The sequence below is a fragment of the Rousettus aegyptiacus genome, unplaced genomic scaffold (genome assembly GCF_014176215.1).
Source record: "Rousettus aegyptiacus isolate mRouAeg1 unplaced genomic scaffold, mRouAeg1.p scaffold_m13_p_14, whole genome shotgun sequence".
NCBI lineage: Eukaryota > Metazoa > Chordata > Mammalia > Chiroptera > Pteropodidae > Rousettus > Rousettus aegyptiacus.
This window is the reverse complement of record NW_023416289.1, coordinates 43,285,534-43,346,481: the sequence shown is the minus strand read 5'-3', so window position 1 is coordinate 43,346,481 and position 60,948 is coordinate 43,285,534. Positions and strand designations below refer to the sequence as shown.

Sequence of the window (60,948 nt, the reverse complement as noted above, 5' to 3'; positions counted from 1 at the left end):
CCTCAGGTTCCTGGTCTATAGCGTGGGGCTCAGAAGGGTAACCTACTTTGTGAGGCTGTCCTGGGGATTAATGTGTAATCCTCATAAAAGACTTAGCACAGAGTAGCCAAAAATAAAGACCATGTGTGCGGGTGTGGGTGTGGATGGGAGACATGGGTGGGAATTGAAGCCAGGTAAATCTGAGTTCAAATCCTGATCTTGCCATCTCCTTTCATGTAAGCTGGGACAAATAATAGTTTTTTTGAGCCCCTATTTCTTTATCTACAAACCTGGAATGATCACGTTCACCACAAAAGAGTGGTGAGGATTAAATGAGACAAAGGCTGCAAGAAAAAAACATTAACTAAGGCGGCCATCTCTTAGGCTGGCCCTGTGCCAAGCACTTTTGCACACCACTGAGGGCTCGAGTGTTGAGTTCTTTCCTGGGACGGGCCCTATGACAAGTCTTGTAAATTAACTCTATGAATCCTCACACCAACCCTATGAGGTAGATGCTGTGATTAAACCCACTCCACAGGAGAAGATGAGGCGCAGAGAGGTCAAGTGATTCATCCAAGATCCCACAGGCAAGAAGCAGCAGAATCCATGCAGCTATCCCCTGAAGGCCCCAACTGAAGGGAGGAAACTGAGGCTCGCCAAAGATATTCAACAAAACCCCCACCCTATCACTTATGGCCTCAGTTTGCTATATCAGGAAACTGGGCAGATGGGTTGAGGGCTTTTCTATTTTCATCTCTGGGCCACAATTTTTTAAAAGCTCTCCCTTTTTAAATTTACAAAGTAATGCACTGTCAGGGAAAAAAAAGTTCGCGCAGAACAAAAGACTAAAGAGTGAAAAGCAGGTCTTTGTCTCCCTTGACCCCCAGATACTTGAGTACCAGTTTCTAATATCCTTCAGAGATGTTCCACGGATGTGAATTATGTGTGGATGTATGAGCATGAGTGCCCATTTAAGAAAGACTGAATGATGGCCTTGACTTTGGGTGTGGCCATGTGACTTGTTTTGGCCAATGGCAGAGGGGCACAAGTGACAGTCGTGTCAGTTCAGAACTTAGATCTTAAGAGGCTTTGAACGTTTCCTTTTGCGTCCCCGCATGGGCCTGAGGAAGACTTCCGCTGTGCAGCTGCGCCTCCACTCGCCCACATCCCACATCTACATACTGTTAAAAGGTAAACCAAATCACAATCAAAATCTTAAGACTTTATTTGAGCAAAAGTCAATTCGAATTGGGCAGCGTCCAATAGAACAGATAGAAAGGAAACTCCGAGGAGCTGCACAAAATGAAAGATTTCTAGGCAGAAGGGAGCGACAACAAGGAGGTTATTCTAGGCGAAAAAGCACTTGGTCGGTGCAAGGTCACTCCCTCAGGAGGTGGCAGGGTCCATCAGGCAGATGACCTCACTGGGGCTGACCAGGTGATTCCTCATCTACTAGTTGAAGCTTCCACGTCTGGAAGGGCTGAAACTGTCATTAAGTCTTGGTGACATGGGTCTTAGCATAAGTCTATTTGGGGCCTGTTGTCTCGTTTTCAACAGTATGGAGCAGAGCTTCCCAGCTGAGCCAGCCCAGATCAGCCAACCCCACGTCCGTTTTACAGCTACTGCATTTGGGGGTGGTGTGTTTCACAGTATTTTTGTGGCAATAGGGATATATTGATCTTCCTCCCACTTAGCTATGGTATGAGTATTTGTGTCCCCCACAAATTCGTATGTTGAAATTCTAACCCCCTAAAGTGACAGAATCAGGAGGTGGGACCTTTGGGAGGTGATTAGGTCATAACAGGAGAGCTCTCGTGAATGGGATGAGTGCCCTTATAAAAAGGACCCCAGAGAGCTCCATTGTCTCTTCTGCCACATGAGGGTATAAGAAGTCTGCACTCCAGAAGAGGGCCCTCACCTGACTATGCTGGACTTCCAGCCTCCGGAAATGTAAGCAATAAATTTCTGCTGTTTATCAGCCACCCAGTTTGTGTTACAGCAGCCTGAAGGGACTAATATATTTAGCAATTGTTCCAAAGTGGTTCATATGGATTAGTTTTATTTGTTTTTAACAGCTGTATATTATTCCCTTAGGTACTGTCTCATCTTTTATCCATTAATAAAAAGATTTTTTAAAATGCCATTCATATGACAAAGAAGAAATTATAACAGAAATTAGAAAGTATTTAGAAGTGACCAATAATCAAACTACTACATAATAAAACCTGCTAAAGAACAGTCTATTGCTGCATGTGATAATATGAATGAATTTTAACAGGTGGAATGTTGATCAAAAGAAATCAGACCAAAGGGAGGGAGTTCTGTATGATTCTGTTTATATGAAGTTCAGTAACAGGCGAAGCTTATCTGTAGTGTCAAAAGCCAGGATAGTGGTTCCTTTGGAAAAAGAGAGGTGACATTGACTGAGAGACCTTTTCAGGGTGCTAGAAATAATCTCTATCTTGGTCTTGGTGGGTTACTCAGGTGTACACATATATAAAAGTTCATTGGTCTTAAGATTAGAGCACTTCAGTGAATATGTCACACCTCAATAAAAAAGCAAATTTAAGAAGCTAAAATATGAATAAATATGACCACCCATCCACTCCAAATGTAAAAATTTCAATGTAAAGAGTAAATTTGAAATGATAACAAAATGGAAAAACAACAAAAAAAATAAAACAAAAAACAAGAGATGCAGCTAAAGCAGCACCTAGAGGACAATGCATAGCTAAATTATTAAAGACCAATTTGGAGGACCTGGTCAGGGCAGGGAAGGAGAGGAGTCATGAAAAACTATCTTATTTGTGTCTTCCCCTGCCTCACCACCTTATGAGCTGCAGAAGACTTGGCATCGCACTTCCAGGAACAAGAAGGAGTGGGCAGATCCTTAACTGTCTGGCTCTGGGGCTGGCTTTGATTTATAACTTGTCTTCTTTGAATCAGCCGGCATCATAGACTACTAGGGTCGGGGGAGGTATTCTGGAGGTGAGTGAGGAGAGTTTTCTGGTGGGCCATGGTGGTGTTCTGCCTCCCAGAGTCTCCCCTGAACTATAGCAGTCACATCCCCAGTGAAAGGATAGGGACAGGAGAAATGATAGGAAAAACGGAAGAGTTTGGGAGCAGAGTTGCTCTGTAATGCCAGGGCCTTGTGGGTGAAGGGAAGCGAGCAAGCTGTGGAATTCCAAAAGACTGGCTATGGCCTTGGGCAACTCCCATTCCCTTTTTTAGCCTCAGTCCATCGTCTGTAAAATGGGGCTTCAGCATGAACAGGTGAGATCAGGAAGGGATTATGAATACAAGCTTGAGAACTGACTATCTGATCCAGTCTTGTTCTGCTACTTCCCAGCTGTGTGACTTTGGCAAGTGACTTGACCTCTCTGGACCTCATTTTCCTGATTTGTAAAATTCACAGTATCCACTTCATAGGACTGTTGGGGAATTACATTTATATATACATATGAAGTACTGGGCCCTGAAGCCAGACTGCTGGGGTTATAAAGGGGGCGTGGGGAAGTGGGTATAAATTGTCAGGTTCTGAAGACCCAGAGACGGGCTCTGGGTGGACAATACTCTCTGACCTAGCTGAGAGGCCGAGAAATTATTGTCACCAGAGCCTGAACCCACTCTTGACAGCCCTGTGCCAGTTTGACTCCCAGCTCTGCCCCTTCCCAGCTGTGTGATGACCTTGGCCAAGTCACGTAACCTCTCTAAACCTTATTTTTCAGAGTGGGCTATTACTACAGAGGATTCTGGGAAATGGAGTGTCTGACATTTTTCACTTTCCAAAGGAGGCAGTTATAGGGTGGGAGAGCTCCCCAAGTATGGAAAGGGCTTCTGATGTCATGTGGCCAAAAAGAGTATCAAATGTCTCCATGAGGGATTATCAGGGGCCCAGAGGGCTGGGCTGTGCCACCCACAACACATGTGATGTGGCTGGATCTTCTGGTCCCTCTGCTCACAACCCTCAGTGGCTGGAAGCTCCTCCACAGCCCCTGGGGCCTGACAGGTCTACTCCTGTCCCCTCTCCAGCCTCATGTTCTTTCTTCTACTCTCCCCTCTGTCCCATCTGCCCAGCCCTGCAGCCTCCTCCCTGTCTCTGAGATATGCCAAGCTACTCTCACCTCAGGGCCTTTGCACCTGCTGTTTTCCTTCTGGGTTCCCCACGTGGCAGTCTCCCTCCTCTCCCTCAAGTCTCATAGAGACCTGATCTCATCTCCTCTGCTGTGTGCCCTCATTCAATTTCCTTCAAAGCTTATTGTCCCAACATGACCATATGTATTTACTTGTTCACTGTCACTAAAATGTCACCTCCATGCGGCCAGGGGTTTCAACTGTTTTCTGCTTTGCCTCCAGGTTTGCTCAATATGTAATTGTTAAAATGATAAATGCATAACGATTCCAGAACAGTTCCTTTTAGTCCTCTGTGCCTCAGTTTCCCAAACCACAAGAGAGACCTCCATCACTCTGAGCTTGCTGTGAAGGGACAGGTGGGTGGAGAGATCAGGGTCTGGGCCTCAAAGAAAAGTTTCCTAAGCACCCCCTTCTCCATTGGCACTCTGGGAGGAGGCAGAGAGGGCCCCTTTCCCGAGATCAGTCCTGCCTGCCTGGGAAGAAACGGGTAAGAGCTGGGCAAAGGGAGGGACCCTAGAGATGAGGGACCGTTCTCTTCTTCCTTACGATCTTGGGGCTTCCTGCATTTGCCCCCTGCTTGACCTGCAATCTTGGCGTCTTCCAGGAGGAGGCAGCGGCTTCCTCTGTGTGTCCCCTCTTCCGCAGATGCCCCTCTCAGCCTCCGAGATCTCCAGCTGCAATGGAGATGCCAAGAGCTTCCGCTATGCGCAAATCTGCGTGAGTGGCGTGAGTGGCGTGAGTGGCGTGAGTGGCGTGAGTGGCGCACCCAGCTCTGCCCGGAGCCGCAGCCCTGCCCCCTTCCCCTGGGGGTGGAGACAACCTCCAGGGGCGCCGCTGCCCTTGTAAGGAGGCAAGGCCCAGGGACACCCGAGAAGCCTGGTTATAATTAACCCGGACACGTGGCGACCCCACCCCCGACACCTGCCCTGTGCCCCCTGCTTCCCCAGCGCCCCAAGTTCTCAGGCTACGCAGCAGAGACACCAAAGCGCGTTCTAAAAATAAACTCCCGTTCTGGGCGAGTCCTTCCCTGTCCCCTCCACAGCGGAAATCTCATTATGTCACTGTCACTGGGAGGGCAGGAGGGGGGGATGGTGACCACAGCCTCCAACCCTGGCATCGAGTTTGAACCTCAACTCAGCCGAGCCTCAGTTCCCGCCACCCATTCACTCTCAAGGACGAAAGCACATCTAAGCCCAGAATTTGGGGAGCAGGTGGCCCAGAGTTCCAACCTCAGCTTTGTTCATAGGCTACCTATAGTTGGGTGACAGAAGGCAAATCACACAGCCTCTTTGGACCTCCGTTTCTTCCCCTGGAAAACGGGGTACCTGGCGCTCCTGGGGCCATTGGGAGGTGTCCCTAGGGGCAGGTGTCAACACTTGCCGTTTTCCAGATCGAGACCACTAGGGACTGAGGAGAGGCCTGGGTACAGGAAGGCCAGGGGAGGGTGGCTTCTACGTGCCTGGGACATTTCCTGTGACTATCCTATGTCCCTGGCCAGGGGCCAGCAGTCCCCGCCAGCCCGACTCAGCACTTGGTCAGGGGATCAGCTTGGCGGGGCTGTCCTAGGGAGGCCCATACAAGGCCACGGGGCTGGGCGCAAGGCACGCCTGGGTTCGGGGTGGGCACGGTCCCGGGCAGCGAGGGGAGAGGCTCAGCTGCCTTCCGGCCCGCTGCCCAGGGGCAGCCCCTCCCAGCCAATAGCAAAGCCCCTATATAAGGCCAGGGCTGCAGGCTCTTCCTTCGGGTCAGTGTTGCCTGCAGGACACAGACAGCCCCTTTCTGCACAGCCCAGACAGGTACCACCCTGGGTGGGGGTCAGGGTGGGATCCAGAGCGGGACCCCGTGGCTGCCGGAGACTGGCCCAGCTTGGGAAGCAGCCTTGCATGTATGTCTCTCTGCTCCCACGTCCTCCTGCAGGCGGGTCAGTGTGTAGGAAGGTTGACCTTGTGTCTGGGAGTCCCTTCCATCTGTGAGTCCCCAGCTCCTGCTGTGACTTGTGATCTCTGTGGCACAGGGTCCTGGGGAGGGATTCTGGAGAGGAAAGGAGGCTTGACAGCTGCCAGCTGTCACCCCCCGCAAGGGGCTGGGAGCCTGGCCCGTGTTCATGATGGTTCGTCACCAGAACTAGGCGCCACAAGCCGTGCGAGGTGCCAGGGTCTGCAGGAGCAGGCACTGTGGGGTCTTTGCATTCGTGACCCTGTGGGTCCCCGTTGCGTCCCCCAGCAGTGTGACCTTGTGTCTGCCTTGCCGTGGCTCCTGCATGGGTGCCTGTATCCTGGGTGCGTCCCTGAATTTGGAGGCATGCGAGTGCGACTCTTGCTTATGGTGTGATCTGGGATTCACAGTGACATGTGTGTGGCTCTGGGGCTATTTCTGCTCTTGTCCCTTGGGCTCACCCATGTTGCCTCAGTGCCCTCTCCTGGCATGTCCCCAGCAGGGGTGGGGGCGGGGACACCCTCTGAAGGGAGGTTTCTGGGTTTGCAGCCCTTGCGCCCCGAGGCCTGGATGCATGTCCTCACACCCGCCCTGGCCCACCTGTCTCCCGCCTGCTGACTTGGTGCAAGGCGAGCCCCTGGAATGTGGGGGGTGGGGTGGGGGTGGCAGCTGGATGGGGGGTGGAGGGGGAGTCTGCCAGACTCTAAAAATAACCCCCAGCCCTGCACAGCCGTTCCAGAGGTCTTTCAACGGTTCCCATCGCCCTGGCCTGATGCCTCATCGTTGTCCCTCCCAGTCGTCCCGCCATCCTCCCCGCTCCCCATGCCTGGAGCTGGGAGCGAGCGTCCCACCCTATCACCGCCACTGAAGGGTCCCTCCTCCTTTCTGAGTTTTGTGAATAAAAGTAATAATAACAATAATGCAGCAGGGAAATGGCATTGTTGGGATTCGAACCCAGCTCTGCCGACCCCAGAGGCTGGGCTTTTCTTCCCATCTGAGCCCTGTGGAAGAGCTGGGGGCAGCCACCCCGCCCACTCCTGTCCACTCTGCCCTTCACCCCTTGACTGAGCACCCAAGAACCTTCGGAGAGGCACTGTCCCCTCCCTGCTCACACACTCATTCCCAGCAACACCCTCCACCTCTCATCAGCTCCTCCTCCCACAGACCTTTAAAATAACAACAATAACAACAATAACAACAACAATGACAACAAGAATAATAATAGTAATAGCTGGCAGAATAAGGCTTACTGCGGAGTGGGCACTATTCCAAGTCCTTTACATACATTAGCTTCCTTAATCCTCCCACAGCCCCAAGAGGTGGGTGCTATTATGAACCCAGTTTCACAGAGAAGTAACATGAGGCACAGAGAGGTTAAGCAACTTGCCCGTGGTCACACAGCTTATAGTAAGTGCCAGAGCTAGGATTCGAACCCAGATTTACTACTCCAACATGAAGGCTCCCCACTCCATTTCCCGGCTGGAGAGAAACTCAGTCTCCAGCAAGGTTACAAGTCCACAGTCACCTGCTAAGTTGTGGCAGAGCTGGGATCTGAATCCGAGGCTCCTGATGCATCTTGTCAAAACACAGGGACTCAGAGAGGGGACCTCTCTCTCTCCTAGTCACACAGCACGGGAGTCAGGACTGGACCTCCGGCCTGCCTGACTCCAGAGCCCTGCTCTGTTGCCTTGCTGGTCACTGCTGGAGGTGAGCTAACCTTCTCCCCTTCGCCCGCCCCCCCCCCCAGAGCTCCCCCTACACTATCGCCATGCCGTTCGGTAACACCCACAACAAATATAAGCTGAATTACAAGCCGGAGGAGGAATACCCGGACCTCAGCAAGCACAACAACCATATGGCCAAGGTGCTGACCCCTGACCTCTACAAGAAGCTGCGGGACAAGGAGACTCCTTCCGGCTTCACTCTGGACGATGTCATCCAGACAGGTGTGGACAACCCAGGTAAGGGAGAGGAGCATCGCCAGGACTGGAAGGTGGGGTGGGGGGTGCTTTGGAGGCTGTCTGCCAGGCCTTGATCCAGCCTTCCCTGGTCTCAGTTTCCTCATCTGTGGAAATTCATGGGGCTGTTGTGAGAAACACATTAATTCGTATGTGGAAAGGGCTAAGGACAGGCCCTGACACATAGTAAACCACTGGACAAATACACAGGAGTGCAATGTGAGACTTCCCCCAGAAAGTCACTTTATCTCCCCCGGCCTCACTTGGCGTGCCTAAAAAATGGGCACCTGTGTTGTGACAACATAGGAGCCAGTGTACGTGACAACATGCAGTGCTAAAGCAGCACCTGAGACAAAGTGACCACCCAGAATCTGACAGGGGTGTTGCAGGTGGACACCTGGTCGCAGGAGACAGGGTTCTAGTCTCACTCTCCAACTCATCGTGTGACTGAGGAGAGAAGCCCCCTCTCTCCAAGCTGCTGCCTCTCTGTCTGCGGAGTGAGAAGGTCTTTCAAGTCTCTTACTCTCTAAGGGAGCTGAGAGTCTAAGGTTCTGAAAAATTACAGGCGAAAATTCTATGATCAATGGTAACAGTTTTAGGACCTTGTAACTGGCCCCCACGAGACGCTCCCTTCTCCTTTGCCCTGCTCCCGGCATTCTTCCCTCACCCCAGAGGCTCCCTTGACCTTTCCCAGCCTCCCCTCCCCGTTTTTACCAACCTTCAGCCTTCTCCGTTCTGACCCAGAGGTTGAATGAACCCCTGTGCACGTGCACGCACGCACACACACATTAAGTCTACACTGTACCCAGGAGCCCAGGTCTTCTTTGCTGGGGCCAAGCACCTCTGACCTCACACTGACCCCCAGGTCACCCCTTCATCATGACTGTGGGCTGTGTGGCCGGTGACGAGGAGTCCTACGTGGTTTTCAAGGAGCTCTTTGACCCCATCATCCAGGACCGGCACGGGGGCTACAAGCCCACAGACAAGCACAAGACCGATCTCAACCACGAGAACCTCAAGGTTGGATCCCCGGGGGTGGGGTGGGGGGCGGGGCATTGGGGAGAGAGGGCAGATGGGAGAGGAGGAGGGACGGAGGAGAGGGAGAAGGACAGGACAGAGGGAGACAGCGAGGGAGGAGAGACACAGAAACAAAGAAGGATGGAGGTAGGAGGGGCACTCAGACACAGACACGGACACAGAGAGGAACAGAGATGGAGAGAAATAGAGAGAGGGAGGGACAGAGAGAACACAGACAAGGGGGGAGGGAAGGGGGTGGGTAGAAAAGGGTGGAGGAGAGAGAGAGAGGGAAAGGCAGGCACAAAGGAGATGTGTAGAAAGAAAGAGATACAGAGAGAGGCTGGAGAGAGTCAGAGAGCCATAGGGAGATTAAGAGACACAGAGAGATGAAGAGACACAGAAATGGGGAGATAAAATGGGGAAAGAGAGATATGGAGAAAAAAACGAAATAGATGAAGAGATGGGGGAGAGAGACAGAGCCAAGGAGAGGCCGGCCAGTGGGGCAGGAGGAACCAAAGGAAGTGAGTGGCCCAGAGTCAGAGGGAACTGGACGTGATGCCCACCTGCTCTCCAGGGTGGAGACGACCTGGACCCCAACTATGTGCTCAGCAGCCGCGTCCGCACCGGCCGCAGCATCAAGGGCTACACGCTGCCACCCCACTGCTCCCGCGGGGAGCGCCGGGCTGTGGAGAAACTTTCTGTGGAAGGTGAGAGCCCCCACCCACCCACTGCCAGGGCCCACCCAGCTCTGGCTCTGCTCCTCCATGGGCAGATCCCCGGGGCCCCCCTGAGCTCCACTTTCCAAAAGAGGGAAGTTGCTTGGTAACTCATGGGTGCTTGGTGTGGGACAGCGAGCAGCGTTGCCCCTGGTGGAAAGTCTGGGGAGGGGGCGCTGTGTCAAGACTTGAGGCACCCTGAGCAGGTCCATGAAGATACCAGTTGCACCAGGGTCCTGATAGCCATCCATCCATCCATCCATCCATCCACCTACTCACCCACCCACCCATCCATCAACAGAACAACAAGATAATTCTAAAATGCCATGAATCCAGGAAACAAGGGGGCGTGGCAGGACAGGGGTGCTACCTTAGGAAGGAGTTGAGACCTGATTGACAAGAAGGAGCCCACCTTGGGAAGAATTGTAGCAAGTGGAACAGCAAGTGCAAAGGCCCTGAGATGGGGAGGGAAGGCAAGGAAACCATTGCGCCTGGAGCCAAGGGGCAAGATGAGGCCGAGGGATGAGGTCAGGTCGGGCAGAGCCTTGTGGCCTGTCCAGAGGGGGTTGGCTTTGACTCTGAGGGAGGCGGAAGGTACAGGAGAGTGGCGATCAGAGGAAGGACAGGGTCAGACTTACATGGAGCCTTCTGGCTGCTGAGTGAGGAGCAGACTATAGGCAAAGGTAGGAGCAGAGTGACCATGAGCAGGCCACTGCAGTGGTCCAGGTAAGGGATGAGGGATAGCAACGGGATGGGAGAAAGTATGTGTATGTTTTGGAGGAAGAGCCATCAGGAATCGTGTTGGTCTGATAAATGTTTAACAACTGGCTCTCAAAAAAAAAAAAAAAAAAAAAAGCCCTGCCTTGCAGCAATGGCCAATTTCTGTGGTGTAAATTCTCCCATCACGGCCTATTTTAAGCTAGCGACATGACAGCTTACAGAGATGGGAACAGGCGTGGGGGAGCACATCACCCCATAGCATTTCTGCCATACAGAAACGACAGATGAGCATAACTTCAGGAAGATAGATAATAGGAAATGTAGAAAAATGGTTAGGAAGTGGCAGTTTTGAGTATTTATTACCTTTGTTTTAAATATAATTTAACTTATAAGCTTACATAATTGACTTTTCATAATATAGTATATAGTATATGATATATAACACATTATATAGTATATGATACAAATAATATGTAAAATGTATATCAATATATGTATTATACATATATACAAATATACTTATTATAAACATAATATATATTTATTATACATATGAATACATACACATGCTATATATACTATATTATAATGATGGCTCCCCAAAGTCTTGAGACTCTGGCTGTCTTGTCAACTTACAGGTGGATCAGGTGTAAGGGTCAAGGGAAGGGGAAAATCGTATTTTCTGGCTTGAGCAAATCGTGCGGCTATTCCTGGGCCCTGGGCTGACAGGGGTGGACCACGTTTTGGGGGGGTCATTGTATTTAGACACAGTACTCAGGCACCTTTAGGATATCCACGGGACCAAGGCCCAGGCCCCTTAGGGCAGCAGTGTGGGACCCCTGAGGCCTCCACACCTGGCTTCAGGGGTGCAGGCTGCTGACCACTCATTCATGTGGCCCCTCAGCCCTCAACAGCCTGACAGGTGAGTTCAAGGGGAAATACTATCCCCTGAAGAGCATGACAGAGCAGGAGCAGCAGCAGCTCATCGATGACCATTTCCTGTTTGACAAGCCCGTATCCCCACTGCTGCTGGCCTCTGGCATGGCCCGAGACTGGCCCGACGCCCGTGGCATCTGGTGAGACCCCCTTCCCCCATTCCTCCCCTCTCCCCAGCCTTCTCCAGTCCCCCCACGGCCCTCCTTATTCCTCCACCAAAGTCAAGACCACCAAAGTAATTATGTTTCCAAGAACCACAGGAAATGATCTCGCCCTCCTCCCCTGCCTACCCTGTGGTCTGTGTGTCACATTTTGGAAAACTTGGACCAGGGAAATGGCAGTTAGGAACTTAGACTCGACCGAGACTCGCTGGGTTCAAATCCCAGGGCTGCCACTTGATAACTGTGTGACCTAGGGCATATTATTTAACATTTCTCTGCCCTGGTTTCCCCATTTAGAAAATGGAGATTACAATAATCCATAGCTGTTTGGGTTCTTGTGAGAAGTAATGAGTTAAGTTATGTAAAGTATTTAAAACAGTGCCTGCTACATAATAAGTGCTCAGTACATCTTGGCTATTAATATGATCTTTATTAATATGTATTGTTGATGATTAGGCTTTCTGTGAATCTTTAAATCCCTGATTCTGATAGTCAAATACTTTAAAAAATTACAAGAACCTAGGTTTCAAATGATTTGGAGAGTGTAGGTGCTAAGATTTACAAATGGGATGATTCTGAGATTTCAAGACTTTAAATATTTTTATGTTCTAAGACTCTTTTTCTGAGATGTCTATGTGATAGAAAGACTGGTCATGAGACCAGCTGTAGGATTTCCAAGATTTATCAATTCCAAACTTCTGATTCTAAGATTCTAAGAGCCTATAATTTAATGCTGTTCAAACACCTAAGACCCTAAAAGTCCTTGATTCCAGGATTTGAGATTTCACTGATCCTGTGATAAGGGCGTACAGGTGTAAGCTTCTGCGATTCTGGTGAAGTGGATACCGCTACCTCATGCCCCTTAGCCCGCTGCCCCCTAGCGGGGGTTATGTGTTTGAGAGAGGGCGGAGCTGATTCCTTGGCCTCTTGCTGCGCCCCACCCCAGGCACAATGACAACAAGAGCTTCCTGGTGTGGGTGAACGAGGAGGACCACCTCCGAGTCATCTCCATGGAGAAGGGGGGCAACATGAAGGAGGTTTTCCGCCGCTTCTGCGTGGGGCTGCAGAAGGTGAGCGCGGGCCGCGCGAAGCTGCCGTCCGACTCCACTCTGAACGCCACACCCTCTTCCCGAGTCCCCGCCCCTCGTAATCCGGCTCCTCCCCCTACACCAGCCTCGCCCCGCAGACGCGCCTAAACGCTTTCCGAGGCTCCACCCCCATGCTCAAGCCCCGCCCCTGAGAACCGGCCTCCAAAGCGTCCTCAAGCCCAGCTGGCTCAGAATCCTGCCGCCCGGTGTCGTCCGGCCCCTCCCCTCACAATCTCATCCCTCTGGGTTTCCAGCCGCACCCCCACCCCAGAACCCGCCTCCACCCACATCCTCAAGCCGTCCCTCCGAACATGGTCTGCGTTGCGCGTGTATTCGGAGGCGCCTGCTGGCGGTGACTCCTGGTGTTCTCCCCCTACCTCAGATTGAGGAGATCTTCAAGAAAGCCGGCCACCCCTTCATGTGGAACGAGCACCTGGGCTACGTGCTCACCTGCCCATCCAACTTGGGCACCGGGCTGCGTGGGGGCGTGCACGTGAAGCTAGCGCACCTGAGCAAGCATCCCAAGTTCGAGGAGATCCTCGGCCGTCTGCGCCTGCAGAAGCGGGGCACAGGTGCGGCTCCACCTCCCGCACTGCGACGTGGGAGGCGGGCCCTTTTGGCGGGGGAACGCGAGGTGGGGCATCCCCCACGAGTTCTGGGGGTGCGTCAAGAGCTGGCCCTCTGTGAGCCTCTTTCTTCCTCTGCAAATGGGCATCAGCACGCCTTATCTCATGAGAGTCGATATAGCATCATGGTTATACAATACACGTTGTGTATGTCCCCGGCCCCCTATGGGCCTCAGTTTCCCACTTGGAAAGGGAAGGACGGTCAGAATTGGACCCCAGGCGTCCGGCTCTAGAGTTCAGTCTCTTACCCATCGTGCTTATTCTCTTGTTGGATGGCGGAGACGTGAATAGACAGCCATTTGGGAGGCTCTGCGTGCACATAACCTGTTACACAGTAGGCATTCGATATGTGCGGCTGTTGCAGTTGGCACAGGGGCCGCGTTTCGGGTCCCCCTCCTGCACCTCTACTTCCTCTTCATGCACCTGCCTCCTGCTCTCACAGGTGGCGTGGACACCGCTGCCGTGGGCTCAGTGTTCGACGTGTCCAACGCCGATCGGCTGGGTTCGTCGGAGGTAGAGCAGGTGCAGCTGGTGGTGGACGGTGTGAAGCTCATGGTGGAGATGGAGAAGAAGCTGGAAAAGGGACAGTCCATCGACGACATGATCCCCGCCCAGAAATAGGGGCCTAGCCCGCCCGCCGCCGACTGCTGGAGCCCCAGCCAAAGTGAGGACTCAGCCCGCCGGAGGCACGCCCCTTCCCCTTGCCCCGCCCCTTCCCCCCGGAGGCCCGCTTGTAATGGTTCGCTCAACTGGGGGCTCTCTTCACCCTTCTGGGCGTTCCAGTTCCTACCAGAGTTCCAACCAGTGGGCTCCATCCTCTGGGTTCTGGCCAAGAGAAACCTTCGTCAACCCCTCCTCTCTTTTCCCGAGAGCTGCGCCCACCAGCAGGAGCTCTGGCGAATGGCGGGGCCTTTACACATCTGGAGCTCATACTTTTTCTCCACTCGAAGCAACTAATAAAAGCAATGGTGGCCTTAGCTTTATGTGCAATGGCTGTGGAGGGAGGAGGAAGAGGAGGGACTTTCGTAATTGGCCGCTGTGTGACCTCGAAGGGGTTCGCCCTCTTGGCACGTACTAGGCACGTTTTATCCCATCTCTAAAATGAGGCAAAGTTAGAGTACAGCGTGTAATCCAAAAATCACAAGGCTCTCTGGGAAATACGAAACCCAGAGAGGTGTGGCCTAGTGTCACACAGCCAAACTTGGGCCCTTCCCAACCTTGACTCCTGATCACACGTGCTCAGATCTCAAACACGGGGTCTGCGTGAGGGAGAGTCGCAGGCCAAACAAGATGTGTGAGACTTGAATTCGGCCCACGGGCCTCCCGTCGGAGCCCGCCCACGCGTCTCATCACATGTACCTCATTATGCTTTTTACTGGCGTCCTTCTGTGTGGTCTGACTTCATCCATCTGTAGTCGCTACCAGTCTGTTCAACTTCCCTAATTTTGCTGGAGAAGCTGCCATAGCTCCCACATCTCCTAAGACACACTGTTATTTGCAACTCTTCAAGTTCAAACGGAAATGCACACCCTTTGCTGAAGGGTGATCTTTCCAGCTCTTTCCCCATGACTCCTATATATATTCTTTTGCTCCTTACACCCTGCAATTCCCATCTTAATGTCTCTGCGCGAGCTGTGTTCCCCTTCAGACTGGGGCTTGCATCAGGGCACCCGTATTAAGTCTTTAGAGATTGGTCTTTCGGAGAGCTTGGTCCCATAAAGGAGCAGGAAGGGGAAACTGAGGCTCAGGATTCCCAAAGAATTTCCAGATTACTGAAAGAGGAAGGTTAAGAGAGACCCCAAAGGCCATGACATACAAGGCCTATCAGATGCCAGAATGTCTTTCACAATATTGTCCCCAACTGAAGATCCCAGTCACTAATCCCAGCTCTGACCCTTGCCCCACTGCCCAGAGGCCACACAAACCACAAACACTGCAGCCCAGATGGATGAACCAGGCAAATCCGCAGCCCCGAGCATCTGTCAGCTACCATGCCCGTCCTGCCCATTTTGCCTCATAAACCTTAAATCCAACCCTTCTCTCGCCCCTCTGTCCCACCCAGCCTCCTCTCTACTCTTTGGATCTGTCTCCTTCCCTCCCTTCACAATGCAATCCTGCCCCTGCCCCTCCCTTGCTCACAGACTCACTATGGCTCCCCAGTGCCCTTGGAAGGAGGCCCAGGACTTTCTCCACAACACCCAAGACCCTGCCAGAATCTCCAGCCTCCTCTCTCGCAGTGACTCTGTGCTCACCCTGAATCGCACGCCATTTGCTAAAGGACCTGTACTCTGTCTTGCTTGCCAGCTGCTCATTTGCACATGCTATCCCTCTACCTAGAATGCACGTACCTCCCCACCCCCATCGCGTTGTGTCTAGCTAGCTGCTCCTTCAGGAAACCTGTTGGCCTCCCCCATACCAGCCCTGCCCACTCTGGATCATCACTGAGGACCACCTTAAGCCCTCGGGCCAGCGCTGGGGCTGTCTTGGTCACCACTGTCCCTACCTAGGGCTGGTTCCCTCAACACCCCCTTTTCTGCCCTCTCAACCTTAAAAACCCTTAGGCAGTCCCCTTTTCTGGCCTCTCTCATGAGACAGGAATATGTCTGCCCAGACCCTGAAGTTTGCACAGCTTTCCTATCAGCCCCAGGAAGACAAACGTTGACCCTACCGTGCCCCAAATGGGCAACTGAGGCACACTTAAGCCTGCACATAACCCTCCATGGCACACTGGTGCCCTCGGATGAAAGCCCAGCTTTCTTACTTTGGCCCACAAGGTCCCAGGTAACCAAGCCTTGGCTTTCTGGGGTACTGGACACCCCTGAAGTGCTTCCATCCCTTCTCCTGCTCACAACACCCTGACTTCCCTTTGAGGAACCCCCTCTAACTCCAGATGTGGGCACAGGCCTGGCCACTTGAGTCAGAGTGACTGGTTCAGAGATGACTACCTGACTTTTCTGGACCAGTGAGAGCCTGTCTAGGGACTTCTGCAGGAAGCAGGCAATGAGGAACTTCCAGGGTCATCTCTGCCATCAGGGAGCACCCACTGGATTAAACTACTAGCATAAAACTGGCACTGAAAAAACAGCGGAGGTGAGCGGGCCTGCTGCCGGCACCCCGGGATCATTAAATAACATCAGCGAACAAAAAGCTTTTTGCTTAAGTGTAGATGGATTATTAGTCCTAATACAGCATTTCTCTTGCTAATTCTCCACCCACCCTCGATACAGCAGCCACAATGAATTTACCCACAGTTCTCTGCAGATGTACCATGCACCCCCACTTCCAGGCATTCGCTCACCACAGACCCAACACCTGGTCAACTCCCACTCATCCTTCAAAGTCCAGCTCAGGCACCGATTCCTCTGGAGTGCCCCCCCAACCTCCTTTCTCTTCCGGGATCTCAAGGCAATGGTTTCCCTAGTGTTTGTGTCAGACCCCACATCCCCCACAAACAGGGGCTCCTGCGTCTCCATGTCCAGCACTGGGCCTGGCACGGAGTAGGAGCCGGTTGATGACTGTTTATTGAATAGACATACTACTGGAGTAAGAAGTGGCTTAGAGTCCAGTATAACGTGTGAGTGGGCGTGAGTGGATGAATGGGGGTCCCATGTAGGAATGGGGGCCTCGTGGATGAGGCCGAGTTCTATCCTGCCCTCTTCCACGCTCACCCTCGACCCTCACAGCCCCCCTACTCCCATCCTGCAGATGAGGACACTGAGAAACCACTGGCCCCTCGTCTTCATCTCACTTGCAGATGAGGGCAGGGAAGCAAAACCCCAGGGTCAGTGTGGGGGAGGGGGACTCTCCTAAGTTTATTGGGCAATAGGCTGCAGGTGAGGGGGCTGACAGGAGGGTAGGGGTGTAATAACTTAAAAACCGGAGGTGACAGCGGCAGCTCCTTGAGAGATCTCTGCAGAAGGGAAGGTTTGGGGTAATTTACAAGGATTTGTACAAAGTGCCCCGCGCCAGCCTGGGGCAGGAAGGAGGGGTTCGAGCATGAGGGGTCGGGGAGGGGAAGGACTCTGCCTCTCTGACCCCCACTCCCAGCCCCCCAAATTCTCCAGTCTTTAGGCTCAGCAACTCTTCCTGCCCCTGCCCACGGCCTAATTCTTGAACTGTTGGGAGGAATGGAAGTGTCCTCAGTTTCTCTTTCTGCCCCTGCCCTGCCCCCAAAGTCTCCTCAGGTGCCGCACGGCATGGCGAGGCGGGCAGGATCGGCGGGAGGCTCCAGGAAGGTGCCAGCTCCCTCTGCTAAGCCCCCTCACTCTTCTCTCATGTCGAGTGTCCCCAGAGAACAGCAGAGGGGACAGTCTCTGCCCCCAAATCAAAGTCAGGGAAACTGAGGGGATGACATAGGGAGAATCCTCTCCCTGACCCCCTTCCCTCCGGCAGAAGTGAAGAGGACGAGGAAGAGGAGGGGACCCAGGGCCACGGCGGCTCAGAGCTCGAGGTCATTGGAGATGCGGGTGACGAGGGTGCGGAAGGCCAGGGCGGTGCCTGCCACTCGGCGGAAGAGGACTCCCCGCAGGCCTGGCCGGGGCAGCTGGCAGACCTCCACTTCAAAGTGGGACAGGGGCTCGGGCCCGCCCGCACCCCCGTGCAGGCAGGCCAGCAGGAACGGCTGCGGCTGGCGGCAGCGGCAGCGGGCGGCCGCGGTGGCCTGGCGCAGAGCCGCCATCAGGGCTTCGGGTGGGCGCGAGCTGGTCAGCTTCACACTCCAGGGGAATCGGAGCAGCCGGGGGGCGGTTTCCGTTTGATCCCAAGGTAGATGGCAACTGGGGTGGGACAACAGTAAAGTCACAGGTGGGAGAAGAGGGGAAGGTAACCCACCAACCCCGCTTACGGACAGGCTCCTAGAGTGGACACCTGGTCTCTAGAAACCTGGCGCCCCCTCTAATCCCAGTAACAGTTTCCATGGACGCACAGCTCCCTGGTGAGAGACTGCACTTCCCAGGGCACCTTGCAGCCAGGAAGGGCCTCGTCTCCAAACTCCAGGATAGGAATGAGAACATCACCTGCAGCTCCACACCTATCACCTCCTTCAAAGAACACTGTCTGCCCTGGCCTCCGTGCCCCACATCCTGTGAGCACGAGCTGCCTCAACTGTGAACATGACGGCAGTGATGGCGAGGCAAGAACCTGGCTACCTGAGTGACATGGGACAGAGTGGCTCTGCCAGCCCGGCCTGGCCACACGGTTTGCGTGAGAGGAATCGCCCTGTCTGCGTTGGGGTCTCTTTCCTTTCATAGCTGAGTTTGTTCCCAAACAAATACTCCTCCTTCCAAAGAGATGGATCCCTCAGAGGTCAACCCTTCTCACCTAGAAGCAGTACTGTCCTCCAAGGGGCATCTGGAAATTTCTGGGGGCTTTTTGATTGTCACAGTCTTGGGATGGGAGCACTATGGGCATTTATTAGGTTGGGTGAGGGGATCAGGGACGACATGTTCTCAGCCCTGCACAACAAAAAAACGCCCTGCCTAAAGCACCCAGTGTCCCTTCTGAGAAGGGCTGGGGACCTAGTCTTTCTGGTTTTGGGTGGGGCTGCCTCCACCCCAAGGACGAGGACATGACTCAGTCCTGGCCAATGAGATAATTCCATCTCCCTGGCCATAGGCACTGGTTTAGGGGTAGACACGTGACCCCGCCCCAGCCAATGAGAGTCAGGTCTGAGACTTTGCTGGAACCGCGGGGTCGGCTCTTTATTCACACTGGGGTCTCTAAACTAGTGCGGTGTCCAACTAAAGCAGGGCTTGTCAAGGTACAGGTACTGCCCGATTTTATAAATAAAGTTTTACTGGAACGCGGCCGCATGCATTCGTGTGTGTGTATTGCGGATGCCTGCTTTTGTGCTACAGTGGCAGGGAACAGCCATGGCACAGACTGTCTGGCCCTCAGAGGCTGAATAATTTTCCACGGAGGGCCGTACAGATAATGTTTGCCACCCGCTGACCACCATTCTGCCTCACTGGATGAGAAGGAAAAGGAGGTGTGATGTCAACAGGAGGAGGAGCTGGTGACCAATGGGAGAGGCTCAGGGATAGGGCGGAAATGAGAGGAAGGGAGAGGAGGAGGGGCTGGAAGAGAAGGGAGGGTCACAGGGGCCTCTCAGGGAGCCAGCCTTGGAGGATGAGGCTGGTGTGGCAGTGGGGGGGGAGGGCACGCTAACTCACCTTGTGACCTCAGGTCCCCCGATTCTCTCAGGTTCGTCTGCGACCCTAGGGGAAGGGGACAGGGACAGAGTGTCTAACCTGGATATAGGGAGTCCCCTTCCCAAAACCCACTGCATCCAGGACTCGGGGCAGCCCCTGCCTTGGCCCGTTTCTTCCCCACTGGCTGGCACTCTGGGGAGGGGAAGACCTGGGGTCAAGATGTGATCTTATCCTTGCCCAGGAGGGGAGCCCACTCTGAAATGGTTAGTGCAGAAGATAGAAAGATACTGAAAACTTTGGAAGACGAGAGAGAGAGAGAGAGAGAGAGACAGAGACAGAGAGACAGAGAGAGAGGGAGAGGGAGAGAGAGAGAGCATGCGCGTGAGCGAGCGCACGGGCAGAGACAGAGACACGCACATACATACAGAAGAGGTCACACACACACACACACACACACCCGCAGCCCTCCTCCAGCCTTTGCCCAGACGATGCCTCCTGAGTGAGGCCCGCCCCCATTTAAGGCTGCGCCTCCCTTCCCCATGCCCCTGACCCCTCTTCCCTGCTCCGCTTTTCTCCTTAGTGCCTGGCGGTCTATCTACTTTATTTACTGAACCCTCTAGTAGAACATCAGCTTTGCCAGGGCAGGGCTTAGACTCAGAACAGTTTGTTCGCTCTACTCCGGGGCCCAGGACGGTTCTAGGCACACAAGACGTGCTCAGTGACTACTAATGGCAAACACTCGTAAGGCATTTTCCAAGGTAACATTATAAGCTCAGTCCCTGTGTCCCCTAAGTCAGTTCACACAGTGACCCTAACAGGAAGGTACTGTTATCACTTTGCAGGAGCAGACAGTGGGGCCCGGAGAAACTGGTCAAGTGTCTTGCTCAAGGTCATTCGACAGAGCTGGGGTCTGGACCCCGAGAGCCAGTCTGCAGAGGCCAGACTATTATTTATTCAATGAGAAAACGAGCCCAGGTGCGGCCCCTCCCCCACTCACAGAGCCCTCCCCACCACACGCACCGCTCAGACTCGCAGACAGGAGGGCCGAGCCAGCAGAGAGGGGACAGGACTTACTGATCTTGGATCCCTGGGGCAGAGAGGCGCCCGAAACACAGCGGTTAGAGTTCTGTCGTTTAGAGGGATCGAGGGTAACCCTGCAGTGAGGAGGCCAGTGAAGGGTGACGGAGGAGGAGGAGGAGGAGGAGGAGGAGGAGGAGGAGGAGGAGGAGGAGGAGGAGGAGGAGGAGGAGATGATGACGATGTCGGGGCACAGGAGGCAGAGCAGAGTAGAAGACAGGTTAGGCCCCACTGGACTCCCCTCCGCGCCCCCCCCACCCCCCATGTCCTGCGGGGCTCACCTTCGGGTCAGTTTGGAGGTCAGCTTGGTGAAGAGGTTGGTGGTGGGGCGGGGCCGCCCGGTGGGCAAGGGTGCGGCCTCATGGGCCAGCGTGGGAGAGGCGGGGGGCCCATTCTGCACACCCCCGCCTCCCCCACCCCCTGCCCGCCGGTCCCGGACCTGGCCGCCATGGAAGGTGCTTCGGATGGTGGAACCCCGTGCCAGGCGGCTCCGTTCCCCCGATGGCGGAGCCAGGCTGTGACTGGAGGGGGAGGCGGGGGGCACCCGTGGGGTACCCGAGCTGTCGGCAGAGAAAGACAGGTCAGGCCGGGATTCCAAGGCAGTCCGAGTCCCCAGTCCCTCTGATTTTTCACTGTCCTGTCTTGAGATCAGAAACTTCACCCAAACTAGAGCTCAGAGCCAGGGCTATCACGTACAGATGTGCAAGCAACCCTTGTCGTATCATACAACCCAGTCCTCTCTTAGCTCCAAAGCCATTTCTCCCTCAAACCATCCCTTCTTCCAACTCTACCCCTCCAAACTGTCCCCTATGCCAAACTCTCCTTCCTCCAAACTCAGCCACTGAATAGATTCAGAGAGCTCTGGATGAACCCCTTGCTATTTGCCATCCAAACCTCAGGAACCGAAATGACTTTGCAAATACTTTGCTATCTGAACTTTCGTTATCCAAACTTGGGAAAGGAATAGATGTGTACCTCAAGGGTACCTATATTCGCTATGACAATTTTTCAACATTATGAAAATAAAGAGGATGCGACCCCCCTTCCTAACTCTCTCAAGATGCCGTGTGTGCGGTGGTAGCATCACTATCCCAGGACCCTCCTCCAGCCCCTCTGATCCTCCCAGTCCCAACAGCAGGGGCCAGACCTCCAATCTCTAGCCCTTCAGGGACCCCAGGACCAGCCTGAATATCTCAAAGAGGGAACCCTGACTGTGGTAGATGCCACTATTTGTCTCCGAGAATCTACCCTCTTTGTTCTACTATAGTAACCAAACCTTTAATAGTAGGAGCATTGCACAGGGCCACACAGCTAGACTACATTTCCCAGCCTCTCTTGCAGCTAGGGGTGGTCATATGACCATGCTCTGGCCAATGGGATATAAGCAGGAGTGCCCTGTACCATTTCTGGGTCACGCTTCTAAAAAGAATGCTGCTTGCACTCCACATTCTTTCCACTCTTCTTGCTCTTTTGAGAAATGGTGGCAACTGGCGCAGTGGCCTCAGACCCATAGCTGGAGCCTCATGTTGAGAGGACCCCACCTTGGAGGACCCCGCCTACCTATCTCTGGATGGTTATGTCACCGAAGACTAAATCTCTACCTCATTTAAGGCACTGTACCTTGGGGACTCTTTGTTTCAGCACCTGAATCTATACTCTAACTATGTGCCATCTCTTGACTAGAACTGGAAGGCCATGCATTACAATGGCTACAAATACAGACTCAAGAGTCAGTCTAGAATCTTTGCTCCTTGGCTTACCAGCTGTGTGTCCTTGGATAAGTTACTTAACCTCTCTGTGCCTCATCTCATCAGTTGTAAATTGGAGATACCAGGATCTACCTCACAGAGTTGTTAGGGACATTCAACCAGCTAAGGTACAGAAGCATGACACATGGTTACTACTTGATGAATGTTAGCTGCTATCATTTTTACATCTCTACGGTCCTGGTGGGTGGGAGTGTCACCCCGAAGCCCGCTCCACTCCTGGGCCTGAACTCTGATGTGAACAAATCCATTCCTTTTTATGCTCCAGCTGGTCTGCACTGGTTCCCCTCACTTGCCTGCTGAACAGACTCAGGCAAATAAGTTTGAAAACCAGCCAACCAGAGGATGTGGAAGCTGTGACATTCTGGGGCTTCTAAGTTCTAAAAATGGATCATTCAAAAAATAAAAATAAAAGAAACTCAGAATCCCAAGGCTCGTAGGCAGAGAACAGGGCAGACGCTTCCCTGTGCTGATGACTGGTTAATTAATTAAGGGGGGAGGATTTTCAGGGGGGTTTGAGAGGGGGAGGACACGGATAGAGTCTGCCAAGAGAAAGGCAGACATACCAGCTCCCCAGTCCCCCTGGCACCCCTCCCCTGCCCCCCACTGCCGCCCCCTCCATACCTGTTTTCTTTGCCATTTGGCAACAGGGATGGGCGCTCAGCCCCCGGGCGTTCTGTGCAAACGTAGGTGTTTCTGCGGGTCATCATGCTGGGAGGGAGGTTGTTCTGTGGGAGACACGGCCGGGAGGGGGTCAGGGGGTGAAGGGACATCCCTTAACTCCCCGCGTTGACCCTCTCTGGCCTCCCTCGTTATGAATGAAGCAGGGGCCTGTGTTTAAACTGACACTTTACTCTGGGCTAAAGGACCAACCCAAAGACGTGAGGTTATAATGTGTCACCCCAGCAAACTAGGCTAAGAGGCATGGGAGGCCATTGGAGCTGAGAGGGCAGGGATCAGGGAAGGTTCCAGAGGGCAGCCTTGTCCACCTCTCCCCCACCTCTATTCCTCTTGGTATGGACCATCAAACTTTTAAAAACATATTCATGCCACACTGTGTCTCTCCTCTCTGCCTTTGCACAAGCGTCTCATCTGCTACCTGGATATTCCTCCTACCTTCTCCCTGACTCACTCCTAATGTACCTTTCAGGTGTCACTTCATAATCTACCCCCACTCCCGGCTCCAGGCTGAGTCAGGTGCCTCCTGTGGCCTGCCCAACGCAGCCTTGATCACTGTATTGTCAACCTCTGTTCACAGATACGTCCCTGCCCCACACTGGACTGGGAGCTGAGGACAGGAAGTATCACATCAGGATTATGTCACCTCATAAAATGTATTGGGAGGTGATCCCTCTTTTTCTAACTCCAGGAAGTCTGTCTAAGATTGGTGTTATTTCTTCTTTCAATGTCTGGAATAATTCCACCAGTTTAGAGCCATCTGGGTCTGGAATTTTCTTTACGGGAAAGGCTTAAATTATGGATTTAATTTCTTTAACAAGAATATACGACTGTTTAGGTTTTCTATGTGTTGGTTTCGGTTCACTGTGTTGAGGCATTTGTCCACTTTAAGTTGTCAAATTTATTGGCTTAAAGTTCCTATAACCTTCTTACTATCTTATGTTAAAACACAGTTCTCATTTTCATTCTGATATTGGTAATTCATGTTTGCTATCTTTTTTTTTTAATCAGTCTAGCTAGGGATCCACTTTTAATAATCTTTTTAAGAACTAGCTTTTGGCTTTGTTGATTTTTTCTAGTGTATATCTGTTTTCTCTTTTATTGACTTTTCTTCTCTTTATTATTTCCTTCCTTTTATTTTTCGGGGGGTGCTAATTTCTGTTCCTTTTCTAGCTACTCAAAGTGTAGGTTTATTTTAACAATATCAATAACTCTGAGTGCTTACTGAGCCTTACAGACACTATATGAAGTACTTTATTCTCATGACAACCCAAGTTCTTCGATGAGCTCATTTCATTGGGTGGAATACTGAGGTGAAGTCACTTGCTCCAGGTCACACAGCTCATTGATGTAATTCAAACTCTGGTCCATCTGGCTTGAGAGTCCTGACCATTCCTATAATCTGCCTCCACCTTGTCTCCCAATGTTAAGGATATTTTGGTTCCCTCAGCCTGCGCCATACCATTCTAGAAAGCTGCAGAAGCAGCAAAAGGGAGGGGGGGAAGCCAAATACTATATTCCCCAGACTCCTCTCAACTCTGGTTCTGGATAGTAACCAATCTTTGCACTCATGAAGATTTGGAAGGCGGAAATAGGGTGGAAGTCACTGTCCTGCCCCTTGAACCTCTGCTCACATGGGCAAGGTCAAGAGATGAGGGTCTTAGCTCCAGCAGGGCTGCAGGGCTTGTTCTCCAGACCTCTGGCTGCTAAGAGGCTCTTCTGGTGGAGAAGGAAGTTCTGCATCTTGCATTGCAGCCATGACCACATGTTCTTGAATTCTGCAGTGTCAGAAGTCGCCTCAAAGGTGGCAGCTCCCTTGGTGGGTCAGATCTGCTGTGGCGAGGTGTCATTCCTATAGGTCCAGTCTATTGCCTGCTCTTCTAGCCCCTCCTATAATTTTGAAGCACCACACCAAAATCTCTTCATTAAATCCTTCCTGCCCCAAGCATGTATACTGCTCCTTTCTGACACAAAATACCAATTTACACACTAGCATCAAGCACAAGCTCAGGCAAAGAGAGAACCGTCTATAACTGTCTGCCGAGTGAATTAACGCACGGATGTAACAAGGAGTCCTGTGTGGTGGTCCAGGAACAGCATGGGAAATTGCGTGGTCTGAAAGATGCGAACCCGGTGGCATCTGCAGGCTGGGCCATGTGTGGCTGTGGCTCCGCCCTGCCCCCCACAACCACCCCCAGCCCGGCCACTCACAGGGGTGCTCGTGCTGTCCTTCCGCCGCTCTGGGATCTCCGCCTTGTTGGGGTTGTGAGCGCTGCTGACCATGGGGCTGGACGGAGGAAGCCCGCGGCTCCCACTGCCCGCAGCGCTGCAGCTCGCCTTCCGGCCTGGCAGACGCTCCTCCTTCAGCTCCGCCTCTCCGGTGCTGGTTGGGCTGCGTTTGGGGTGCAGGGGTGCGGGGGATGGGCCGCCTGGGGAAAAGAGGGGACACTTAGGGCTGGCGTTCCCTGGAAAATACAGAGCCTACTCTGTGCTCTTTGGAACCTTAGAATTTCTCGCATGGGCTACAATCTCTGCATAGGCCATTCTGACACTATCTGCCAAATGACACATGCGCATACACTGATTCAGAAACTACATAAATGACACAATGCATGTAGAGGTTACGCATTGCATCATTCTGTTTTTAAGGTCCAAAGACTGGCAACAGCCTAAATGTCCCTTAATAGGAGAACAGTTAAATAAACCAAGATATTCCGACACAATGGAATACTGTGCAGCCATAAAGAAGAACGAGAAAGTTCTTTATGTAACAATAGAGAGCTTTTCAAGTAGACTACAAAGCAGAAAAGGCAAGGCATGAGATCTACAGTGTACCACCATTTGTATAAAAAAGAAAAAAGTACATGTCTATGTGTATTTATTTATCTATATCTCCTTCTTTATATATGAATATTTACAAAAGGTTATCATTTGTATTATTTTCATAGTATATCAATGTTTATGTAGTATTTATATATGTTTATGTCTCTCTTCTGTCTTTCTTCTTTTTATATCGACCTCTTTATATATTTTTAAATGAAACCTCTCCAAAAGAATTAGTATAAACCAGTAACAATGGCTGCCTCCAAGGAGAATAGGCAGGGAAGAGGGGGTAGTGGCTGGGAGAGATTGGTGACATAGAAACTTTTTTTACTGTCCACCCTCTTCGTACTGTCAAATTAGAAGCATGTAACTTTTATTTTTATTTATTTATTTTTCGGCAAGGTTGACCTCACAGATTGCAAAGACCTTGGCAGCTTACGATCCCTTTTATTTTTTTACGCCTACAGCACCTGGTCTTCCTAGGTGGTCTCCCATCCAAGTACTAACCAGGCCTGATCCTGCTTAGCTTCCGAGATCAGATGGGATTGGGTTTGTTCAGGGTAGCATGGCCGTAGATGAAGCATTTAACTTTTAATTTCAAAAAAACAAAACAAATTTGGTCCCTTAAAACATCTTAGGAATTTGCAGTTTTAGATCCAGGGGGTTTAACATGTTCTACAACTTCAGACGATCAGAATTTCTGTGTGTTAAATCCTCATGAACCTTAGTGGTCAAAAATCCCAGAACTGTCATAAAAATTCTACAATGATGGACACCAGCCAACAATCCTTCACTCTGAGAATCCCTGGGATCCAGGTCTCCATGGGGGGCTGTTAAAGGGTACCACGTTCTTACCAAAGGATGTTGGAGTCACAAGCTTCTTGGGGACTTTCCTGGTCAGTCTTGCTATTTTATGGGTGGGGAAAAGGAGACCCAGCGGAGGGGAATGGCTTGACCATCCAGAACCCTACAATTCCTGCTTAGGGCTGATGCTGAGCTTCCCCTTTTCCCTATACCAGTGACTGTCCCAGAGTAAAGAACTTCACCCCTTGAGAAAAGAAGGGCTGCAAAATAACAGAGTTGGAGACCGCCTTATCCGTTCCTCAGACTGTTAAACATAGAGTTACTGTATGACCTAGCAATTCCGCTCCTAGTTATGTGCCCACGAGAAATGAAAACATATGTCTACACAAAACTGTACACAAATGTTTACAGCAGCATTATTCACAATAGCCAATAGGAAGAAACAGCCCAAATGTCCATCAGCTGAAGAAAGGATAAGCAAAAGGCGGACTTTTAGTACAATGGGGTATTATTTGGCAAATAAAAGGAATAAAGTACTAATCCATGCTACAACATGAATAGACCTTGAAAACATTATCCTAAATGATAGAAGCCAGATACAAAAGGTCCCATGTTGTATAATTCCTTTTACATGAAATGTTTGGGATAGGGAAATCCGTACATACAGGTAGGTAATAGATTAGTAGTTGCCAGAGGTTGGGGGGCTGGAGGGGAGGGGGACTGGAGCCTATAGGGTGTAGAGCTTCTTTTTAGGGTAATAAAAATGTTCTAAAATTGATCATGGTGATGGATACATGACTCTATAAATATATTAACACCACTGAATTGTACACTTTGAATGGGTTAACTATATGGTATGTGCATTATTTCTCAATAAAGTTCTTAAAAAATAGTGGAGAGGATTAACATTTGACGAGGGTATAGGTAAGAGACCTCTTAAAATTTTCCATGCCTATTCTTTAGTGGAGTCTATTTTCTGCAGGTGATGAGATATTTTTCAGTTATAGAATGTGAGATACAATTAGGTGTCTGCCCAGCCCTTTTCCGCTAGTAAGAAAGGGCCCCCCCCCCTCATTTCAGTGTGGAGGAGAAGCCAGAGGACAGGCTCTCAGTAGCCGCTTTGTACAATGTGTGCTCCTGTGTCCCAATCGCGGTGGATTAATCCCAAATTGACCCTGATATCAGAGTTCTCTCCCTCACAAGTAAACTAGAAATTCCAGCTACCATTTGGGCCGGTCTCTAAAACTGAGATGTAAAGAGCTGAGAGAATGGGAAACTATAAGGTGAGATAAGTAAGAGAAAAAGAAAAATTTCAGATAAGCAGGGAGGAAGCAAGACATAGAGAGTGTCTGCTCTGAGTCTGGCTGCTTTTCCTATTTGTAATCCCTCCCTGAGCCTGGCGGTGTATTCCTGCCTCCAAGTTCCATGCAATATCCCTGCGTTTTTATGAGAAATTACTCCCTTTGCTGGAATTGGCTTGAGCAGATTTCTGTTGCCTGCCAACCAGAGAACCTGGATTAACACAGGGCCGAGGCTTTGGGGCCAGTAGTGCATGTGAGGGTGTGCAGCCGTACTCACAGAAATCACTATGCCTGCGCTGGCGGTGGTAGGTGGAGGAGGAACTTCGTTGCCCTTTGCTGTGGCTGGTGCCTTTGCTGGAGCTTGTTCCATTAGTGGTGTCACTGGGTGCCCGCACCCGTGCCAGGGCAAGTGCTGGGGCACCCCGGTCCCCACCCTCCTGCAAGAGGATGACAGATAAGGAGCCTTAATGCCATGTTCCCTTTGCCCTGGAAATCCTTCCACCCTGGGCATCGCGTAACCCAAATGCCGCTGGCGCCTTCTGACCTCAGTCTTCCTGCCCAGCAGGAGGTAGGTGGCAGTCACTTCGTTGTACTTCTGGCTGGTCAAGGCCTCTTTGATTTCTTCCCGTGTGTAGCCCATACCCACCATTACCTCTGGGAGAGGGGGATGGAAAGGAGGTTCAGTGTCCCAAGACCCTTCCCTTCTACTCGTTTTTACATCACATTGGCAAGGTCTGCTCTTTGGCCTGTCCAGTACCCATTCCTCATTCTGCCAGGAGTACCCTAACTTTCCTTGGAAGAATATTCCTTCCCGGTTTAGGTCATCTGGCTGACTCCCACCTGCTCTAAGCCCCAAGGGCAGGCGTACGACCCAGGTCTGGCCAATCAGAAGGCTCCATACCCAAAGTCACACTGATTGGTTCAGAGTGGGCATATGACCAAGTTCTGGCCAATCACAGCATTCCATTCTCAAGACCAAACTGATGGGTTCAAGGGTAGCCAATGGTCACCAGCCTAGTGCTTTTAGTAGAACATCAGTAAGTGGCTTCTCTTCCTGATGGGGTGTCCTGGCCACTAGGATATGTTGTTGCCAGCTTGTTCCTGGCGGGGAAAGAAGCCACCACTTAGAAGATTCTGAACAACTATCTACGAGCACCTGGATCTACCTGTGTCTGAAGGCTGACATACCCTGGCCTTTTTAGTTACGTAAATGAGTAACTTTTCGCTATTAGGTTGAACCATATTATATTGCTGGTATTGACAATTTTTGAGCTGTAGAAATGGAATTTCACTTGGTTCAACTTATTATTATCGTCATCTAGTTTAAGCCAGAATGCTTGTTTTCTGTTGCTTGCAACCATGAAAGCCCAGGTTAACATGGCCAGCTCTGATGGTGGCTTCAGTTTCCTCAGCTGTGGAATGGAGAATTACTGGAGGGTTCCTAAGGGGCTCTTCCAAAGCTAATGCTTTATGGGGGTCAAGTGTTCACAGGTTCCAGGCTAGAAGGATCGGGACCAAAGGAGGGGAGAATGAGGCATGTGTCAAGGTGAGGGCTTTCCCCAACCATGCAGATTACTGATGACTTGTGCCCAAACTCCTCTGGAAGTGACCTGTGACTTCTTTTTGTGTCTTAATAGTCAAAGCTAACACATGTCAGCACTAATTACATGTCTCATATAAAGTGCTTTATGTAGATTAACTCACTTAATATTCATAAAACCCCTATAAGATAGGTTTTATGATTCTGCCAATTTTATATAGAAGCACAAAGGAGGGAAGCTACTTGCCCGGGGTCACATAGCTAGAAAGTAGCAGCACAGGGGCTGGAGGCCGACTCCTCTGCTCTCCTTAATTGCTTCGCAAACTTCTCTGATGCACTAACCCCTGGCTCCATGGCCCGTGGCTCTGTGGAGCTGCAGCACTCACGTTCCCTGACCCTCACCGATTCGCTTGGTGTCCCCGAAGTCCTCCTCCGGCTCAGTGTATGGCTTTAACTCCTCACCCTCATAGCCGATGTTGATCCATTTGTCTTTCATGATTTGCTGCAAGAATTAGAGCAGGACAGGGAAGGAGGAAGACAGACATCAGAAAAAAATAGAGAAAACACAGCTTCCTACCTCTCAGGCAGGCCCCCAGGTATAGCTACCTGTCCTGCCTCCCACCTCCATGGCCTAACACCCCAGAATCAAGGGTTTCCTGGGAGTTAGCACCTCCTCGCCCAATCCGCCAGCCCCCTGCTGGAGCCTCCTGAAGCTACCCTCCTTCCCCCGCATCTTCTGGGTCCCCAGCACCCTGTAATCATCCTAGGAGCTCATTAGCTAATTACTGGCATGGCAAGGAGTGGGCGAGGCTATTGGGTTGGTGGCATCGGGATGGGCCTAGGAGCCTTTTCCAAGGCTGCCTGGCTCCCACCTTCCAGCAGCGGACCTTAGGCAGGTGGGCACAGGAAAGCAAAGGTGCAGGGCAAGAAGGCTGCAATGGGAGGGGTTTGGAGCCGGCGCTTACCTCGAGAGTGCAGCGTTTAGCTGGGTTCAGCACCAAAAATCTCCGCAGGATGCTCTCACAGTCTGTTGACATGTAGAAAGGGACCCGGTACTTCCCTCTGAGGACTCGCTCCCGCAGCTCCTGGGGAGATGGGGTTACTGGGGGAGGGATCCACCCTGCCTCCCCACCCGTTACACATACACACACACTCATTTTTGTCCCAATCCCCAGACAGAAGTGGCAAGAGCTCTGAGTCCCCGCCCTGACAAGGTAGGCAAAACCCCATTGCTCTCTCCTAACCTCGGCTCCTCATCTGTAAAATGGGAATGCTGTACTAGATGCAGCAACTTTCCAAAAATATAATGCTATTTCTAAAGCTATATAACTTTTAATTTGGGGTAATCTTAACAGAGAAAGTGAATTCTATGAGCCAGGTAAGAGGGGATGTGGGCAGGTGAGTGAGCCTCTGGGGCCTCAGTGTCCTTATCTTTAAACAGGGATCCTGGCATCCGCTTCACAGGCCAGGCCCAGAGCAAGTGCTGCTTAAATATTAGGGTTCCAAAAGTGGAGGCTGGAGGAGGATCCTGCACACCCCCTTCACTCCTGGTTCCTTTCCCCCTAGACAGGCCTATCTTTCCAAAGAGTTATGAGGCCCTGGCAGTCTCAAAGGATGAGCACTCATTTATGTTTTATTTTTAAAAGCCTTTATGAAGGGCTTTGCAATGCTGTGAAAGAGACAATAAATTGCATGCTCCACGGCATGGTGGACCAGGGAGAGTTTCCGTCCTGAATAAAGAACCGAGGGAGACAGGAAATGGAGGAGAGAGTGAAGGAGGGGAGTGGTCTCCAGGGGCAAAGCCCTCTGCCAGGGACTGGGCTGGGAGCTCCCTTTAGGGGGAGGCCTGTGCCCGGGGAGCCTCCTGGGTCTGCAGGTCATTGTAGCTGAAGGGTCATGGATATTTCATAATAATGAGTATCGCTTTCAGGGCACTCGCCCCGTGCCAGCAGCATGCTAAGCGCTTTATGTATGTGACATCAGTGTTTGCAACAATGCTGCGAAGCACGGTCGTGGCGGCCATTTTCCAGACAAGGGAACTGAGGGCTAGAGAGGTGAAATCGCTTGCCCTGGGACTGCACAGCCAGCAACTGGCAGGGTCAGGGTTCAAACGCAGGCAGTCAGGCCCTGGAGCCCGTGCTGTGTAACCACTGCACCACACCACCTCTGTCACATGATGGTGAGAGGCAGCCATCGGGCTGCCACCACCTTTACCAGAGCTGCCCCTGGAGTGTGACGCCCCAGCCAGAGGCCAAGTCCTAAGGGCTTTACATGCCCCATCTGGCTTTACACGCCCCATCTGGCTCTACATGAATTCTTTTAACGTCCCTACCTACGGGAGGGGAAACTGAGGTTCAGAAAGGGACATGCCCAAGGTCACTCAGCAAGGAAGTGACAGAGCCAGGACCTGCCCTGAGCTATGTGTCTCCTTCACCAGCGAGATGAAACCAGGATAGCAGGAGGTCACAAGGGCCTGAGGCAGGTGAGATGCTGGCCTGGACCTCTGAAGCGGTCCCTCAGCTTCATGCTTGAGGATCAGAGAGATTATTCTGTGATGGCGGACACTTTCCTGCCTCACTTTGGATTGCTGCTACAAGACTGGCACCTCACGGTCCTCACTGAACAGAGGAGGAGACTGAGGCTCTGAGGGGCCAGCCGCTTGGCTCCTCTCCTCACTTAGTCCCTGCTCTGGTGGCCTGTCCTCAGCAATGACTTCCCTGACCTTCTGCACACTGAGTGCAACACAGAAACCTGAGTAGATCCTGGAGGAGGAGGATATTCTTGGGTTAGAGGCCAGGCCCGCGTCAACGCTGGGTTTCCTGAGAGTGACGGTGGGCAGGAAACTATCCTCAGGAGACACCTGCTATATGGTCCCCTTAGGGACAGAGGGACATTGTGTCTGCAGCTAACTCTCAAATGCTTCATCAGTAACGATGACCACAACAATACCTTGAGTATATGTGGACAGATATGACATAAATGGCCAAATGCTAGTGACTGGCAAATCTCCTGAATGGCACCTCGTGTTCTTTGTTCTAGCCTTGCAACTTTTCTGTAGGCTGGCAATGTTTCAGAATAAAAAGTTCAAAGGGAAAAGAAAAAGCCTACAATACAATTCACCCCCACTCCTTTTATGTTTTTTTTGTTCTCCATGGCACTGACCAGCTTCTGAAATAATATATTTTGCTTATTTATTTGGTCTTTTGCCTGGTTCTGCTGCTGGAATGTTGGCCCGTGAGGGCAGGAACTTTGTTTTAAGTGTACAATTCAATGATTCTTAGACTATTCTCTGAGTTGTGCAATCATCACCACAATCAATTTTACACCATTTCATTACCCCGAAAGAAACCCTGTTCTCTAACTTCCCCATCCTTCTCTGGACTTAGGCAACCACTAGTCTGCTTCCTGTCTCTTTGGGTTTGCCTGTCCTGGACACTTCGTAGAAGTGGAATCAGACAATGCGTGGCCGTTTGTGATTGGCTCCTCCCACTTAGCGTGCTTAGGATCGCTGATGGTGCATTGTGTGGGGAAAACAGGGTTTCTGCCTTTCTTGTTCATGCAAAGTCTGCAAAATCTGGAACAGCCTGACCTGACCCATCGATGGTGGGCCACAGACACATATCGAGGGAGCTGCGATCTGAACCCTGCCCAGCCTGCCAGCTGCGAAGCCCGTGCCCTGAACCCCAACAGCACAGTCCGTGGGGACCTGGGTCCTGCCTGACCTCCATCTCGCCACATGACCTCAGACCTGCCCCGCCCCTCTGCAGAGGACACGTGTGGGGCATGAGGCCCCCGGCCAGCCACGCCCAGCACCTTGAGGTTGTGCCCATCAAAGGGCAGGGAGCCGCTGACGAGGGTGTACAGGATGACGCCCAGGCTCCAGATGTCCACCTCCGGCCCATCATACTTCTTGCCCTGGAAGAGCTCGGGGGCGGCGTACGGGGGGCTTCCGCAGAATGTATCCAGCTTTGAGCCCAGCGTGAACTCATTGCTGAAGCCAAAGTCAGCGATCTTGATGTTGGCCTCGGCGTCCAGCAAGAGGTTCTCGGCCTGGGAGGAGAGGGAAGGGGAGGGCAGAGGATGGACGCATATGGGGGATGGGTGCTTGGGCTCCGAGGCTGGTCCACGGGACAGACTGTGGCCCGGTCCCTTATTCCCTGTGTGACCTTGGGCAGTGACAATATTGCTATGGGCCTCGGCTTCCTCATCCATGGAATAGGGATAATCGGTCCCTATCACCCAGGGCTATTTGAGAATTGAGTGAGTTAATCTGTATGAAATGCCTAGGATGGTATTCTGCACTCAGTATGCGCGCTATGAAGTCAGCTTTTATCACCCATGTGGTCTGCAGAGCTGAGGGTCCTGTCCCAGCTTACCCAGCAGACGAAAAAATGAGGACTGACTGCTCAGCACCCATAAAAATGAAAACAATCATTTTATCCAACACTCACTGCACACCTACGGTACATCAGGCTTTGCATACTATCGTCGGTTAATAAGAGCACCGAGTCTGGAAGAATCCCAGCTCCAAATCACAGCTGCACCACTCACTCACTGCGTGGCTTTAGGTGGGTAGCCAGACTTCTCTGTGCCTCAGTTTCCCTACGTGTAAGCCGAGAGTCATCATAGCACCTGCCTTGTAAGAGGTTGCAGGGTTACGCGTGAAGTGCCAATTGCTTCACTTTGTTACAAGGTTTGGTCTGTTTTGGGTAGCACGTGTTCTTGTAATCACAGTTTCATGGGTAGGGAAGGTGGGGCTCAGGGAGGTCACCTCATGTCCACGTCATGGCAAAGACGTGGCAGATCTGGAAGCCTAGAGGCTTGGTCTGAAGGAGGGAGGAGCCCCCAGCATCTTCCCTCTCCTGGCCTTCTGACTGACGCACACATTCACCCTTCAAAATGTTGCCCGCATGTGGCCCAGGCCACCAGCATCTCTGGCTTCTTACCGTCTCCCTACCTCCTGGTGTATGTTGGTACCACCCTTCCTCACCTCTGACCCAAAAGAGGGACAAAACCCACAGACGTAGACTTCAGAGAGATCGTCCCTAAACCGCAATCTAATGGCATCTCGATCTAGCTAAGTGGTGACATTTCCCTTCGTGGCATTTGAGGCACCATAGTCCAGCCCCAACATGACGTCTGGGTTGCTCCCTGGTGGTTGCTCCCTCTGGTGCACTAACCAACCAGATCCCCAAATCCACTTCCGGGACCCTCCACCAGGGGGCGTGTCCCCCGGGCTGATCCTCACAGTGGGCGCTGCTTCACCAAGCGCCTCACCAGGCACCTCAGAGGCGCTTCCTCAGGGGGCCACAGGGAGATGTCAGGGCCGTAGGGAGACAGAGTGTTTAGAAACTTCTGCAGCAATCTGACAATGGAATTTTTCGTTTTTTGAATTTAATAATAATTTTAAAAATTGGGCTTCCATTTTTTACATCCTTTTTTCATTTTGCTTTACTGTACTTTATGAAAGCACCTGTCCATAAGGGACTGGGAACTGAAAACTCTAAAACAAGCCCTGGTTCTTTGCTTGAGATACCGTAAGAAGCACTTCCTTAAAGCACAGGGCCTGCACGGCACAGAGTGGGTGCTCGAGAAGTCACCTTGGCTGAGCCACACAAACGTTTGTGTCTCAGGTTTAAGACGAGAAGTCGAGATGTGAGGCTCTCTCTGGGTGGGTGATGTGGGGCGGGAACCCCGGGACACGTGGAGACTCGAGGGGGCTGCCCCTGCTCACCCCGACCAGGCAACGGGGTCCAGGCCAACACAGTCCCTTCCCCACTGGGTGCTGGCCTCGGGCTTCTCTCCCAAAGTTCCGTCTCAAGTTCTAAGATGCCTGGGAGCCTCAGACCCTGGAGGTAGGGTGCCCCTGGGCTCTAAAACCTCAACCCTCCAAGCCCCCTGAGTGTTACAAAGTCTGGGATGCCAAGGCTCTGAACGCCCTCACAGTGACGAACTCCATCGCGCCGGTGTCCTTGTCCAGTGCACATGTAACCGTCTGAGGCCATTCTAGGACACTCTGTTTCTTTCCTCGCTGCTCGCTCCTCCTGTCCCTGCCCCACCCGCTCCCCCATCTGCTGGCCTTGCTTTTGTCACAAAAGGCTTGGGAAAATGTCAAGGGGCCCTGGACGCTGAGGGAAAAGGACGTAGAGAAAGGGGGAAATGTGGTGGAGGGTTCAGGGGAACCCCGGGGGTCCAGAGGTGGGGCTGAGGACAAATGGGGGATCTGTGGCTGAACTGGGGGCTCATAGTGGCATGAAGACTCACCTTCAGGTCCCTGTGTACAATGTTTTTCTGGTGACAGTAGTGCACAGCCGACACAATCTGTGGGGGAGGGGAGGGAAGGTCAGTTACTTGTGGCCCCCAATCACCTCAGCCTCCCTCAGAGACCCCGTGAGCCCATGCACAACCCAGGCCCTGAACCCCAGGCTCCCACAGGCCGAGACCCTGGGGCCCTGCACCCCGATTCAGTCCTAGCAGGAAATGCTGTGGGACCTGCACAGATACACGCTTGCACCCTCACACACAGACATCAGGACACCATCATACCCAGACACCCAGATGTCAGGGCACCCGACATCAGGACACCTGGACATCAGGACACCCGACATCGGGATACCTGCCCTCCTGGCAGGGACATCGGAACCGAGACTCAAGGACTAGCCCCCTCCCAACTTCCACATCTGGAAATTCCTGAGAATGCCGCGTACCTGCAGACAGACCCGCAGTCCCCCCACACCAGGGCTGAGCCCCCGCACGCTGCCTTCGGGCTGCCATACAGTCTTGAACTGACACCCCACCTGGTCCCTTCACTCATCAAGCCCTCACACTTGCGCATCTTTTTCCCACACCTGGACACCTCACACCTGCGTGCTTGCTTACATACCTGGGCACCTTGCTGTTGAAAATCCATACCTTATCTACCTGGACATCCTTACAACCATATAACCTTACCTGGGTCCCCTCCTGCCCTCTTACACACCTGAACATCCTCACTGCCACACATTTGGTACTACCTGCCTTTTTACCCACGTACCTGAAAACCCACACACCTGCACATCCTCTTGCCCACAAACACAAACTTACACACCCACCCAGGGCCCCTCTCATCCATATGCTCAGGCCACCACACACTGTCACCCGCACATCTACACAAGTATACACCTGGGCACCCACGTACCTATTTCCCCCTCATCTTCTAATGCACACTCCTACACTGACACACCTCGGCACCCTGGTGCCTCCAGGTCCTCTTAGCCATACTCCTATACACTGGGCACACCCTCGCACCCACATATCACCTGAATGCCTGGGCACCACACCTGCACACCTGGGCACCACACCTGCACGCCTGGGCACCACACCTGCACACCTGGACATATTCCTGGCTGACTCTCTCATACACCCGCTGGGCACCTGCACACCTGGGCATTTTTGCACACCCATGGACACCCAATTCTCCACCTTCACCCCCATCCAGACTTAAGCCACCCCTCAAGGTCACTGAAAAATCCAGGGCACACCCAGCAATCAGACTCATGTCCCCAGGGACCGAGGCACCCTGCCCAACCCCCACACAGCCAGGACCCTGACCTGTCGGAACTTGGCTCGAGCTTCCTTCTCCTTCATGCGGCCGTGTGACACGAGGTAGTCAAACACTTCTCCTGCAGGGCAGAGGCCACGAGGGTCAGGGTGGGGTGCAGAGCAGGGGGTGGGGCGCCGCGGGCAGGGCGGGAAGAGGAGGGGCCTCACCAGCACTTGCATACTCCATCACCAGGTACAGCGTCTTCTCGGTTTCGATCACCTCGAAGAGCTTCACTGCAATGGCCACAGGGTAAGGGGTTATGCGGGAAGAGACCCCCACCCTCTGCCTGCACTCAGGACCTGCGTGGATGTGTGGATGCGCTGACCACAGAATCCCTTACTCAGGAACACTCAGTGGCTCCCTATGGATGGCAAGATTTTCCAAACTCCTCTGCCCCACTTCACAGCCTTTTCTACTTTCTCACAAGAACGTCAGTCCGGTGAGGCCAGGGATTCGTGTCTGTTTTCTCCACCACTGTGTCCCCAGCGTCACAGCAGCCACTCGATAAATGTTTATTGAGTAAATGAATGAATGGATGAATAAATGCTGCGGCCACATCCAGGCCAGGCTAAATCCCATTTCTCCAGATAAACGGCCCTCTCTCTCTCCTCTGCCTGATGATAATGACAACGGTTGCTACTGATGACAACAGCTCCCACAGCTTAGCTCTGAACTAAATGTTTCGCATGCACAATCTTATCCAGTCCTCACGATGACCTTGATACAGGCCCTCTTATCGCCTGACTTCGGAGGAGGAAACCGATGTTCAGAGAGGCGAAGTGACTTGGCCAAGGTCACAGAGCCAATAAGCAGCAATACTGCTATGAGAAAACAGGTCTTTTTAACTATTATAACCGCCAGTCCCCTGGTCCCTGATTCTCCTGTCCCAGTGCCCCAGTGGGCAGCCTCTGTACCCACTCCCTTCCCCCTCTTACCAATGTTGGGGTGGTTCAGGCCTTTCATGATGCGAACTTCTCGGAACAGCTGGAAGAAAGGAAGAAAGAGAAAGATGAGGGTAGGCGGTTTTGAGGACCCTCTTCCCAACTTCGCTCCAGCCCTGCTCGCTCTCCCTGGGCCTTACCTTCTGCAGGCTACTGGGGTTCAGCTGAGTTTTATCAATGATCTTGATGGCGACCTGGAGGTGGCAAAAGGAAGGGGGGAAAAGGTCAAATTACTGCAGACCTGAGCTGGGAAAGGTCCCCAACTTGGATCTTCCTGGGATGTCCTTCCTTTGCTTCCCTCACAGAAAGCCTGCCACTTAGGCCACTCCCAGTGCGTGGGGGATCTGGACCTCAGGACCTTTGTACATGCTGTTTCCCCTGTATCCAGGGCTTCTCTTACTTCTACAGGGAAATATCCCCTACTCCGCAGTGGGGCCTGGGTGGGGCTGCTTCCAGGGGCCTGTGTAAGTGACCAAGCAGACCTTGAGGGGGCCCTTTGTGAGGGCATCTCAGACCATTCATCCACCGCATCTTTGTTTCAAATGCACGAACTGTGAAATGATAAATAATAACTATAATAACTATAGCTAACATCTACCAAGCAGTCACTTGTGCCAGGCCCTGATCTATGTGCTTTACACACAAGAAGTCTTTTAATCTTCATAACCTTATGAGTGCTAGAATTATCCCCATTTTACAAATGGGGAGACTGAGGCACAGAGCCGTTCAGTCACTTGGCCAAGGTTACGTGGCTAGTATTATGGGCTGGGATCTGAACTTATGCAGTGTAACAGAAATCTATCTCTTAACACTTAAATACACACACACACACACACACACACACACACAGACACACAGTTTTGAACAAGTTTTGAGGTAGTCATCGTGGGGGGAAAATCGGAACGTTACTGAATTCTTATTATACTCATTTTGTAGTTTACTTTTTTTTTTTTTGAATTACCCTTAGAGTAGAGCACCCTAAGTTTTTCCATAGCGAGGGGCCTTTAAAAGTCTTAATCCAGCTCTAGGTCTATAGTTTTCCCAAAGGGTTTCGGGGCCACCCCCAACCACCCCCAGATCCACTGGGTTACAGAATTCTTCCCCTGGGAGGCCCTGTTCCTTTAGAAGCCGGTCCTCTCCAAAACCCCTAGAACCCTCGAGATCTACACAAGGGGAACGTGGTGTTCCCTGTGGGGGAGAGGGTCCCTTGGCTGTCCTCACATTCCCACGAATGAGTTCTTTATTTTATCAAGCACCCTGCACTCCAGTATTGAGACGGTCATATGGTTTCTCTCCTTGAATCTGTGAATGTGGTAAAATACATGAATAAATTGTGACTCTGAAAAGAACTGTGCATTCCTGGGACAGACCCAGCTTTGTCATCACACGGCTTTCTTCTGATTTTTCATCTATGGTCACGTGTAAGGCTGGCCCACGATTTCGTCTCCTGTCTGCGTTTGTGGTCATCGTCGAACTAGCACTTAAAACCAGCTGGGCAGTGGAACCTCTCTTTAGCTTCTGGAAGCATAAAATTGCAACGTTTGGTGGAATTTGCCCATAAAACCACTGGGGCCTGGTGTGTTTTGTGTGCACGGCGTAGATAGTGCGAGGGCAGGAGCGGGTTTGTCCAAGGTGGGAGAAACCGCTCCGGCCACTGACAGCCTTGCAGAGGAGTCTCAACCCCATTGCGTGCGTTAGAGGCGTCACGTCTAGGTTCCCAGGCCTGCGTGGGCCCCTTTCTGCAATAATATTACCATACTTGGGACATGTGGCCGCTCTGGAAGGGGAGGTGGGGACAGCAAGTGAGAACTCAAACTTTTCACGTTCTCATCATGGTCACTGGAGAGTCTGGTGGGACCAAAGTCCGCCATTAAAACCGGGAGGTGCCCAGGTTTAGACACGAAAGCCACATGACCCTGCGGAAGGACAACGCGTGGCTCTGTCTGTGATATGGGACTTCCTGACAACTTCGGCAATGTCTGAAATTGGTTCTCTTCTCCTATTTGCGTTGTTCTGGAAAAATCTGAGAAGTCCTGATTTATCCCAGAAAGAGACAGGGCCTCACTTGAAGTCACATGAGGGCCAAGGCCGCCTGCACCCCACCTCCCACGAAGCCCGGGCACCACAGGCTTCGGCCTGAGCCCCAGCCCAGCCGCTCACTCACCTCCCGGCCTGTGAGGATGTGCCGGGCCAGCTTGACTTTGGCGAAGTTGCCCTTGCCAATGGTCCGCAGCAGGCGGTAGTTGCCCACGTGGGGCTGCTCCTCGGGGCAGGAGGCGATGGAGTTCCGGCAGCGGGCACCCAGGGAGCGGCTGGACCAGGATGGCCCCTTGTCCGAGGAGCGGCCACTGCCCAGGGTGCCATGCTGGGTGGGGACACGGAATGAGACCAGAGCGCCGTGCCCATCCGATCCCGCCTCCAGTGGCACCCAGGGCCAGGGCAGCTAACTGCAGCCACAGCGACTTTTCACACTCAGGCCAGGGAGAAGCAACATGCCTTTGGGTACCCCCAACTTTCTCTTCAAACAGACGCCTCCAAGAAGAAAGATGCTGGGGCCCCCAACTCTGCAGCACCCAGTGACCCAAGCGTCAGGCCTCTTCTTTGGTCCCCCTGCACTTAGGCCAGCCCCACCTTTGTTTCCCACTTACTGGGTCTGCCATCAGCCCCCCGATACTTTATTCTAAACACTGTGACCCTCAACCCCAGTTCACATTGACCTCGACCCGGTCCCAAAGCTCCACCCAGCCCTCCGCTGCCTCCGACATCCTATTTTTCCATCACTATCCTCATTCTGGCCCCCAAAGTCTACTCCAAACCGAAACATCAATATCATGTTTTATCCCTAGTTTTGTGCCCCTAACATTTTCTCCCGATCCCAAGTTCAACTCCAAATACAGTCACCAACAGTCTTTCATTTTGTCCTGACATCATTCTAGCTCCACAGTTACCTTCCTCTGTGGAAACACGTTGTTCCTCGCCTCCCCCCCCCCCCCCGCCGCCGCCCACGAAATACCACCGCTCCATCAGCGTCCCGACCCGCTGTCTCCCCTGCCATCGCTCCTATCTGTCCCTGACGTTCTGTTCCTGCCGTCCTGCCTCTTTCTCTCTCTCTCCCCCGCAGGTCACCTGCCTGCTCCAGGCCACCCTGTCCTGTGAGCCCCAGGGACTGTGCTTCCCTTTCAGGACTGGGGCCCAGGGTGCTGGTGACAGAGGGAGTCACAGACACCAGTCAGGCCTGTGCCTTGCCAAGGGAGCCAAGGAAGACAGAAAGCCAGGTAGGCAGTGAGACGAGAGCCCGGGACTGCCACCTGCAGGGAACCTGCCAGGCCGCCTAACAGTGATGGAGACAGATATTTAATGAGCACCGTCCATTAATGCATCGGCATCCCCATTTTACAGGTAGGGAAACTGAGTCCTGGAGCCGGAATCTGAACCCAGACAGCTTCCCCCAGAGCTGATGCTCTTCATCGCCACACCACACGCCTCGTGAGCTCACATCACTCTCACTGGGAGGCCTTTACCAGGGCCCAGTCCTGGGCTGATGGCCTGTCATCCGCATTTAAGTCCCAGAGCCCACGAGGGCAGCACCTGCATCCTCATACTTCAGAGGAGAAACTGAGGCTCAGAGAGAGAAGGTGCCTTGTCAAGGTCACAACGGTTCATTCACAAGAGGCAGAAAGAGAATGTTTCCACATGGGGCAGGAAGGATGATCCTTGCCGAAGCCCTAAGCGCTGCCCGTCATCCACTGCGCCCCCATCTCTCGTGTGGGTCCAGTTATAATCCGCTTTCTCTAGACAGAGACCCCAGGGCCAGGGCAGGGTGAGTGCCTCGCCCAAGGTCACAGGGCAGGTGAAGCAGAGCACCGGGGATGCAGACCTGGGCCTGCTGCCTCCTGCATGCCGAGCTCTGTCCTACGTCCCACTGGGCTGATCACAACCCCAGGTCTCCCCTCGGAGCGGGGAGGAAGGGAAGTGGAGATCCTGGCCGAGAAGATCCCCACTGAGATAACAGCTCCGAGAAGAATCCCCATCAGGTGGCACCAGCGGAGCCAACTGGGGGTGGGCAGGCACCCCACTGAAAACAGTGTGGCTGAGGGACCCCTGCAAAGGGCAGCTGGGGCAGTGGGTGATGAAGCCCCCAGGGGCCGGGGGTGGGAGCTAAAATTGGCACCACCAGCTGGCCGGGCTCCCACCCGCCCGGCTGGTGCCCCAACACTGGGCCTGTTGCTAAGGAACCTCCAGAGAGGCTGGGGAGTGGGGGGCCTGGGACTTGGGGTCAGGGAGCGTGACCCCACATGGCTGTCATCATGATAACTGGGTGGCAGGGGAAGGGGCTGAGGCCTCAGATTCTAGAGGGAGAGAGGTGACCCCCACCAGGACTGACAAGCAGGTCTTAAACCACAGAGTTGGGGGAAGAGGAGAGAAGGGGATTAGACTGCCCCCAAACCCCCACTACACACGAATCTGAACAACAAAAGGAGGAGGAAGTGCTCTAATGGGCCCCATTTTACAGATGAGGAAACCAAGGTTCACAGAAGCGAGGTCACCTGACTCAGGTCACACAGCTAGGGAGAGACAGAAACTAGATTTGAACCCATGTTTATCTGAATAATCAAAGTAATAATAATAATCACAAAAGCAGCTAAACTAAGCGTGGCCCTGTGCATTTTACTCATATAATCTCCTTGACTCCTTAAAACCCCTAACAGGGAGATGCCATCATCAACCCCCTAGAGAGATAAAGAAACTGAGGCTCTGAGCAGGGAGTGGATCTGTAAGCTCATTCAAACAACTCTGACAGGCCCAGGCTGAGAATCCACGGCCGTCTGACTCATAGCCACAGTCACAATAGCACGAACATGTGCGGAGCGCGTCCTGTGTGCCAGGCTTCCCCCGTATCATCCCGAGTAATCTTCCCAGGGACTGGGAGAGCATCCTCATCTTCCAAGGCAGGAAACTGAGTCTCAGAAAGGAAGAACTAGCAGTCTGAGGACACAGTACAAAGCAGCCGGCAGAGCAAGCATTTGAACCCAGGCCTGTGGGCTCCCTGGCACTTCCTGTAGTGATTGGAAGTGGGGTGGAGGGTGGGTATCTCACTGGAGACCCAAAATGAGAGTCTGGCCTATAGACTGGTGAGTGGCAATGGGGATCTCTGTTAAGAAAGGTCGTGCAAGATAAGTCTCTCTGGTCTCTCTGGTGGGGATCTGGGGTGAGGGAGGGTGTGGGAAGCAGGGGCCTGGGGGAAAGGGACAAAGACCTCAGCTGGGGGAGGGGACTCTGGCATTGGTGGGTGGGAGGGTCTTTAGAAGGGCTGAGAGCAATCAGAAACCAGAGATGTGGTGGTGTGGGGGGGTATCTCTCCAGGATTGTTCTGGGCTGTGATGTAGGGACAGGGGGCCTGGGAATATTGGGAAGGGTCCAGGCCATGGGGCAGTGACAGTCAGAGGTCAAGGATCCCTGGGTCAGGGGCCTGGGTCTTGAGGAAATCCCTAGAAATTAAAGAAGGGGTTTTGCAGGGCAGTCCTTAGGACCAGAGAAAGGTCTGGGGCCTGTGAGCCCTGGGCAAGGGGCAGCTAGGGAAATAAAGGCTGAGCCTCATAGGGGTCGAGGGACCTAGAAACTTGGGGAGAAGGCTTCCAGAAGACAGACTCCAAGAGAAGAGGGCTGTGAGACAGAGCAAGACCAGGAGTCTTTTGGAAGGAGGATCTGGGGTCAGGGCTGTGAGCTGGGGAAGACCTCTGAGGAGGGGGCTTCGCTGGAAGGCCAGACCCTCAGCCAGGAAGAGGGAGGCCCTGTGGCAGGAGAAGGGATGTGGCTCTGGAGATCTAAAGGAAGAGACCGTGTCCCGTAGGAAGTGCCTGGACCAGGAAGGGATGGAGGGGTGGGGGCTTGGGGAAGGGGCTTGCCTGAAGCTGGGGGAGTTGACACAGGGAGGATGGGGCCTGGAGTCAGGCTGGTCCAGGCCTTAGAAATCCAGGACTGGGCTAGGGGCCTACAAGTTGGAGGCCAAGGCTTCCTGGGAGAGGAGAAGACCAGAGAGGGTCGGAAAGCGTCTGGGGGAACCCAGGGTGCTGGGAATCCAGGGACAGGAAGATGGGGCCCAGGCCTGAGAGAGGAGAGACCTTGAACAAGCTAGAAAAGGCCCTGGGCCCAGGAAAGGTGGAAAACGGCTTCCTGTGAGCGGGTGCCCGCGGGAGCCAGGAGGCTCCGGGAGGGGCGGAGGGCCGGGAATGAGAGGAGGGGGGCTCCTGGGAAGCCCAGCACCCAGACTCGGCAGGGAAGGCCGGCGCCGGAGGCAGGACTGGGCCAGGCCTTCCTGCGAGAGGACCAGGACTGGGCCTTGGGGTCAGAAGCCCTGCAAATTCGGGAGGGGGACAGCGGGTCGGCTGCTGGCAGCCTGAAGGGGAAGGGGCCGGAGAACACGCCAGAGGGAGGGGCTCCTGGAAGACAGGGGAGGGGGCTTCCTGGAGGGACTAAACCCAAGCGGAAGCGGTCCGCAGAGGGACGAGAGAGGGGTCCCGAGGAAGGGGCGCCCCCAGGGCTCGGGCTGGGATGAGGAGTGGGGGAGGGTCGGCAGGCCTGCAAGTCGGGCGGGGGTCGGGAGGCGGCGAGCCGGGCAGGGCCCGGGAAGTCAGGTGGGGACCCGCGCAGCGAGGGGCGCCGCAGGGCGAGGGGTTCGCCGGCTCGACCCGGCCGGGGCGCCCCCAGAGGCCGGGCCCCACTCACCGTGTCCGAGTTCCGATCGTTGCCCGGGGCCAACGCCGTCCGCGAAGACATTTTCTCCGGGTCCCGGGAGACTGGGCGGCCGGGTGGGGGGGGCAGGGGTGCTGGGGGTCCCCTCTTCCCCTCCCCCCCCGCCGGCCTGGGGACGCGAGCTCAAAAGCTGGGCGCCGTGGACACCCGGGTTCGCGCCGCGGGAGAGGGGGCAGGAAGGGGGAGGGAAAGGGACGTCGAGGGTCCTAGTGGCCCCGCGCGGCGGGGGCCCGGGGCGCCATCGGGGCGCGGGCAGGCGGGCGGGCGGGCGGGGGCCGGGGAGGGGGCGCGGAGCCGGCCGGGGCGGCGGCGGCGGGAGGCGGCGGAGGGCTAGGGGAGGAAGGGACGTCAGGGGGAGGGGCGGGGCGGGACTTCGGCGGCCACGCCCCCGCCGCCGGCTTTTAAAGGTGCAGGCCCCGGCCCGCCCGCGGCTCCGAGGGCGGAGGCAGGTCTGAGCGCGTCCGCCGGTAGCAGGTTCTCACGGGAGAGCGGCGAGTCACCGGAAGAGAAGGGGGCCAGACATGCAGAGGGCATGCAGAGACGCGGAGAGCGAGAGACGCCAAAAGAGAGAGACAGAGAAAGAAGCGTAGGGAAAGAGAGACACAAAGACGGAGGGAGAGAGACAGAGAACAGACACAGAGAGCCACAAACACGGAGTCAGAGGGAGAAACAGAAAGAGACAAAGAGATACACATAGAGACGCAAAGACCTGTGAAGAGAATGAAGATAAAGAGGCAGAGACACCCCCAGAGGCAAGAACCAAACAGATGGCACTGTCCACCTTCTCCCTCCCAGCCCACCCTGTCCCCCCCCCAGTCATGAGGTCTAGGAAGCTCTTGCGACAAAGGGCTTAGGGTGTTGGAGGGGTGTGTTCTGGGCCGAAAGGCTTCATGGAGTGACCTTCTCTAGCAATGCTGCCTCCCACCTTCCAGAAAACTCAAGACCGCACGGTCCTGCGCTGCAATCCCCTCCCTTCTGCACCGCAGCCAGGGTCTGAGGACTCTGTCCAGCTGTGTCACTCAGGGCAGGTGTGGGCCGTTTCCAGGCCTCAGTTTCCCATCTATTAAGTGGGAAGGAGCCACATGTTGCTTTCCTGGTAGGACTGAAGCAAGTACGAAGGGACATGCAGGGCTCAGCTACCACGGATGAGTGAACTGAGACCAGAGAGGACAAGGGCTTTGCTGAGGTCACACAGTGCTGTGAGGACCACTGCTGACCTCTAGACCAGAATAGGATGAAGGAAAGAGGGGCATTGCATAGTCCCGGCCCCAGACTCACACAGCCCTTGGGTGGGGTCCATGCCCTGCCGCCCGTCTTACCACCTTGTTAAGCCTCAGTTTCCCTTTCTAAAAAATGGGTGCGATAACAGCAGTGTGTTGGAGCTGGCTCAGGGCAGCTGATTGTTAAAAGTCTCAGGAATTTTAGAATTGGTTGTTAAACAGCCATTATTAAAACTTAAATTATGCAAACGTACAATTAAATATATTTAAAATAAAGTTAATAAATACTCATCATATCATAATTATTTTACCGTTCTCTGTGATCTTGAGGTTTCTTACATCATTGTGTCTGCAGAGTGAAACTGCTGTTTGATGGGCTGAGCACCTCTTACCCCAAAAAGCGCTTTCAGTGATGTCACCTTGACATTAGCCGTGGTGGGAACATTTGCACCATGGAAATGGACAAATGCTTGAATTGAGTCTCCCCGCCCCCCAGCTGGTTGTTACACATTTACCAGCATGTCCCTGGGCAATACAATCAGCTACATAGACTCACGGAGGCTTCCTCTCGGCCAGGCTCTGAGGAATTACTGTATCTTTTTTCCCACTCTATGAAGTTGAACCATCATAATGAACCCCATTTACAGATGAGGAAATGGAGGCCCCCAAAGGAGAAATCATATGCTCATCACATAGCTGGTCAGTGGCAGGGCTGAGTTTTGAACCCAAGTGCCTCCGAACTCCAGAATTTGGGCTCTTATCCACTATGGTTTCCTATTCCTGAATAATAATGGCAGCAACCTCAGTCTGCAATAAATTAATGAGCCTGTATAAGTAAAATGCTTCACGTGGGAACAGATTAGAACTTCATAAGTAGGTGACATTACTATTATTATTCAGCAAATGGAGCCCAAGGAGTCTCAGGGATTGTGGGAGGCAGAAAAGGAAGAGTTCGGGATGGTGTTCTAGAAGCTTTGAGATCTCGAGTGCTCTGCGGGGGTGAAGGGTGATGGGATGCTGGGGGTGCTGAGTCAATCCTAAACCCTTCCCAGCCGTGGCACAGATAGCTGCAGTTCTCCCATGCACCACACGGGGGCAGAAGATCGCCTCCTACGCAGTAAGGTCCCGCCCTGGCACCCTTGGCCGGAGGACAGTGTCCGCCCCATTTCCCAGATGAGGAAACTGAGACGTAAAGAAGGGGAGGCTGCAATGTGGATGGAAACAGTATGCTAAGCGAAAGAAGCTCAACGCAAAAGACCACTTACTGCATAATTACATTTATATGGGGTACCCAGGACAGGGAAATGAGGAGTGACTGCTTACGGGTTCCCGGGGGCTTCTCTTTGGAGTGATGAAAAGGTTATGCAATTAGGACGTAATTTTATGTATATACTAAAAACCTCTGATTGTATACTTTCAAAGTGAATTTTCTGGTATGTGGATTATGTCTCAATAAAAAACTAAATTTTAAAAAATGAGAGGGAGGTCCGACAGTGGTCATAGCCCTTTATAGGCCACTTGGTCCCACCTTCTGATTGACACGGGTCCACACTGACCTGGAGAGGACAAAGCGAGTCCCTCTCCCTCCTCTCTTGACCACCCAAACAGCCCCTACCCCAATGCCCATTGTCTGGCAAATCTAGTCCTTGAACAGAGGCCTTCAAACCTTGACATCTCAACCCCTGACCCACTTCCCCCAGCCTACTAGTCTATGGAGCCCTCACTGCGGGGGCAGGGGAGGAGCAGTGACCCCTGAGCCCAGCCCCTGACTCTAATAATGATGTCAACCCCAGCTTTGCCTGGACAAGTGATCACTTGTCCCACACAGTCCAAGCCCCTGAAGGGCCACCTAAACCTAAAACCCAGCCTTAAAAGTAGCTGGAATTCTACATCTAACCCCACCCAACACCTAGCTCATTTCCAAACCCACTCACACCTGCCACCTCCACCCCCCACTTCCTCTCCGACTTACCCCCCATTTTTGCATTTGGTTAATGGAGTCTTTACTGAGCACCTGCTCTGTGCCAGGCACAGGTCTAGGGGTATAAAGACGAACAAAGCAAGCGCGCTAAATTGATGTTCGAATGAGAGACAAGGAACCCAATCAGTTCAGACTGTGGATGGAAGGCGCCGTGAAGGAGTCAACAAACTGGAGCGGTGTGCCCGACCAGAGAGAGAGAATGCTGGCAGGGATAACGGGATAATGTAGCCTTTAAGGAAGGGACGCTGGAGCTGAGGCCAGGATGATGACGAAGGAGGGGCCATGCAGAGAGCTGGGGACAGGGGCTTAAGGCAAAGAGAACCACAACTCTGAAGCCGTGCCCAGCGCCACCCCCTCAGGGCTCCGGTCCTGGCCTTGGAGCCCAGCAGAACCTTCCTCCACGCCCGCCCGTGAGCTCTGGGCCCCTGTCCAGCAGGGGGTGTCTCCCCAGGAGCCCAGGATGGTGTTGTCACCTTGTGAGGCGTGAAAGGCAGGCGGGTGGGGGGGTAGCAATTCCGGCGGGGCAGGGGTGAGGGTGGGGGCCGGACTGTGGCCTCCTCCTTCCCAGCCCAACCGCAGCCTGGCCTAAAAGGGCAGACAGATAACGAGTTCTTCCCGCCCCTGGCCCCAGAGAGGGAGGGGTTTCCTGACAGGAAATTGACCTCCTCTAACCCCCACCCCTCCTCAGATCCAAGCTCTCTGTAGTCCTGGCTGAAGTAGCCTCAGGACAGGACAGCAACAGGGACAGAGAGAGGGACAAGGCATTGACGGCAGAGGTGAGTATGCTGGGAAGGGAGCACAGCCTGGCTCAGAGCTGGGCTGGACCAGGGTTCGAGAGAACATGTGCCATGAAGCCAAGAGAGGCTGTGAGCAAAGAGACAATCTGGGGCCTGACCTCAGGAGGGTGCCAGCAAGAGGGCAGGGAGGGGTGGGAGCAAGAGGAGGGTGCAGGGGAGACTCTGGGGATCCCAAGAGGCTGTGAGGGAGTGGAGAGCTCGGAACTCCCAAGGGAGAAGAGTTGAGATGAGACGTGGTTGGGGCCGAGTCGTCTGCGTTCAGGTAGACTGAGGCCACAGAGGGCTGAGTGCTTCGCTCTGTCCCCAAGAGATGGCACCTTGGAGATCGGAGCAGGGACAAGGGTCGGGATGAAGATGGAGCAGGAGACCAGGATGGGGTCCGGGTTGGGAGTGAGGATGTGGGGGAACTTGGACCAGGCGAGGCCAGTGATGGGTCATGCAGGGGCAAAGCCAGATTGGGGCTGGATTGGTTGGGGTCGGGCTTGGATGACCAATTTGTAAAGGGAAGTTGCTCGCACAGGCCTTGGGGACTTGAGGCGAGGACTCTTGCAAACAGGTCAGGCAGCCAGCGGAGGGTTTGGGTCTTCGGGGAAAAGCTGGCAGCAAGGAAGAGGAGGAGGAGCCCAAAGAAGGGGGGCTCTGGTGCTAAAGACATCCTGCAGGAGCGCAGGGCCGGGGGCTCGGGGATGCCTCGGAAGTGAGTCAGGGGCCTGGCACTGGGCGGCAGACAAGGGGGCTGGAGGGAGCAGGATGTCGGAGGCAGTGTGCCGAGGGGGGTGTCGGAGCCAGGAAGGGGAAAGGCGTCGGGCCTGTTTTGGGAAAATGTTGCAGCCGAGTCTGAGGATGTTGGTTCGAGGGTATTGGATCCAGTTTGGGGGTGGGGGTGAGAGCCAGTGCGGGGACATCAAGTCTAGCTCAGGCAGTGTTCACTACGATCGGGCAAAATTGGAGCCTCCCGTTTTGAGGGGGAGGTGCAGTTGGGGGCCCAGGATGGTACCATTTTGGGGGTGAGGCACGTAGAAGAAGACTATCTGGAAAATGAAAGACGGAGAAGCCAATGTGTGAAGAGTGGGTGTGGCTGGGGGTCGCATCGATTGCCCTCAGCCATGGGGGCTCCGGGCAAGGGGTTGCCATGGTGACTGCCTCCCTAGGGGCCAGGGGACCATGAAGACTGGAGAGAGGCTAGGAGGGTGTTTCTAGGAATAGGAGGCCTGAGAAACCACAGTCGAGGGCTGAGGCTGAAGTCGGGGAGGAAAGAAGGGAGCCCCCACCAGGAAAGAGGCTCCCCGCCAGGAAGGGATCACCACGACATGGCCAGCTTAGGGCTCCCTCCACATCAACCTGCCCCCAGGACCCCATACACCGCCCCCCACATGGCCGCACAGTCCTGACCTGCTCAGAACCTGTCCGTGTGAACATGGACCTATGTGTCCAGCAACAGGAGAATGTGACATGTTGCACAATGTTGTCATAGTCACACAGTGGAATACTATGCAGCGCTTAAATCAGCTAGAATCACAGAGCTAGGCATGGATAAGTGAGCCAAAAATTAAAAATTAAAAAAAAAGAGCAAATCGTAGGATCCACATAGAATGACAGACAGCATTTATAGAGAGTCTGAAACCATGTAAAACAAGATATCATTTCTGGATACGAGTCTGTGGGCACAAGGAGGTAAACGCTGGCTCGCACGTTCCGGAGAGGCCCTGGTGAGCAGGGCCAGGGAGGGGCGTCGGGGCCTGAGTGTGTTTGTGTTGCTTGATTCTTAAGGAAACTCAAATAGAGACACTGTCTGCGTTAGATACAGCTAGGACTGTAAGCGCAGGCTGCTCACCGAGTTTGTTTTCACTATTTCTATGAACGTTTGGACTCTTTCACCATGTTAAAATCACCTTCCATGGCTCCCCAGCACCCTTGGGAGAAAGCCCGAGCCCTTCATCACGACATTAGAGGGCCCGTGTGGTCTGCTCCTTACTGACCTCTCAAGCTTGACTCATCATTCCTCTCTCGCCAGAAGGAATGAAGTCCTTGCCTCTTCTCTTCATTTCCTGTTTATCACCCCTTCATTTCCCGAATGCCTGCCCTGGGAGCTGGGGACACAGTGGTGACAGAGACAGCTCTGCCCCTGCCCACTGGGGGCTCACAGTCTGGTGAGGAGCACAGACGCATCCCCAGACAGTGATGACCCAGAGTGGGCAGGGCTGAGGTAGGGGGTGGCCTGAGAGGGCCATCTGATCCAGCTGAAGCATCAGGGAGGGCTTCCTGGAAGAGGGGGCATTGGGTCTGGGGCCTAAAGGATGAATGGAGTTTGGAGTGAGGAGAGTGTGGTGAGGTGCACAGCTGGCAAGCAAGGAGCCTGGATCTTGTCCTGAGGGCACTGGGCAGCCATGGACGGTTAGGAGGAGGGGAGGGGCAGGCTTGTGCCCTAACGAGACCCTCAGAGGTGGACTGGAGGGGCCAAGACTGGAGGCCAGGGTGGAAGCTGCAGCAGGGAGTGGGAGGGAGCTTGGGCTGGGGTGAAGAGGACATGGAGACGGAGGAAGACAAGGAGTAAGGAGATAGGATGGGCAGGGAGCTTCACGGGGCAGGAACTGGGTCTCTCGGCCACTGCTGTGTCCCCGATGCCTGCACAGGGCTGGCTCTCCAGAGAGTCCTTTCCCCTCTCTGAGCCTGTTTCCTCACGGAGTGGGAGGGTGACTAGGTTGACGAACACCCCAGGGCAGGAGTAAAGTAGGGGAAGGGTCTGAATGTCGGTCTCAGGGGAATCAGACGAGGCCGGGGGGGTGAACCCTGGCTTGGTCCCTGAGTTGCCTTCCTGAGCCCGTCTCCTCATCTGTAAAATGGGCATAACAGTAGGACTCGCCTCACAGGACTGTGCAGACTCAAGGGGTCAGTGCGTGTGCGGCCTGGTGCCTGGCACACACGCCCCAAACTGCTCGGGACACAGGCATTGCCGTCAACACCACTGATGGTCCATTATCTTTTCCCCCAGGTCCCCCACGTGTCGAAATGCCCATCCTGAAGAGCCTAGGGGTGGCCGGCTCCAAGGTGCCGGGGGTGGGGACCCTGCCCCAGAGGTCCTCTCGGAACCCCTTTGAGGAAGTGTCAGGGCTGGAAGAAGAGGAGGCTGGGGGGCTGGGGACCCTGCCGAACGGAACGTCTTGCCGCCGCCGCGCCACCCTGGAGAAGCTGGCAGGCCTGGCGCCCCTGCGGCTGGGCTGGGCCCCAGGCCGGCGGGCAGGCAGCCCCGGAGACGGGCAGCCCCGCTCCTTCCTGGGCCGAGTGCTCACTCCGGGGCTTCGCAGGAGCTCGGCAGATTTCGGCCTCCTGGCCCGGCTTCAGGGGACCCGAGCACAGGGAGACGAGGAGGCGACTGGGGAGGCTGCCCGGAGGCTGGCCTTCCTGCGGCTGGGGCGCGGGCCCAAGCCCCGGCGTGCCTCGCTGGCCGAGCGGGTGGTGCCCGCCGGCGAGGCGGCTCCCGAACCCCCGCCCAAGGTCCCAGAGCCCCCAAAGATGAAGGAGCCATTGTCAGGTGAGTCCTAGCCCAGGCCTGGGAGAATCTCAGCGCCCATCCCCAGTCCGGCTCTCTCTCCACCTGGGATCTTCAACCCCACACCACATCCAGTGACAATTGGATCACCCACTGTGGTCCCACCTATTCTGATCCCTCCCATCCCCAACTGTAAGGGCACCCTCCCTGGCCCCTTCTGGATTCCAGTGCTTCGCGGCCACCTTTGGGGTCCCTCGACTTGTGGCCGCATCACCCCAGCCCTCCGTCTTCACGCGGCCCTCTCTCCGTGGCTTCTCACATCGTCTTCCTTCTGTCGAGATCTGTCTCCGTGTCCCAATTTTCCCTCGTTATGAGGACACCCAGTCATCCTGGATGAGAGTCCACCTCATGACCTCAATTTAACTTGATGGCCTCTGTAAAGACGTTATGTCCAAATGAGGTCCCGTGTTCCGAGGCCCTGGGAATTAGGACTTCACATATGTTTTTTCTTGGGGTGAGGGGACAATTCAACTCATAACACCACCGTCTGCATCCTCAACCCCAGTCTTACCCCAAGTGCCAATGCCTTCCTCGATACCGTTTTGGTTTCCACCCCATCCTTACCTGAACCCTGGCCGTGGTCTCCACCTGGAGACACATCACATGCTTGTCCCCAACCTATTCCTTTCTCCAAACACCGTCTTTAACCTCATCGCTCTGCCCAACACCTTGACAACCGCCACCCGGTCCGCCAATTCCACGGCCCATTCCCCTCCCCAACTTCCTCGTTTAGTCCTAGTCCCTCCCCAGCCCCCAATTTCGGCCTCAGTCCCAGACAGAACCTCCTCCTTCATTCTTCCCTCCACTCCCCCGCCCCCCATTCCCAACCTCCATCTTTAACTCCGGCCACATTCATAGTACCAAGTCCCATCTAACTTCATCTTCAAACTCATACCCATCTCTACCTTTTCCCCGCCCTCGCTTCCCACCTCAACTCATCTCCACCCCCATCTCCAGCCCCATCCCTACCGCAACCCCAGAGGTTGCTCTCAGTTCCTCTCCCATCCCCCTCCACAGACTGTAACCCCAACCTCACCCTCACCCCAGCGCCTACCTTCATCTCATCCTCCTCTCCATCCAACTGCCCAGCCCTGTCCCCATCCGTGCCTTCATTCACCCCCATCCCCATCCCTGTCTCTATCTCCCCCTTCCCCCATGCCCAGCTCCTAGCCCTTCCCCACGGGCAGCCCATGCCACCCCTGTGCTGGGGACCGCAGGAGAGCCCGTTCTAAGTCCTCCGATGCCCTCCGCATCCTGGCCAGAGGCTATTTCAGCCCCTGATCCCTGGGGACGGGGAGGGCACTGCAGGGAGGTGAGAAGAGGGTGACTGGAACCCCCGCCTTCTGGAAACGGATGGGCAGAAATAGCGCTGGCCAGGAAATTGTTCCTCTGCCAGGGAGGAAGTGGAGGGGGTGGAGGTGTCGGGGGTAACCCTGGGCCACTGGGACCCCCCCCACTTCACTCAGAGGTCTCTCAGCCCCATGACTCCCCTCTCTTCGAGGAGTCTGAACTCCTCACCCCCACAGCTGTCCCCACCTCCAAAAGACCCATCTCTGGTCTTGGTGGCCTCTCCCCATGTGCAAGCCCCACCCTGTCAGCTGGCCCACTGGCCCTCTCCATCCGTGGTCCCCTTACCTGGCTGGGACTGCCCTCCCTCAGCCCTCCCACTCTTCCGCCCCCTCCTCCATTTCCACACGTCCCCCCATCTCCCACCTCGTCTGACCCCTTTCTCTGGCCCTGATACACTTTTTCTACCCTAACCCCTCAATCCCCCTGATCTCCCCATTTCCTAACCTACTCCCCGATACCCTCTTCCATGCCCCGACCCCTTACCCCATGCCCTAACCTCTCTTCTTTCTCAACCACTTACCCTTCGGATGCCCTGACCGCCCCCTCCAATCCTCGTACTAACGTGACTCCCTCCACCTAGTCCTTTAACCGCCTTGGGTATCCAGACCGCTTTCCATCCCCTCACCTCTCCGGCCACCTCCCCCGGTCCTGGCCCTTTGCTCTTGCCCCCTCCTCCATCCCCTGGCCCCCATCTTCTCGACCCCAAACCCCTCCCTCCTCTCCCTTTCAGCTCTCCCCTCCCCCCTCCCCCGTCGACCTCCCGCTCCCTTCACCGCCTCCTCCCCCGCTCTCCCCCCTCCTCCACTCTCTCCCACCAGCCTCCTCACCGCCTCCCTTCTCCCGCCCCCCACGCCCCTCTTCTGACACCCCTCTCTTTTCCCCCTTCTTCCGAACCTCCCCTGACTCCTCTCCCCTCCGTGCCTTGCCCCCTCCGCCAACCATCTCCCCCCGCCCCGCGGTCTTCCCGCCCCTGACTCCCGCTTTGCACCCGCAGTGCTGGAGATCCTGAGTCTGATCCAGCAGCGCGAGCTCGCGCGAGCGGATGAGCACATCTTGGAGCTGGAGGCCGAGGAGCTGGCGTCGTCGGGGGGCGGCGCGCCCGGGCCGCCCAAGGTCGAGGGCGCCGGCGGCGGCCGCCGGGCGCGGGACGTGGCGCTGCTGTACGAGGCCCTGCAACGCGAGCTGTGGGCGCTGGTGCGCGAGACGCTGGCGGGCCCCGGGCCGGGCGCGGGCGCCGGGGCGGGCGCCGTGGCGCAGCTGGGCCAGGTGCTGGTGCAGGAGGAGGCGGCCGACGGGCGCCGGGGCCCCGGGGCCGCTCGGCGGCTGCGCGCCCGCTGGGCGGAGGCGGTGGCGCGCGCCGCGCGGGAGCGCCTGGAGGCGGCGGCGCCGGGGGCGCCCGGGGGCCTGGCCGCGCAGCTGGAGGCGCTGCGGGCGCGGCTGCTGGAGGACATGGGCGTGGTGCGGGGCCGCCTGGCGCCCGCCTACCCCGCCGGCCTGGGCGCCTTCGGCGTCTACCTGCGCGGCTACCACGGCGCGCTGGCCGAGTGGCTCGCGGCCGCCGCGCGCCGGAGGCTGTCGCTGTCCGACCGCTACGCGCTGCTGCACTGGCACAACCAAGTGTACCCCAGGTGAGCTGGGGGCGCCGCAGACCGCAGCGCCTGGGCCCGGACGCCCCAGGGTCGCGTAGAACCGTCCTTCCTCCCCCCGCCCCCCGCCCCAGAGCCCCGGCCTCTTCGGATCCTGAGGACCTTCGGGTCTAGAACCTTCACGACGTGACCGGCACCAGTAGTGACATTTACAGTCCTAGAGTCAGCGCTGCCCACCCTTCCGTGGAGGCCGATCCTTCCAGTCCTAGATCTTAGCGCCTCCCGTCTTTCCAGACCTAGAGCCTCTGCACTGTGGACCTCGCAGCCCGTGAATCTTAGCGTTGTTGACATTTGCGTTCCTAGCATTTCAGCAGCATTGACCATTGACCTGGGCAGTCCTAGAAACCTAGCACCGCGGGCCCTTGTGTCTTAAAATCTCCGCACTGTTGACCCTTGGAACTCTAAAACCCTTACACTGCTCTCAATCTGGGGCACGGGCGGTTGACTCTTCCAGTCTTGGAGCTTTACAATTGATGATACTTTCAAAACTAGAATCTCAGTACCGATGAGCCTTCAAACCCTAAACCTTAGCTTCGTCCCCTGTTTGGATCCTAGAACCTTGACGCTGTTGGCCACCCAGCTTGAGGACTGTAGCATTGTCGGCCCCTCGAATTCTACAGTCTTAAGTGTCCACAACCTGAGCACCGCCGAACCTCCCACCCTAGAATCTTATATCAAGCTTTTGCATCCTAAAACAGACCCATTCTTGTGGCTGGGGGATGGCATAGGGTGGCTAGCCATGACCGTGTCACCTGCTCACTCCAGGGGAAAGGAGTTGGTCACACACAAACCACACGTTGGAGAGTGGAGGCGGTGGGTGGTTCCTCACACCAAGTCAGGATGCTATCACTAGATGGGAAGGCACCGGCTACCCACATCGACCTCCCAGACCCCATTTGGGGATATGTGTTAGTGACACTCTCGAACTGTCTACGGGAGATGGAAGCAGAAGGGCCTGGAACGGTGGGACATGAGTTAAGTCCAGTTTATAGGAAGATGATGTCTATGGCTGAGAAAACGCCACAAGCAACATTGTGGTGTGTGTGTGTGTGGGGGGTGAGTGGACGGGTAGGGGCATGCTGGAGTAGAGCCTGGACTTAACCCCTATGAGTCCTACGAGTCTTGCCCGGACAACATCCATCAGGGAGCTGACTCAGAGACCTGGGACCAGGAGAGCTACAATTCCAGAGACTTCCGTTGGGGGATGAGCAAAGCTGGCCCTAAGAGAGGAAGGGAGTGGCCCAGAGGGGATGGGGGACAGGGAGGGGTTTGGTTACCCAGCCCTCCCCCCTCACAGACCTCCCTGTCTCTTGTTTCTTGCCCCCCACCCCCAGAGAGGTGCTAGGGTTGGTGAACGTGGTTGCCTTGGAGAACGGGGAGCTGGGGTCCCTTCTGTCACCTGGCACCGTGCGGGGTCTGGAGGATGAGTGTGTCACAGATGTTAAGGTACCTGAGACTTGGTATTGGCGATTTGGGAGGGAGCGGGCAGTACTCTGCAAGAAAGGAGGGGTCACACTGGGCTTGGGGGGGCTCCCCTCCCCCTTTCACTATTTCCACATCCCTTTTCTCTTTGTGGACTTCTGTCCAAGGGACATAGGAATGGAAGTCCATACTGACCACCTCTGTCTCACATTCAGTGCTGTATTTTAAGTACCCAGCTGGGCATAGCGACACTCAGTAAAGGTTCAGTACATTGGGACATTTAAAACTTAGAGCAAGAGAAAGTCAGTCGCAGAACCTCAGCTGAGAGACCCAAAGACCGACAAAAAGACGGCACCAAAGCGTCTCTGCGTGTAAGCAGGGCTGATGGTAAACATGGTTAATGACTGGCTGGGCCAAGCACCACGAGCAGAATGGCTCAGCCAGAAGCACTTGGCCTGGCCAAGGGAGTTTCCTGCCTGGATGTCAGTCCTGCCTCAGTCACGAAAATCAGAATCTTCGCAGCTACGTTCGCAGACACACTGACTTGACCCCTTCAGGCCAGAGGATCAGATATGTTAACCTTAGAATCCCAGACCCTGGGAATTTTTGAGTCCCAGAATCTGACAACCTCAAATGAGCTGTTTTGAGAGCAGAGTCTTAGGGCCATCGGATAATGAGCATTGACCCTTTAAACCCTCTGGGTGGTGGGTGGAGGAAGCTTAAACCACAGACTCTTCATATCAAGCTCCCGATCATAGACTTGGCAAGACAATGGGCTGGGGAGGTTTTCTGGTCCAGCCTTCCTTCCCAGGGTGACCTTGACGAGCTTACTGGTTGAATCCAGACCAGCTTGGGGCCGAGGTGTGGAGATCATGGAGAGAGAAGGAGAGGGAGAGCCTCTCCCAGGTGCCCCAACTCCTGCCTCTCCCCGCAACTTCCCCACTCCAGGCTCAGACCCGGGCAGCCCTGCTGCGGGTCCTGCAGGAGGACGAGGAGCACTGGGGGGGCACGGAGGACTGGACCAGCAGCCTGGCTCAGGACGTGTGTGAGGTAGGGAGCGGGGAAGAGCAAGGAGAATCAGCCGGACAGTGCAGGGTGGGAAAGTGGGACCTACCTCGCCCCCTCCTCATCCCTTCTCATCCCCCTGGACCATGTAGCTGCTGGAAGAGCACACAGAGCGAGCGCCCCGCATCAGCCAGGAGTTCGGGGAGCGGATGGCTTACTGCTGCCTGGGGGGGCTGGCAGAGTTCCTGCAGAGGTACGGAGGGCTGGGGGCAGGTCCGACTGGAGGGGGGAGCTGGGAGGAGATCAGGACCCGGGGTCCAACAGAGAGAGGAGAGGTGAAAGGAAAAATCAAGGCAGGACGAACAGGGGCGCCTCTGTGGGGACTCTGGCTTCGCTGGGCTGAGCGCCCAGCAAGGGGCCTAATCTCACAGTCATGCCGCCCTCTCCGTCTCCTCCCACCAGCTTCCAGCAGCGTGTGGAGCGATTCCATGAGAACCCAGGAATCCGAGAGCTGCTACCGGACACTTACATCAGCAGGACCATCACCCTGGTCAACTGCGGGCCCTCCCTCAGGTGAGACTCCCACAGTGCGTGGGGGTGAGGGCCAGTCCTGGGGGACAAGCTGAACTGTGGTGCTTGGATCCTGGGTAGGGGTCGCAGAGCTGGCTCCGAATGGGCATACACGTGGGACCTTAGGCGCATAAAACCTGGGACCCCAGAAAGAACCACAGCACACAGACACGGAGCCATCAGAACATTGGAGAGTTAGAACTGCAGGAACCTGTAAGCCAGACTCACGGGCTCTAAGAATTACAGATTTTTTTTTTTTTTACCTTTTGTCTTACTTTCCTTTTTTATTAACTTAAAACAGTGAAAAGCCTCACGCCCACCTCATTCCCCCCCCCCTGCCCCCACTTAGAGGCACCCAGTTCTTGCTTGTGTCTCCCATACTTTCGCAGGGATATTTGAAACATTTACCAGGAAATATGTATAAATAATAAGTGTATCTATGCATATATACTGTATATACTTCATATATATGCTGATATATGCATACTTCATGCATAAACATTTGCATATTTGATACATACACAAGTAAATATATTTAAATATATGCACACATATTATTCCTTTTCCTCTTTTCGCAAAAATACAAATGGAAGAATATAGAACACACTCTGCCCTTTCCCCCAGCACACGAAGAGGTTCTCTCATCCCTTTTCAATATCTAAACTGCACTCCACTGCTCGGATGTACTGTCATTTATTTGCTGTCCCCAGCGGATGGATGGTTGGCTCCACTCTTTCACAGAGAAAAACCTGGCACGTCTGCCAACTCTTAGAAGTGCGGGAATTCAGGGGTACTTCCCCAGGAGGGGGCCTGATGGGATTTGGGCAGAAAGTGTCCAATTGTCTTCAGACCTCCTTTCAGCGACGGAGGGTCATCAACTCTTACAATGACAGAAAATGAGAAGGGTAGACTTTCAGAATCACAGACATTTAGAATCCCAGACTCCGAGGATGGAGACCTCCCCACTCTCACCTAGAGGAACAGACAGAGAGAGACCCCCTTGCTCCCATGACACCCCCTAGACCCCAGACATTCCACAGAGCCCCCAAATTCCCCAGCCTCCCAGATATTTCCCAGTATTTCTCAGCCCCCAGACCCTCCCCAGAGCCCTTGACTTTTCATCCGACCTGTCATTCCCGTGTCCCACGATGTAGAGTCCATTTAAGGGGGCAGACGGGCCTAGGTAGTTGGGCTGAATGTTGGGGCTCCTTGACCGTTGGCTCCACTGATCCTCACAGGGCTCTGGCAGAGCGCCTGGCCCGGGTGGGACCCCCCGAAAGTGAGCCGGCTCGGGAAGCAGCGACCAGTGCTCTGGACCGTGTGACCCGGCTCTGCCACCGTGTCCTTGCGGATCTCCTGTTCCAGGAGCTGCAGGTGAGTGAGGCAGGGGGCCGGGGTGGGACACCCGGGACAGGGGAGGGCACCCCCACACCTTTCAGTTCCTTTCAGCCCCATGAGTCAATATTTGGGAAGCAGGTGGGGGTGGGGATGATGACCACGTCTGGGCCATTTGAGGGGTAGAGAGGGCGACCGAAAGGAAGAAGTGAGAGGACATGGTCACCAGCAGGAGAGGCCTTGGGGACTGGGTGGAGCCCCTTTCCACTGAGGTCCCCCAAATCCCTGCCCAGCCTGCCCTAGACTCTAGAGCCCCATTCACTCCTCTCAGAGCTCCTGTGCATGCCCAGGGGGAACTGGGTTCAGAGGTGGTGAGAGTATTTGGGGAGGGTGGTGTGAGGCGGCGGAAGGAGCTCAAGGGAGATGATGAGGCGCATGCTCAGTCTGCGTTGTACATCGGCTCGCGCCCCTCCTCTGCTCAGAACCCTGCGCGGCTCCCAGCTCACCTGTGGCAAAAGCCGGTGGCCTCGCTGTGGCCCTCAAGGCCTTACGCGCTCTGCGCCTCCCCCTTCCGACCTCATCTCCTTCTATTCTCCCTCACTCTATTCCAGTCACACTGCCCCCTGTGCCCCTGACCTTGACACATTCCAGCTTCAGTACCTTTGCCCTGACTTTCCCTCTGCCTGGAGCACTCTTCCTTCCAACGGCCACGTCTTTCCCTCCCTCATCTCTTTGAAGAATCGAGTCATATGTCACCTTTTCAGTGAGACGTCTCCTGATTGCCCTATTTAAAATAGACACCCAGAAACAAAAACACAGGAGGGGAAAAAAAGTGAAAAAAGAATTTAAAAAGTAAATAAATAGAATAGATGCCCCGAGACCCCCTCCCTCACCAAAGCACTTACCACCAGCCGCCATGCTCCATCCTTTGCTTTTTTTCTTCTCCCACTGGAATATCAGGTCCTCAAGGACAAGGAGGGGTTGGAATGTTTTTAAAATAACTTCTTATTATGGAAAATTTCAAACACACACAGCGGTAGGCAGAATGACAGAATGACCTCTTGTGGACCCATCACACATCTCCAGCCAGTGCTGGCTCCTGGCCCATCCTGTGTCCTCTCTCCCCCCACCTCTCCTGCCCACTGGATTCTTTTCAAGCGGATACTTGCCATCCTATTGTCATCCATCAACGCTTCAGCCTGTGTCTCCAAAAGATAAGGAATCCTTAAACAAACAACCACAGTGCCTTTTTCATCCCTGACATGCAGAGCGATAATTCCTTAATATTATCAAATATCACATCGGTATTCAGATTCCTCTGACCCAAGTACGATTATCAGGCGTTTGTTTGTCTCACTCTGCGCTGTGTCCCCAAGCGTTCTCCGATG

At 54.2% G+C, this 60,948-nt stretch overlaps 3 protein-coding genes, 1 long non-coding RNA gene and 1 pseudogene across 5 annotated transcripts in view; 2 read left to right on the top strand and 3 right to left on the bottom strand.

Moving 5' to 3' along the window:
• The first annotated feature begins 5,780 nt into the window (after nt 1-5,780).
• Nucleotides 5,781-14,247, top strand: CKM (creatine kinase, M-type). The gene is made up of 8 exons (XM_016150437.2): nt 5,781-5,909; nt 7,796-8,009; nt 8,872-9,026; nt 9,598-9,730; nt 11,364-11,535; nt 12,503-12,626; nt 13,027-13,216; nt 13,713-14,247. Exons 2-8 carry the CDS (start codon nt 7,817-7,819, stop codon nt 13,889-13,891), a joined length of 1,146 nt encoding a protein of 381 aa, XP_016005923.1. The 5' UTR covers nt 5,781-5,909; nt 7,796-7,816; the 3' UTR covers nt 13,892-14,247.
• A 2,172-nt stretch (nt 14,248-16,419) lies between these two features.
• Nucleotides 16,420-45,027, bottom strand: MARK4 (microtubule affinity regulating kinase 4). 2 transcript variants are annotated; one of them, XM_016150422.2, is made up of 18 exons: nt 44,658-45,027; nt 40,096-40,296; nt 38,072-38,125; nt 37,926-37,974; nt 37,158-37,223; nt 36,999-37,069; nt 35,673-35,729; nt 33,222-33,458; nt 30,374-30,493; nt 29,811-29,910; nt 28,413-28,522; nt 28,146-28,305; nt 25,152-25,369; nt 22,887-22,990; nt 20,778-21,056; nt 20,494-20,573; nt 19,441-19,485; nt 16,420-18,045 (listed from the first exon to the last, which is right to left on the bottom strand). In XM_016150422.2, the coding sequence occupies exons 1-18, from the start codon at nt 44,706-44,708 to the stop codon at nt 17,981-17,983; spliced, it is 2,067 nt and encodes a 688-aa protein (XP_016005908.1). In that variant the 5' UTR covers nt 44,709-45,027; the 3' UTR covers nt 16,420-17,980. The 2 variants fall into 2 exon arrangements, with proteins under 2 accessions (XP_016005908.1, XP_016005898.1); XM_016150412.2 differs by lacking the exon at nt 20,494-20,573.
• On the bottom strand, nt 26,222-26,340 carry LOC118611795 (annotated as a pseudogene).
• A 3,532-nt stretch (nt 45,028-48,559) lies between the features above and the next one.
• Nucleotides 48,560-60,948, top strand: part of EXOC3L2 (exocyst complex component 3 like 2) — an 18,501-nt gene continuing 6,112 nt past the window's right edge. Inside the window, exons 1-8 of the mRNA XM_036232477.1 lie at nt 48,560-48,661; nt 51,675-52,214; nt 54,577-55,210; nt 56,563-56,674; nt 57,599-57,700; nt 57,808-57,908; nt 58,118-58,228; nt 59,464-59,599. Of these exons, the coding sequence (XP_036088370.1) occupies nt 51,692-52,214; nt 54,577-55,210; nt 56,563-56,674; nt 57,599-57,700; nt 57,808-57,908; nt 58,118-58,228; nt 59,464-59,599 (1,719 nt within the window). The 5' untranslated portion in view covers nt 48,560-48,661; nt 51,675-51,691. The remainder of the gene's footprint in view (nt 48,662-51,674; nt 52,215-54,576; nt 55,211-56,562; nt 56,675-57,598; nt 57,701-57,807; nt 57,909-58,117; nt 58,229-59,463; nt 59,600-60,948) is intronic.
• On the bottom strand, nt 59,499-60,591 carry LOC118611458. The gene is made up of 3 exons (XR_004954464.1): nt 60,466-60,591; nt 60,221-60,344; nt 59,499-59,593 (listed from the first exon to the last, which is right to left on the bottom strand). It is a non-coding gene; the product is annotated as an uncharacterized LOC118611458 (long non-coding RNA).

Excerpts from the sequence above, each read along its gene's own strand:
- MARK4 (XM_016150412.2), bottom strand. The coding sequence starts at position 44,708 with ATGTCTTCGCGGACGGCGTTGGCCCCGGGCAACGATCGGAACTCGGAC. Across the intron at positions 28,306-28,412 it reads TGCTGGGCAGGAAGACTGAG|GAGGGTGGGGACCGGGGTGC; the intron begins GTCAGAAGGCGC and ends ATCCTCTTGCAG. Across the intron at positions 22,991-25,151 it reads AGGACAGCACGAGCACCCCT|AACAACCTCCCTCCCAGCAT; the intron begins GTGAGTGGCCGG and ends TGTCTCCCACAG.
- CKM (XM_016150437.2), top strand. The coding sequence starts at position 7,817 with ATGCCGTTCGGTAACACCCACAACAAATATAAGCTGAATTACAAGCCG. Across the intron at positions 8,010-8,871 it reads GACAGGTGTGGACAACCCAG|GTCACCCCTTCATCATGACT; the intron begins GTAAGGGAGAGG and ends ACTGACCCCCAG. Across the intron at positions 12,627-13,026 it reads TCTGCGTGGGGCTGCAGAAG|ATTGAGGAGATCTTCAAGAA; the intron begins GTGAGCGCGGGC and ends CCCCTACCTCAG.